We start from the raw sequence: 67,419 nt of genomic DNA, 5'->3' as shown, positions 1-67,419 counted from the left end.
TGGACTGCAGCTCGCCAGGCTTCCCTGTCCATCACCAACTCCCGGAGCTTGCTCAAACTCATGTCCATCGAGTCGGTGATGCCATCCAACCATCTCATCCTCTGTCGTCCCCTTCTCCTCCTGCCTTCAGTCTTTCCCAGCATCAGGGTCTTTTCCAATGAGTCAGTTCTTCACAACAGGTGGCCAAAGTATTGGAGCTTCAGATTCAGCATCAGTCCTTCCAATGAGTATTCAGGGTTGATTTCCTTCAGGATTGACTGGTTTGATCTCCTTGCAGTCCAAGGGACTCTCAAGGGTCTTCTCCAACACCACAGTCAAAAGCATCAATTCTTCGATGCTCAGCTTTCTTTATGGTCCAATTCTCACATCCACACATGACTACTGGAAAAACCATAGCTTTGAACCAGATGGACCTTTGTTGGCAAAGTAATGTCTCTGCTTCTTAATATGCTGTCTACGTTGGTAATAGCTTTTCTTCCAAGGAGCAAGCAACTTTTAATCTCATGGCTGCAATCACCATCTGCAGTGATTTTGGAGCCCAAAAAAATAAAGTCTGTCACTGCTTCCATTGTTTCCCCATCTATTTGCCATGAAGTGATGGGACTGGATGCCATGATCTTCGTTTTTTGAATGTTGAGCTTCAAGCCAGCTTTTTCCCTCTCCTCTTTCACTTTCATCAAGAGGCTCTTTAGTTCCTCTTCACTTTTGGCCATAAGGGTGGTGTCATCTGCATATCTGAGGTTATTGATATTTCTCCCGGCCATCTTGATTCCAGCTTGTGCTTCATTCAGCCCAGCACTTCGCATGATGTACTCTGCATATAAGTTAAATAAGCAGGGTGACAATATACAGCCTTGACGTACTCCTTTCCCAATTTGGAACCAGTCTGTTGTTCCATGTCCGTTTCTAACTGTTGCTTCCTGACCTGCATACAGACTTCTCAGGAGGCATTAAGGTGGTCTGGTGTTCCCATCTCTTGAAGAATTTTCAATAGTTTGCTGTGATCTACACAGTCAGAGACTTTGATGTAATCAAAAAAGCAGAATTAGATGTTTTTCTGGAATTCTCTTGCTTTTTCTATGATCCAGCGGATGTTGGCAATTTGATCTCTGGTTCCTCTGCCTTTTCTAAATCCAGCTTGAATATCTGGAAGTTCTCAGTTCACGGACTGCAGCCGTATTCACCTGTTTCCCCTAGTGTTGACACCGTACATTTCCCCAGTAGCTTTGTCAGAACTAGGAAACCGGGGCTTCCCTGGTGGCTCCGTGGTAAAGCATCCACCTGCCAATGCAGAGACACGGGGTCCATCCATGGTCTGGGCAGACACCACCTGACAGGAGCAGCTGAGCCCGGGCACCACGACTATCGAGCTTGTGCCCCAGAGCCCAGGAACTGCAGCTGCTGAGACCTGAGGACCCTAGAACCCGTGCTCGGCGAGAGAAGCCACTGCGATGTTCTAGAAGCCCACACACCGCAACTAGAGAGCGGCCCCCACCTCCCACAAGGAGAGCAAAGCTTGCCTAGCAACAAAGACTCAGCACAGCCAAGACTAAATAAACAAATTATATAAAACAACAACAACAAACTAGGAAACCAGCATCGGTCTGTTGCCATTAACTAATTCCCAGACTTGATTCAGAGCTCACCGGTTTTCCCACAAATGTAGATTCTCAAAAGGCAAATCTGACAGAGACTCCTGCTGTAAGAGAGACGCTGGGAGCAGACTGCCCCTCCCACTGTAAGCAACCATAACTTGGAGGAGACAGATGAGGCAACCCATTTTCAGGCAATGGGGAAAGGGACGAGCAGGACTGAGCTCCCTGGAAAAGGGAAGTTTATGAGGTGTGCCTTGACCCCCCTGCCCACCCAGCTTTCTACCTCCCATGGCGCAGAGGACCAGAGTCCAAGCAGGACAGCCGGTGGTGCTGAGCAGAGAGACAGAGGTGTGGCTGGATTCTGCGGGAAGACACAGGAGGAGAGGCCGGTGTGCAGAGGGGGGGTCCAAGATGTCCACGGTCCTTGGCTGGGTGAGAACCCCAGACTGACCAGAAAACTGCTATGGGAGCTCTGGCCTGGCCCAAGTGGGGGACCTGTCGTGAACGTGCCTGGCTGAACAGCTGAGACAGCGGGCTCCTGCCCTGGGAACTGGGCTGCACGTTGAGCCAGACCTTCCCAGTCACATCCTGTCCCGCTACCCACTGTGCCTGGCCTCAGACCTGGGGCTCCAAAACCGCAGCGAGCATCGCCGGCTGCTTGCAATTGTGTTGCCAGGAATCCGGGAGTGGAGAGCTGGATGACTAAGGCTCAAGCCTCAAGGTCTCCCCTGAGGCTGCAGACCAGCTGTCACCCAGGGCTGACGTCATCCAAAGGCGTGACTGGGGGTGTCCCCTGGTGGTCCAGTGGTTAAGACTCTGTGCTTCCACTGCAGGAAGCAGCTTCCATCCCTGGTCGGGAAACCAGGATCCTGCATGCCTTGCAGTGCAGCCAACAATAATAATAATAATTTGATTTTTAAAAGCAAAAAAAATCAAAGCCCTCACTGGGGCTGTGAATGGGCTGCTGAGGTGCTTCACTCATATGTGTTGGAACCTGGTAAGGAGAAAAAGAGAAATGGGACAGGAACAACAAAAAAAACAATTGACAAGATGATGTCAAGTTTTTTCCAAAGTTGACAAAAAACACTGACTGACATATCCAAGAAGCTCAGCGAACCCCACGCAGGAGTCAGCCTGCCAGGATGTGAACCACAGGCAAGCACTTCACAGTCAAACCAGAGGGGCAGGCAGTGAGGAGAGAGACAGCGCTCTCGGGACTTCCCTCTGGACCAGTGGCTAAGACTCAGTTCTCCCAATGCAGGGGGCCGGGGTTCGATCTCTGGTCAGGGAACTGGATCCCACAACTAACAAAGATCCCTCACTCTGCAGCTAAAGACCCAGCACAACCAAATAAATACTTTGAAAAGAGAGAGTGGTCTTGAACAGCGGCTGTCCAAATGTCACTCTTTTACCAAGTCTGTCCAAAAAAGCCAAGAGCCCTGTGAGGACACTGTCTGTCTGAGTCCCGCCCAGGGAACTCCTTAGCTTCTGGGCGGCTGTGCCTCTGAGGGGCACCCACCACGAGTGGGGTGGCGGTGCAGGGGACAGCTGACTAAGGAATGACAAGGACAGATGGGACTTGCACACATGACAGAGGGCCATGGCAGACTGGGGGCGAAGAGAGGCCATTCAATCAGGAGGCCTGGGGCCTTCCCTGGTGGCTCCATGGTGAGGAACCCGCCCGCCAACGCAGGAGATGAGGGTTCAATCCCTGATCTGGGAGGATACCACACACCACAGAGCAGCTAAGACCGTGCCCAACTACTGAAGCCGGCGTGCCCTAGAGCCCTCGCTCCCCAACAAGAAAAGCCACCACGAGAAGTCCACTAATCACAACTGGAGTAGCCCCGCTCCCTGAAACTAAAGAAAAAGCTCAGCACAACCAAAATAAACACAATTTAAAAAAACTAAGGAAGCCTGGGAAAATAAATTATCCATAGGGCGAAAAAAATGAAGCTGGGCTTATACCTCAAACTACATGCAAAAATGCCTGGAAACTCCAAATGGATCAAGATCTTAAATAGTAAAAGGAAATCTTCAAATCTTTTGGTAGGGGATATAAGTGAATACAATTTCAACCTTAGGTCAGGAAAGATTTTGCTCATAGCGCAGGGGAAAATCTGTTAGCTGTCAAAGGGAAGATGTCTCTGTACTAAAACAAAGAACTTCTGTTGCATCAAGAACATCCAGAATAAGCTTGAAGAAGAACAACCCAGTGGTCTAATGGCACATTTCAAGCCTAGTTATGAGCTATAGTAATTAAACCCACTGAGTATCAGATCAAGTATCAAGAAGACCAGGCCACAGAATAGAATCCCATGCGCACGTGGCCACCTAATTTAGGACAAAATTGCCCCTGCAATTCAGTGAGATAGATTAGTTATTTGCTTCTGTAACGAATTCTTTTCAATTTAGTGGCTTAAAACCACCCAAATTTATCATCGTAAAGTTCTGTAGGGCAGAAATCTGACACAAGTTTCACTGCAGTAAAATCAAGGTGCCGTCATTCCTTTGGGGGGGCGGGGCTGGGAGAGGATCCATTTCCTCCTCTTTTCCAGCTTCTAGAGGCTGCTCGCTTCCCTGGCTCACGTCCCCTCCTTCCCTCAGTGAGGCCTGCACTGGCTGCCATCACTCCGGTCCCCTCCTCGGTGGTCAGGCCACCCTCCGCCCCTCACTTTTGTCTCTCTTGCATTTCTAAAGATGCTGATGGTTACACTGGGCCCAGCGGAATAATCCAGAGCAAACTCCCATCTGAAGATCCTTCACATAATCCCCTTTCCTGCAAAATCCCTTTTTCTGTACAAAGTAGCATAATCACAAGTTCCAGAATTAGGACGGAATGCGGACATCTTCGAGGACCACTACTCTGCCTATGGAAGGTGAAGGAAGAAGTTCTTTTCAATAAGTGGTGCTGGATCCATTCTGTACCCATAGGGGAAAAATCATCCTTGATCCCTGCCTCGCAACACACAAAACAAAGAAACACTATTCAAATCAGCACAAGCCTAAAGGTGAAAGAGAACAATTGGGGCTTCCCTGGTGGTCTAGAGGTTAAGGATTCCCCCTGGCAGTGCAGGAACACTGGTTTGATCCCTGGTCCAGGAAGATCCCACATGCCACAGGGCAATTACGTCACAACTTCTGAGCCAAGTGCAGCAACTCCTGCAGCCCGAGCGCCCACGCTCTGCAACCAGAAGCCACTGCAACCAGAAGCCTGTACACCGTAGCTAGAGTAGGTCCCCTTCTCTACAACTAGAGAAAGCCTGAACACCACGAAGATACAGCACAGCCAAAAATAAATATTTTTCTTAAAAAAGAAGATAGAACAATTAAGTTTCTAGAATAAAACATGAGAATATCTTCAAGACCTTCGGGTAGCAAAAATTTCTTCAATCACAAAAAGCAGTCACCAAAAAAAAAAAAAAAATTAAAGCATTAAAATCAAGAACTTTTCTTCATCAAAAGATACCATTAGGAGTTGAAAAGGTAATCCTGAATGAGAGAAAATGTTTGAAATACATATAATATAAGGGCCCATATCTAGAATATACAAAGAACTCTCACAAGCCAGAATGAAAAAGGCGGATGACCAGTGGGGGAATGGACAAGAAACCAGCCTTACGCAGGCACTCTGTCGAAGAAGAGGTGCAAATGCTCAGATGTGTATGAAAAAGTGCTTCAGAATTCTCAGTCATGAAAGGAATGCAGAACGAAGCCACGCTGCTACCATCACAGTAACTGGAACTCTGCACTCCCGCTCTGCTGGTGGCCAGGTCAGCTGCTAAGAACATTCTGGAAACCAACTGTCAGTAGTTAGTAATGCTGAACTTAAGCACAGCCTCCGACCAGTGGTTCTTCTATCAAGGGCATTAAGTGCATGCAGCAAAGCCATGTGTGAGAATATTCATGGTGTCATTCGTTAGAATGGCTGAAAATGGAGGATCCATCAACCATAGCGCTGATAAATCAACAGTATATTCATAAGAGGGCTCTTATATTCATAAGAGGGCTTCCCTGGTGGCTCAGACAGTAGAGAATCCACCTGCAATGCAGGAGACCCGGGTTCAATCCCTGGAGAAGGGAATGGCTACCCACTCCAGTATTCTTGCCTGGAGAATCCCATGGACAGAGGAGCCTGGAGGGCTACAGTCCTTGGGTTGCAAAGAGTCGGACACGATTGAGCGGCTAAGCAGGCATATTCATATAATGGGATGCTGTATAACAGCGAAAAACAGCAAACTAACGTTACCCATTAGTTTGTTATGCTGATGAATTCCATAGACAAAATGCTAAGTGAAAGCAGCTAGAATTTTTTTTTTAAGTATTAACAGACACACTATTTGATTCCATTTATATGAAGTAAAAGAACAGGCAGAAGTGATTATAACGGTGGGGGGTTTTTGTTGTTGCTGTTGTTGGTTTGGGCTGTGCTGGGTCTTCACTGCCGCACCAGGGTTCTCTCTGGTTGCAGGGCTCGGGGGCTTCTCATTGGGGCGGCTTCTCTTGACGCAGAGCGCAGGGTCTAGGGCTTCGGTAGCTGCAGCGGGCGGGCTCTAGAGCTCGGGCTCAGTAGTCGCGGCACAAGGGCTAAGCTGCCCCGTGGCGCATGGAATCTTCCCGCACCAGGGACGGAACCTGTGTCCTCTGCGTTGGCAGGCCAACCCTTAACCACTGGGCCACCAGGGAAGTTTGCTGAAGTGGTTTTTGAGGTAGAAGTTATAACAGAGGTTATTTCTGAGAAGGGGTGACATCGGAGCAGGCATGGGGAGGCGTCTGCAGGGCTGGCGGCCTTCTGCCTTGATTGGAGTGGGGGCTGAATGGGTGTGTGCATGATGGAAGATGCTTCGGACTGCGCGCTTGGGACTTGGCCACTTCACTACACACACACTGAGGTAAAATTAATTTTAAAGTTAAAGCATTTGAAGATTTGTAAAAAAGTTTCCAGTAAACCCAGGGCTTTGCTATGAAGAGGAGAGGACAGGGTGGGTGTTGCTGTCGGGAACCAGTAGGTACAACCGTGGCCCCATGGACTCTACCCTTGGGCCTCAGGACTCAAACACACGTCCCTCCCATATCCAGCCCACAGCCACCATCCCGCCTGAGCAGAGGGCTCCCTGCTTGTGTGGCTGCCTGCTGGAGGAAGGCACACCTGGGCCCTCTCCCCAAAGGCCGTGCCCTCCAACCTTGCCTCAGGCCCTTCTCCGGGGCCCACAGGTGCAGGCCACGCCCACCACCGTCCGCTGTCTTCAGGAGCAAGCCTCTTCCCAGCTCACCCGCCCTGGTACCCGACTCAAACCCCCTTCAGGTTCAACAGGCCCCATGGGGCGGTGACCCTGCCACCTTCCGCGGTCCCAAGCCACCCCCACCTCCTCCAGCCTTCCCCTCCTCCCCAGTTCAAGCTCCCTTAAGGCTTATAGAAAGCCCCCGTCTTGCACACCCCGTGACTCCATCGTCCCTCTCCCTCTTCATCACACCTCTGGGCAAAACCGCAACCTGGTCCAATCCAGTTCTGCCCGCCTTCACCTGGGGCGTGGCCAGAGAGCAGCGCACAGTCCTGCCAGACCACTTCCGGTATCCTGACCCCTAACCTGATTCCCTAAGCCGTCTCTAGCCTGAACCTCTAGTCCGATCCCTAAGCTTCCGTGGTCTCTAACCTGACTGCTTAACCCGATTCCTAACCCGATCCTCTAATCTCCCTAAGGTGGAGGTGTGCTTCCTGGATGTCCCACCTTGTTTCTTTCAGCTGTCACTTGTCTAAGAAGGTTGTGTAAATTTACACAAATGACACTTGTGTAAATGTGCAGCGGCTATGGAAGTTTATGTACAGTTTGTGGGGCGCACAGAGAACAGGAAAAAGGGAAACCCTCCAAAAGAGAAAAAAGAAAAAGGCAGAAAGAGCTCGATTTTAAAGCTCACTGCAGCACGCTTCTGCATTCTTGGACTGCGGCAGGGAGAGGCAGGGCAGGAAGGCAGCCTTCATGTGGCACCAAGGGTGTTGCCAGCGGCCACCAGGATGCCACGTTTCTGTTAGTTTGTACTTGTTTTTATCAACTTGAAATGGCTGCAGGGAGCATACATTCTTCCTAATCAGGAAACCCAATAAAGCTATTGATAGTTGAAAAACGAGTTTCTCTAACACTGTACCCTGCCCAGTTTGCACACAGCATCAGAGATGGTGCCCAGAGGCCCCAGACACGGCCCCCCCACACCTCTTGACGACCCTCGTTTTGGTTTTCTCCTTTCCACTCCACCTGGGGGGGCCAAGGGTGTCATCCCAAGTGCAGGGGGCAGCGTTGCTGTTCCAAGTCCTGCAAACTGACTCTTGTGCCCATTGGCTGGTCGCTGCCTCCTGCTCCGCCTGGTCTCAGGCCAGCTGGAACCCTGAAGCATTACCAAGGAGCAGCTGTGACTCTCACCCCCTCTGCCTCTCAACAGAGGGGGGACAGCTTTGGGGCAGAGCCCTCAGAAGCTCAGGGCCAGTGTCAGTTCCTAGCACTAAGGCAAGCCGTACTCCTGCCCTTTGAGAGTTAAAAGGCCAGGCCTGTCCAACTCTGCGGGCCTCCTGGCCCCGCCTCGGGCCCAGCCCTCGGTTGGCAGGGAGGGGGTAGGACCATCCTTCCTTGTGACCCCCTTCTCCCCTCCCCATCCTGAGGCACGGGTAGGAACGCGGCTTTATGGATTGTTGGCAAGGGGGTGAGGGGTCGGGGTGCGGCCTGGGTTTCAAGTATCTATGAGCTTAGATTAAGCCTGTATTTTAAGGCCATAGCACTCACCACCCAGGGCCAATATGGGCATTTCATGACATCTTCAAAGTGCCCTGCACTGACAAGCATCACCCTCTCCCACCTGAGGTGGGGACTGAGGCCAGTTTGGCCCAGCACCTGGCAGTTCTGGCAAGCTATTTCCTCCTGACAGTGAGGGCTGAGTGTTGCGGGAGCCTCCTGGAGAGACTGCCATTCCAGCAGCTGCTGAAGACTGGGGCGCCGGCTTCGATCAGGTGTCCCACGCTCCTGCACCGCGGAGAACAGCTGCGCACTGTTGCAAAGCGCAGGACTTCGCCAAGCAGTGCCCTGGGGTTACCTCTGCGAACAAGATAGGCAGGCAGAGGTGGCGAGGACTGGAAAGATCTTCCAGGCGGAGGAGGGTCTGAGACAGGCAGAGGCTGGGGGTGGGGTGGGGAGCGGGGGGGGGGCCTCCAGGGGAGGGGCTGAGATGCAGGCCGGTGGGAGTGACCGGCTGGGGAGGCCACCCCTGGGCCCCGGGAGCCGCCGACCCCCACGGCCCCTAGCCTGCTTTTCTTGCATCACCTCCTCGACCCCCACGACGACCAGCTGACCGCCTCTGTGGGGAAGGGGAGGCGGGGCACAAAGGTCGGAGGTGCGCAGTCTCTGCCGCCCGGGAGCAGGCGCGTGAGCAGCCGGCGGGGTGGACCCGCGTACCAAGGGCGCCGCCCCGAAGCCGGGGCCCTCGGTGTGGCGTGCGACAACCCGGACTGGGCCGAGCCCGAGCAGGGGGCTCAGCCGCACCGGCCCGGCCGCCGACGCCCCCTCGGCCCCCGGCGGGGCCCGTCCCCAGAGGCCCGGGAGGGAGGTGCCACGCAACGCTGCATAGACCGCTCCCGCCGCACGGCCACCTCACACCCGCGCTGCCGCCGCGGCGGCGCAGACGGGGACCGGCGCAGCGCGCGTGCGCCGCGGCCCACCAGCGCGCGAGGCCGGGCGGCCGGCCCAGAATGCAGCGCGCCGCAGGGGCAGCCGGCCGCGGGGCGCGCCGGGACCAGCAGTCCGCGGCCGCGCGGGCCCGCCCCTCAGCTGGCCGACGCCGGGCGCCCGAGGGGCCCAATGGGAGCGGCGACCCGGCCGCCCCGCCCCGCGCCGCCGGACGTAGATGCCGGGACATGGCTGCTGCCGGCGCCGGGTCCTTGAGCTGAACGCCCGCCGCCTGCCGCCAACCGACGCCCTCAACCGTCTGCAGGCGGGCCGAGGCGCCGCGGGCCGGAGAGGAGCCGCCGCCGCAGCAGGAGGAGGCCGGGCGGCCAGCGCGCCGGGCACATGGCGTCCATCTTACTGAGGAGTTGTCGCGGCCGCGGGCCCGCTCGCCTCCCGCCGCCCCGCGCCGCCGCGCCGAGGGGTAAGCGGCCGGCGCTCGGCCGACGGCGCGGGGCCGGGGCCGGGGGCCGGGATGGGCGGGCCGCGGAGGGCCGCGGGGCCGGCCGCCCCCTCAGACGGGGCGGGTCGCGGCGCTCGGACCCAGCCCAGAGCCGGGGTCCCGCCTGGGGGGGCCTTGCGCGGCCTCGCCCGTCCGCCCTGCCCTGGCCGGCCGTTCGTCCCGGGGGTGGGGAGCGCCCGGGCCGTGGGTGCGGGCGGGAGCGGGCCCGTGACTCATTCGCGCCGTGACCTTAGTCGCCCGGCCACCGGCCGCTGCGTCGCGAAAGTTTTGAAGAGAGCGTGCTGACAGCCAGCCTGGGGCGGTGTCGGCGCTCCCCCTTCGTGGTCGAGCCCGGCGCACCTGGCGCTCGCTCGCGAGCACAGTCTTGCCCTCGGGCCGCGTTCGGGGCTGCAGAGATGGCGGGGGCACGGCGGGCACTGGTACCCGTCCTGCGGGACGTCCGTGGGACCGATACCCTTATGGCGCTCCACATGGGCGTCGTGCAGGGTCCCAGGCCCTTTCTGTATGGCCTCAGGCAGGTCTCGTTGTCCCTGGAGCCTCAGAGACGGTAGCTGGGACCCGGAGACCACACCTGAGTCCGGGCTCTCGGGAGCCCACATGTAGGGCGCCTGCACTGACCCGCTCTCCGTGTCTCTTTTTATATTACCCTTTCTCAGTTTGTTGCTTATTTTGTCCAATGAGATTGAGATTCTCAAGTAAAATTACATGTTTCAAGATATTTACCTTTTGTAAAGGCACGCTAGAAAGCATGGTTCTTGTGGTTTTTGACACTGATGGCTGATCAGCTGCTTAGACCTTTGGAGCCAGGAGAAGGGTGTGGAGCTGCAGCGAGCACTCTTCTGTGAACCCACAGTCTGGCTGCTCAGTCCAGCTTGTAGTCCTCTCCTCTGCTCTCATGGCGCTCTCTCTCTTTTCTTGCTTCTTAAGGATGGTGGTAAAGATATTTTGGCCACGCACATTTCTGTAGCATGTTTACAGTTTAAAAGTTAGCTGAATTTGTTTTGTGCTTGAATCATTCCAGGAACACAAGTGTTTCCCATAGTAACTAAGACAGGAAGGGGCTGAGAGGTGGTCAGGACCCAGGGCTGGACTGTAGGGAGCCAGTCCCAGAACCTTGAAATGATGCTCTCAGCTGAGCTCGGAGCAGCCTGTTTCTGGAGCACACATCCCCCGTTAACATCTTACATCAGTTTGGGTCTTGTCATAATTAGTAGACCCACAGTATTACACAATACATAGGTATTCAGGTTTCCCTTATTTTGCACATAGTTTATTCTGATGTCCTTTATTTTTGTCCCAGGACCCCATCCAGGACACCCCATCACATTTAGTCACAATTTCTTCTTGGTCTCTTGGCTGTAATGGTTCCTCAGACTTTCCTTGACAGTTTTGAGAAGGTCTGGTCAGATATATTGTAGGATGCCCACCTGTTGGGATTTGTCTGATGTTTTTCTCATGGTTAGACTGAGGTTCAGGGTTTTGGGGAGGAAGATCCCGGAGGTGAAGTGTGTCCTCATCACTTCCATCTAGGGTGCCTCCTGCAGCAGGACTTACCATGGCCCGCTGACCTTGATCAGCGGGCTGAAGTGGAGTCTACTGTAGAGTTAATCCTGCCCTTTTGCACACTGTGCTCTTTGGGAGGAAGTTGCCGTGTGTGGCATGGACTTGGGAGTCGGCTGGGACTTGCAGAGGTGAGCTGACCCGATTTACCAAGGACTGGGTGTGAGACAGAAGGCCTGGCCTCCTGCCATTATTGAAACAAGGGAGCGGGCTGGGAAGCCGGGAGTTCTTGGAGCTGTTGTGTATGAGGTGCCCGTCGGACCTAAGGGCCTCGTGTACCCACGTGTGTTCAGGTTCGGAGTGCCTGCGGAGGATCCTGCTGGAGCTTAGCAGGGAGAACCCAGAGAACGTGGTTCCTGGAAGCCAGGTGAATAAAGGTGTGGGATAGGAAGAAATGAGTTTGGTATCTTTTCCCCATCCTGGGTTCCTGGCAGAGCCGCTGAAACCCTAGGAGTTTCTTGAATGATAACCAGATCTTTTGCTATTGCTATTCATAATGAGCCCCTTTCCCACACACCGGAGTTTGTGCTAGCTACTCACCTGTGATTAAAGGGTGGGACCTTCCAGACCCACAAGGAGGGGAGGGATCTGGAGATGGAGTTCAGTTGCCAGTGACCAAGGGTGTAATTGATAATCCCTAGGCCCTGAAGATGGGGACTCGGGAACGGGAGGCTTGGGGAGCTTTGGGGCTGGGGGTGCCTGCCAGGCAATGGGGACAAGAGCTCCTGTACCCAAGGACTCTCCCAGATATCACACTATATTCCTTTCCACCTGGTTGTTCATCTGTATCCTTTATAATAAACCGCGGTGTTGGCTTGTACTTTCCTGGGCTCTGGGGGGCATTCTAGCAAATTATCAAAACTGAAGGGATCATGGGAACTCCTGAATTTATAGTTGGCATAAGTGTGGGTAGCCTGCAGACCCCACTTGCAACTGGCATTTGAAGTGGTGACAGTCTTGTGGGACCGAGCCCTTCACCTGTGGGTCTGCACTCACTCTGGGGAGTTAAAGTAGAATTGAGTTGTAGGAGACCCGGTAGGGGTCAGAGGTGGAGGGTGGGTGTTGCGAAAGAGACCACAGAAGGACCCTCAGGAGGACGGAGTGGCCCGGCAACCTCCTGCAGAGCCTGGAGCCCACTCTGAGTTTACTCTGAAGGCTTCGGAGTGGGGAGAGCAGGGGAAGGGGCTGGCAGGGTGGGGGGCGCTGGGTGCTGTGGCAGCTGGTCTGGTTGTTGCAAGGTTGGGGGGAGGCTTCTGTTTGAGAGACAAAGTAGATGGGTCCGCCTCCTCGACTGGAGTGAGGGCTTGGGAACCAGAGTTAGAGAAAGCGTTAGAAGTATATCAGAATCCTAAAAATGTGCTGTGCGTTCATCAACATGGTTTATCCAAGAAACGGTTTCTCTTGGTTTGGGTTTTCCTGGACATTCTCATAACCCCCACCCTTCAGATGGGCATGGAGGGTATTGGGTCATTTAGATGGGGCTCTTGCCATCTAGTCAAGGCTATAGTTTTTCCAGCGGTCATGTATGGATATGAGAGTTGAACTATAAAGAAAGCTGAGCGCTGAAGAATTGATGCTTTTGAACTGTGGTGTTGGAAAAGACTCTTGAGAGTCCCTTGGACTGCAAGGAAATCCAACCAGTCCATCCTAAAGGAAATCAGTCCTGAATATTCACTGGAAGGACTGATGCTGAAGTTGAAACACCAATACTTTGGCCACCTGATGTGAAGAGCTGACTCACTGGAAAAGACTTTGACGCTGGGAAAGATTGAGGGCAGGAGAAGGGGATGACAAAGGATGAGATGGTTGGATGGCATCACTGGCTTGATGGACATGAGTTTAAGTAAACTCCGGGAGTTGGTGATGGACAGGGAAGCCTGGCGTGCTGCAGTCCATGGTGTTGCAAAGAGTCAGACACGACTGAGCGACAGAACTGAACTGACCTGACCTTGCTTTCTCTGTGCAGCTGTCTGCCTGTTGGGGGTCAGTGTGCCCTGCCTCTTCCACCAGAGGCAGCTGGAGTGAGTTGGGGTGGTCCCACCTGGGGAGACCTGAAGGCCCAGGCTCCCTGGACCCACGGCCACCAAAGTCTGGTCCCTTAGCTAGGTTGTGTTCAGTCAGGGATGCTACGAAGACACTGCATTCCAGTCAGGGCAGAGCCGTTACCTCACAATACTCAGAGTGGGCTTCCAGAAGCTTGCTCCACAGAAGGAAGAGATGGCTGCATAAAGACACTGTTTGAGACTGACTTTGTTTTTTCTGTTTTTGTCGCAGGTCCTGCTGGGGATCCGGCCTGTCTCAGTGGTGCCAGCGCTGTGGGGCTGATGAGCTATGTGTGAGTAAATGAACGTCACTTTCTGCCTGTTTAAACATGGCAGCTTGAAAGCGCTCAGGTGTTGTGATTCTTGGCTTATGTAGGTGGTATATCCTACTTTGTTCTTTTAAAGCTGTATCTTTTCATTTTGATGTATGTAACCACATATTTTAGTGAATATTTGGGAAATAAACACTCATAATCTCAGTACCTGTTACAGGTATTATTAGCCTTTTTGGTATATTAGTCTGGTCTTTTTTTTTTTAGTTTAATTAATTTATGAGGCTGTGCTGAGTCTTAGTTGCGGCATGTGGGATTTAGTTCCCTGACAAGGATTGAACCCGGGCCCCCGCGTTGGGAGCGTGGCGCCTTAGCCCCTGGACCAGAGGAAGTCCCTTGTGTCTGCGTAGAGTGCTTGCAGTGCTGTCTGCACAGTTGTTGAGTCTCCTCCACCCTCACGCAGCTGCTGTTTCCAGGGGCTTCTCGTGTGAGCGCACGGACAGGCCCTCCCTCACACCACGCTCGGTCCTTCCCAGAGGACCCTGTGGCTTGATCATGGGGCTTTCCCTACTGGTTCCGGGGACGGATCTGGAGTGTGGTGGGAGGCCTGTGGTACTGCTGAGAGGCTGGAGGGCTTCCTGGAGGGAGTGCATCCCCCAGGCTTCTCCGTTTGCCGTCACCTACAGACGTGTTTCCTGCGGGGCTGCTGCGCTCTCCCTGTCTGCCATCGCCCCTGCCCGCACCCCAGACTTGGTCTCCTTACCCTCACCTGTGTGGCGGGGCGTTCACGTCCACCTGCCCTGGTGCCTGGAGTGGACACCCACGATCCTTCTTGTGTGCGAGTGTCCAGCCTCTTACGAGCCCTTGTTCCTGGAGCTTGGGGTGCTTTGGTTTCTCTTGTTGATTTGTTGCCTCCTCTTGGCTCTGAAACTCCTGGAGGGTGCTTCCCGTGACAGATTTAATTCCCTAAAACAAAGACTGCACAAGTTGTACACGCTTGGCTGTTAAATCAAAAGTGTGTGTAAGCGTATTTTCAGTTTTTGGTTTTAACATCAAGCGCTAGAATGAGGAGCTGGCTCAGCCTCTCTGCCCGAGAGCGACTCCTTCGTGGAGGGGCGGGGGTGCATGTGCAGTGTGTGATGGGGACGTGACGAAGTGTTTTCAAAAGCCCCTCCCTGCAGTAGCCCCTGCCGGCCCCTCCTGCTGCCGGGGTGCTCCCAGCCAGCTCTGGGCTTTGATTTAATTAGGCTTCTCTCCTGACAGTCCCCAGACTCTGTCGCCATTAAGTCTCTTTATGATGTGGAGGCATTCGCATACGAGCCTAGAACCTCTCTGCTCTCGCTGAAGTGAAACCTTGTGGATGTCAGAGTTCTCAGGGACCTCTAACCTGCGGCCGGCATTCCGGGGGCTGGGGGCCCAGTGAGGTGACCTGGGGATTGCTGTGCAGGGTGTGGTCCCGCAGGGTGAGCGGTCGGGTTTTGGCATGAAGTCGTTGGTTTTAAGATAGTGACTGCCAGACAGGTCAGCGCCGCGTGTGGCCTGGCCTCGCTGCTCTGGACCAGCCCGGGTGGGGGGGCAGTGCCTCGGGTCACGACCCCCACGCTCCTGGGGCTGGTGCGCCTGCCACCCTTGGGCGGGGAGAGTCCGCACCTGGTGACTCCTCTTCTCCACAGCCTTGCAGACAAACTTCTGAATGAGTTCAGTTCTGAACTGGTCTTTGAGGATTGTAACTGGAATGTCATTAAACCTGTAACATCACTTGGGAACATTAACTTTATTAAGCTTTATTTATTAAAGACTTTCTCTCTTTGGGAAAGGGATGTGTTGTGCTCTTTGCGTAGGCAGAGTGCACGGCCTTTGTGGCAGTTCCCAGCTGTGCTCCATTTGGGGGTGCGGGGGCTCCCTCTGTGTTACCTGTCTCGATGATTGTTGGTAGCGTGTATGTCACTCACTTGGGTGTGGTCTCCTGTGTGGCAACCTCACACAGCTCTGTGAGTTGTTTTTAGCTCATCTGGTAGTTAATCGCCAAGTGCAAAGTGATTTTTTTTTTTGTCTTTTCCTTCCCAATGCATTTGCTTCTGTTGTAGTTTTTTTTAAATCTTGGTAGCCAGGTCTGTTATCAGAGAGCTGTAGTCATTCATGCATTATCATGACAGCAGAAAACAGCAACTGTAGCATGTAAGTTCACAGTGTTTAGAAAGTTAAAGTGCCCTCACAGGGCTGTTCTGTGGCCTCCAAGCCTCCAGTGGATGTTGTGGGCAGCAGTCCCGGGGAACCGGCCCACGGGCACGTTGTTCTGCGGGCGATGGTGGGGTCCCCTCGGGTCCCTGGGCACCTGTACTTTGGGGACACCTCCTGGGTCATAGTGCCTGTTGCTCCATCCTGCCTTCCGTTTCCTGTTTGCTCTGAGGTGCTGAGGGGGCACATGGAGGGTTGGCACCCACCTGGCCCGACCTCAGGCCGCTGTCTTGGTGTGCTCACCCCTGGGTTGGCAGGTGTGTACGGAGTCAAGTCGTGGCTTGACACAGGTTGGGTCCCTGTGGCGGACGCCTCTGGCGCGGGGACGCTCTGGCAGCCCTGCTTCGCTCCGGAAGGTGATGGCCGGGTGCTGGGCTGAGGTGGACGCAGGTCTGTGTCCTCAGGGCAGATGGGCAGGGCCTCCTCCAGCAACATGTGTCTCCTGTTGAGACGTTGCTTTCACCTAGAGTGGTGTGTACACACACACACTCACTCTCTCTGAAGATGGTTTATCCCAAAAGAGAGAAGGAAAAGAAAGGCTGCAGGTCCTGGGGTGGGCGCTGGGGTCCTGGGTCCGCACAGCTAGGGGGCCGGTGCTTCCAGGACACAGACGCCTGGGCCCTGGCAGCTGGGAGAGCGGGGGCCGCCCTTTGCCCGCCAAGAGGCAGCGGTGCCCAGGTTAGTTTCGTTTTGATGGAGATTTTTTTAATGATAAATTATATAGTTTGTACTTTTTGAAAGCAGCTAGATCTCCCTGGCTAGACGATTAACCTCTCTAACGTGCCTGAAGGCGGCCAGGTTCCTGGGCCCTCTCCCGATACACCCTGGGCTCTCTGCTGGGTCTGCCTTCCTGGGTCTCTGTCTTTGCCTCTTGGCTGCCCCTTGTCACTGACGTCACACCTCGTGGAAGGCGCTCGCTTTCCCGGTAATGGAGTTGGAAAAGTGGATAATTAAGCTTGGTGAAGACAGGAGGTAAGGCACCTTTCTGGGTGGATGTGGTCACCTCCTGCTGGGAGGGCTGAGGCTGAGGCCCAGAGGTGTGGACGGGGGCCCTGCTGGGCTCTGGGCGAGGCCGTTCTCCAGCCATTGGGACTCGGGACAAGGCAGGGCTGAGGGACTGGTGGGACAGGACCGACCTGGCCCTTTAAGGCAGAAGCAAGGGCTTGGGACAAAAGAGAGGCCGGCAGCCATCCCTGCCCAGCTGGCCAGAGCCAAGGCGGCCATCCAGTGTTCCTGCATGCAAGAGCAGAGCTTCCTCCACCCCGACTGGCGGCGTCTCAGCCCCAGGCGTGCCCGAGAAGCTGTTTGGGGTTCATCCCCAAGGGACACTCACAAAGCAGGGAGGCTGTGTGTCCCAGGTCACGTGGCAGTCAGCACTGCAGTTTGACCTGGGCCCGGCTGCTCAGACCCTGAGTCCTCGCTGCTGGCAGCAGACTAGGTGCACAGAGATGACCAGACAGGTGGGAAGAAGCTGGGGTGTGCCGGCAACAAACAGCCCTATCGCTGGGCCTCTGGCCACCCCAGGGTGGACTTGGGTGTGAGAGGGAGCGGTCTCTAAGGGACAGGTGAGGTACGAAGACGTGAAACACCGAAGGAGAGCTGTGCAAGTACATTTTGTTTCAGCGATGGATTCCGAGTGGCCTTCTGCCACTGGAGGAGGACCTCTTGGTTGTGCCCAGACCTTGGGCCGTGCTAGGTCTGGATGGGCACTGAGAGCTGGGGAGTGCCCGGTGCAGGCTCTAGAGACTCAGGCTGCAGCAAGCGACCCTCCTCGCATGGTGGCCGTCTGCAGGCAGACCCCAAGGGCACAGCTGCGGCGCTGGAGGAGCTCGCTGGTTTTCCTTGCTGCCGCAGGTTCAGGTGCCCTGCAGGCCTGACGTGTGCCAGTGAAGAGGGTGCTGAGGTGTGCGGGCAGCTCACCCACTCCTCGCTGGGCCTCCTGGAGCCAGTGGTCCAGTGGGAGGTGGTCCGCATGTGAGGATTTGAGAGGGCAAGCACAGGGGGTGGCCCCACAGGTCAGGGGCCCTAGGAAGCTCAGGGCAGAGCCCGCCCTGGGGGGTGTCCGCCGGGCACAGGCCTGGGCCTGGCCGAGGGAGGCCGGTGTGGGAGGAGAGGTGGGCCTGGGCGCCGGGCTTTACTCTGCAGGTTTGTCCTGCACAAAGGCCTTTGGTCAGCTGATGGACGGGTCCGGGACACTCTTGACTGGAACATTCTCTCTAAATTTCAGAACTTGCTCAGGAGCCATAGGTCTTGGTAGAAACTCTCCTGTTAGGGGAAAGCGCTGGCCTGGGGGCCCCACCTGGAGGCTGGGTCCGTCTGGTCTGGGGGTTGAGCCTTTGCTGGTTGTTTGTGTCTGACCTGCTCCTTTGAGGCTGTGGGCACCGGCCAGCCTCCCTGGCCTCCCACAAGACCTCTGTGAGCGGCTCCTTCACCTCTGACGGTGGGAGTGGCTCCCTGTCAGGAAGGGGCCGGGAGTCTGTCCCTCCTGTCCAGACAGTTGGCTGGAAGGTGCGACGGGGCCACTGGGCGATCATGGCAGGCGGCTGGCGCCTTACCGCGGGCTTCTTTTCTCCCTCCCCAAGGCCTCTTCCGTTTGGCGGCTGCACTCCCGTCCACCCCCTGTACCTTTCCTTCCGTGGCGACCCCCTGGGCTGCTGGACGCTGAGGCCCAAGCGCGTGGGCGCGGTGCTCGCGGGGCCGAGGCTCCTCCCTGTGCGCTGCTGGCACTGGTCGCGCCCGCTGCACGAAGACTCCGTGGTGGAGAAGTCTCTCCGGTCCCTCAAGGACAAGAACAAGAAGCTGGAGGAAGGCGGCCCCGTGTACAGCCCGCCCACACAGGCAGCGGTGAGGAAGCCCCTGGGGCAGCGAGTCCTGGACGAGCTGAAGCATTACTACCACGGCTTCCGGCTGCTCTGGATCGACACCAAGATCGCCGCGCGCATGCTCTGGCGCGTCCTCCACGGCCACAGCCTGACCCGCCGCGAGCGCAGGCAGGTAATGGGCGCGTCCATACCGCCCCAAGGGACCCGGCTCTGGCAGCACAGCTGACCGGGGCTGGGGCCACGGCGTACTAAGCCCACCTGTGCCGGAGAATAAACGGGGGGGCCACTCCTGGGGAGCACGTGGGGGGTTGAACGGGGCTTTTCCCAGTCTCCTCCACAGTCGTGTGTGGGTCCATGTTTTTTCATGAAATTTAAATGGAATTTCTCTTTGTAGCAAAACATGCACCCTAAGTTTATTTTTAACCATTTTTAATAAACAATCTGTGGCATTAAGTCCATTCACATTGTGGTGAAGTCGGTCCCACCAGAACTCTTTTCATCTCTTCCTTAGCTGAAACTGCCTGCAGTAAACAACAGCTCCCCGTCTGGCCCCCAGCCTCTGGCCCCACCGTTCTACTTCCTGTGTCTTAATCTGACTCCTCTAGGGACCTCATATCAGTGGAATCACAGAGGGTCTGTCCTTTGTGACTGGCTTGTTTCACTGGGCAGACTGTCCTCGAGGCTCACCCTAATTGTGACAGATGTCAGAATCTCCTTCCTTTTTAAGGCTGAATAACCTTCCATCGTGTGGATAGACCACAATTTTGTTCATTCATCCATCCATTGACATTTGGGTTGCTTCCATATTTTGTCTATTGTAGGTAAATGGAATTTTAAAAACTTCAGTCTCCATTTGTTTATTGAGAGTATAGAGAAACAGTTGATTTTCGTCAGCGTGTGGAGTACGAGCTGTGGCTGCAGCCTTCCTTGGGGCCTTGCTGAGGGCCAGTCCTCAGGGCATGGTCTTGTCCAGCTCTCCGCCAGGCCAGGGGCAGCTGCTGAAGCCCTGGGCTGGCCCACTCGCAGCAGCTGCCAGTGATGGGTGCCACTTCTCACACAGAGTTAGCTCCCATCCAGCTTTTCTTTTCCTTTTTTAAAATCTTTTGGCCCTGCCCCACACAGCATGGGTAATCTTAGATCCATAGCCAGGGATCTGACCCATGTCCCCTGCCGTGGGAGCGAGGAGTCCTAACCACTGGCCTGCCAGGGGAAACCCCCCCCCCCCAGCTTTTCTGAAACCCCATGGTTTGGCCCCTGGGGTGCCTGTGGAGCCCTGTCTGCTCCCAGGGAAGGCCCACTGCCGCTCCCCCAGCGGTTGTGAGAAGATGTGCTCCCCAGTCACCCTCGGCCCTCTGCCCGTCCAGTTCCTCCGCATCTGCGCTGACCTCTTCCGCCTGGTGCCCTTCCTGGTCTTCGTGGTGGTGCCCTTCATGGAGTTCCTGCTGCCCGTCGCCGTGAAGCTCTTCCCCAACATGCTGCCATCCACGTTCGAGACCCAGTCCAGCAAGGTGACCGGCCTGTTCCAGACCCAGCTTGAAGTAGTTACAGAGCTGCATTGTTTAAGTGTGTCATGGGTTACAGCTTCTCTAGAGCAGTGTTCCCCAAGCTAGAGATCAAGACCCATTCGTGGGGGATGGCACGGGTCTAGGGTAGGGTTGGCCAACTGAGGCCCACGCTGGCCCCGCCCACCCTGGTCAGTAAGGCCTTTTGGGGACACGCGTGCCCCGTTGTATGTGTATTGTCTGATGGCCTTCGTGTTTCCCATGGCTCGGCCCACAGGGTCTGAAAAGCTTTACTGGCTGGCTCTTTATTGAATTTGTGGGTCCCTTCGGGGGGAGGGGGTGTCACACAGAATTTCCTAAGTCATGAGCTAGAAAGTTTTGGAACAGACAACTCGTTGGTGGAGGAAGCACTGTCAGGAGGCATCTGGGAGGCTGGGCCGGGGGCGTGTGCGCTTGTTGCTGGGGCTGCGCCATCCAGGAGGTGGCGGGTGGGGGCTGGGATGCAGTGCCCTCTTGGACCTCACAGGAGGAGAGGCTGAAGAAGGAGCTGCGGGTCAAGCTGGAGCTGGCCAAGTTCCTTCAGGACACCATCGAGGAGATGGCCCTGAAGAACAAGGCTGCCAAAGGGAGTGCCACCAAAGACTTCTCCGTGTTCTTCCAGAAGGTGCTGTGATGCTTTGTTCCCAAATCTTGGCCTGTGGTCCCCGGAGCTGGCTAGAGGCTGGGGCCCCTGCCTTCTCCGGGGGCGCTCCTTGGCTCCTTTCCCCCTCTTTCGCTGGGCACGATGAGGGCGGGGTTCAGGGCAGGTGCTGGAGGGATGTAACTGGTCCGCCCCAGCCTGTGGAGACCACACTGCTGTCCCGAGGGTGTGCACTGCCGTCCACCAGCCTCGTCTGGGTCTCCAGACTGCAGAAGCCCTGGGGGAGGAACCGAGGGCCCACAGGTGTGACAGGCGGGGCCTGGGCTGGGGGGGAGGGGACAGACCGCCCCTTGGCCATGTCCCGAGTAGGGGAGGGAGGCAGGCCTTCTGCCCCACATGGAGAGGCCCCGGCTCCTCCCTGCCGGCCACCTCTGCCTGCCGGCCCAGCGTGCGAGGTCCAGGGACCGGCTGCCCGTGCTGCATGGCGCCCTGCTCGCAGGAGCCCAGCCTGTCAGCACTCGGGTGTGGGTCCCAGGGGCCGCGCCCTGTGGGGGCTCCTGAGCGTGGAGCCGCCCTTCTGCTTTGTTTTCTGACCTGAGGCGTGTGCCTGGGAGTTGTGGGGCACAACCCACCCAGTTGTGGGGGTGCTGGGGGACACACAGCCTGCTGGTAGTGACCCTTAGGATGGCTCCTGCAGATCCGAGAGACGGGGGAGAGACCCAGCAACGAGGAAATCATGCGTTTTTCCAAGTTGTTTGAGGACGAGCTGACCCTGGACAACCTCACACGCCCGCAGCTGGTGGCGCTGTGCAAGCTGCTGGAGCTGCAGTCCATCGGCACCAACAACTTCCTGCGCTTCCAGCTCACCATGAGGCTGCGCTCCATCAAGGCGGACGACAAGGTGGGCGCGCGTCCAGGCTCTGCTGGGGGGCTGTGCTGGGATCACACGATGTTCAGCTGCTGTGACAGCCCATCTCCATGGTAGGAAGTAGTCACTGAGAAGGTGGATTTTACGGCGGCCTAACGTTTCATTATACGGGTGTGTTGTAGTTTATTAACTGTTACTTTAACTGATCTTGTGCATGTCTAAAGAGCATTCTAATCAATACCTTTTAATGTGGATCTTGCCCCAGATCTTTGATAGATCCTATAGAAATAGTGACCTAGAACTGGGGCCTCCCAGGTAAAGGGCAGGAAGTCAAAAGCAGGTCCTGACCACGACCTGGTTGCCGCCCCTGCTGGCCTGCAGCGTGCCTCGAGTGTGCGTCTCTCGGGGAGAGTTCTTGAGGTGCGGTGCCCCGCGTCCTCTCCCGTGCGCCTTCGGCCTTCGGTCTGTGGTGTCTGGTTTGTGAGAGCTGAGCCAGCTTTGCTGCTGTTTTACTTACAGGCTCCCCGTCCTTACATCTGCCGTGTGTGCTTGCTGCTGTTCTAATCTGCGCGGATGACCTCTTGTCTCACAGCTGGGGTGTTTAGCCCGTACTCTGTTCCTGTTTGTCCTGCCTATTTTCCATTCCACTTAATCTCTTTCCTTGCCTTCTTTGGCAGTAATTAGGTATTTACTCTTGTGTCTTCTTTCTCTTAGCTTGTTATTTACTTACTACTTGAGCTGTTTCTATAGAGTTTACAGCCACCCTGAGCGCAGGAGTCTAGCAGAGTAGATGCTTTCCCGCCACACGCGTGCTGGGGCCTCGCGGGGTCGCCGCCGCACTCGCCCTCTGCCTTGCGTGCACGGCCTGCGTTTTTGCGCCCGAGCTGATGTCTCTGCACCGCCACGTGTTTACCCTCCTGACCCTGTGCCTTCCTGCCTGCTTCCCCCCAGGCCATTTCCTCCACTTGAGGAAGTGGGCCTTGAGGAAGTCGCCTCTGTATTAGCCTCCCTCCTGCAGGGTGTTGCTGGGCAGAGGACCCAGGGCTCGTGGGTCTTTTTCACGTTTAAAGATGCTGCTGAGTGCCTGTCAGCCGCCAGGGCTGTTACTGTCCTCTGAAGACGGCTGTCTTTCTCTGCAGCACCTCAGATTTTGTTTGCATTTAGCAGTTTCACAGTAACGTCCCGAGGTGGTGTGTCTGTGCTCCTGTTTCCTGGTTCTGGTGTTTTCCATCGTCTTGCTAAATACCACCCCCACCCCCCCAGTACATCTGGTTACCTACTCTCTCTTCCTCTTGATCTGATCACTCTTAAATCCATCCTCTGAGATTCCCGTTTTCAGATAAAACTGTCCGTCTTGTTCTCCGGAAGCAGGTCAGTACCGCATTTCATAGCCGTGAAGAGACGTCGTGTTTCCCCTCTGTGGAAAGCCTGCCGTGTGGCTGCCCCACCTGGGAGCAGGCGGCCTGAAGGCAGGCAGCCTTGGTTGGGTCCTGGCCACTCGCTGTTGTGTGACGTTGAACAGGTGGCCTGACCTCAGTGCTGGGATTCCTGGGAGGTGGGGGGTGGCCAGATCTCTGCTGTTAAGAAGTAGACGGGGCATATTTTCCTCCTGACATGAGGTGAAAACATGCATAAGAAGTCTGGAAAGCAGGGAGAAGCCCCTGAGACCCCAGGAATGACACGGGAGGTCTTCGTGCCTCAGAGATCCAGTCTTGGGCCTGAAGAAGCCGAAAATCACTGATGAGAACAGACTTCAAAAGCCCACCCTCTGACCAAAGGAAAGGGTCACCTAGCTAGACAGAAGGCATCCGAGAGTGGCTGCTCTGCTCCAGCCAGACGCCACAGGAAGCAGCGTCCCCCCACCCTGACCCCCCACAGTGCTGGTCGGTGGGGGCCGGGACAGCAGGGCTGCTGTCAGTGAGTCTGCGAAGGCTGGCTCGTCCCCCCACCCCATCCTCTGTGCTGTCGGAGTAGACCTGCGGGGGCCCGACCTTTGCCCCCGTCCTCAGGCCCAAGACGCTCGCCCACCTCCCTGCTAGAGTGGCATCAGGAGGGGCCAGTGAGGAGGCTCTCCTGCGCCTCCCAGCCAACGAGCATGCTAACGGGCACAGAGTCCACCCACCTGGTCCAGCAGTCAGAAGAGCCTCTCCCCCGGCCTCAGTGGAGGCCACATCACACCTGTTCCAGAGCGTGCCCAGGATGCCATTTACGGGCACGACTGAGTGACGTCACGGAGAGCTCATGGCCGCTGGAGGGACCTCATGCTCGTAGCTCCCAGAAACGGGGACTAGGAAGTGAGGGGAGGCGGGAACCTTTATCCCTGGTGCGGTGGGAGTGGTCAGCTGGAGGCGTTTCTGATTGGGCAGGAAGTGAAACAGAGGTCAGCGTTTGTGGTTGGAGAGTTTGAAATACGATTTGCACACACCCAGGAAAGCCAGTCCACAGGGGCGATGTAAACAACTTTGGCTATTAGTTTGGATCGGTAGATGCCAGACTGTCCGTTACACGCCTTGTGAACGTGGGATGTCACACCCCCACCAGATGCTGTAGGAGGGAGCCCTCTGGGACAGAAGGCGAGAGTGCCAGGACCTCGTAGCCCCAAACCCAGAGTGTCCAGCCTCCTAAAAACCACTCCTCTTGCTAAGAACCAGGAGGAAGGCCTCAGTGAGTGAAAGAAGGCAGTTGGTGAGTGCCAGCGCTGAGTGGACAGATAGAGTGGGTCATGTTGACCATTGGCCACTTCCCAGATTCAGTAAAAGACATAAATCTACAGACTTAAACCAAGTGAATCTCAGACAGGATGTACCCACAGAAATCCACACGAAGACAGAATCAGATGAACAAACTTGAAAGACAAATAATTTTGAAAGTAATGAGAGATACTGCAGGACAGTTTGAATGAGAGTGCATTTCTTGTCAGAAGGCTGGAGGCCAGGAGGAACTGGAAAGTGTTTTTTTGTGTGCTGAAAAAAAAAAAGGAACTGTCAACTCAGTCCTGTATTCAGCAAAAATAAAATTTAAAAATGTAGAAAAAGCTGGGACGAGGGGGAAATCAGGATGTTCTCAGATGAAGGAAAACCGAGCTTGTGATGAAGCACCAGGAAGCAACTGTGTGTCACAAGCGACAGGCTTCGCTCCTGCTGGCGAGTCGTCCTCGTGAAGTGAGGTGCCACGGTGGAAGCAGAGATGGACTCCGTGTCCGGGGTGGTGTTGGGACGAGCTCAGCAGGCGCGGGTGGATGGGGTGAGGCCCTGCAGGTCACCTCGTGATGAGGTGATTGCATCCTGCCATCAGAGCAGCCCCTGGAGAAGGACCTGGCTGGCGATGCGCTGGGAAGCGCAGGGGGTGAGCGCAGAGGGGCTACGGACGCTGCTAGAGGATGGGCAGGGGGAGTCATCACGCTGCGTCTCATAACCACTCAGCGCTGGAGACAGGCTAGACGTCCTCCCCTGGGCGAGTGGCGGGAGCAGGGCCGTTGTGGGTGCGGTGTGCTCACCGACACAGGAGCTGCGTGGGTCTCCAGAGCATCCCGGAAGCTTCTGCAGCGTGCGGACGGCCAAGGGCAGAGCAGACGCATGCCCAGAGGCGGCGGGGGTGGCAGGGGCGGCTGGGGCAGCTGTGTCCGAAGGGGCCTTGTGAGGTCCTCGTGAGCCCAGCTCAGCATCACCTCCCGGCCCTGCCCTGAGACCACTCGTCGTCAGATGTGACGCGCCCCCGCGCGTGGTACTGCAGCCGGCCCCGGGTTGACAGGTGGCGGGTGTCTCCCCCTCCCAGGGTCATTGGAGCAGGTGGCGCTGTTGCCCTTCGTTCTCTCCCGTCCCTCATCCCTGCGCAGGCTCCTCGACACCCCAGTGCCGTGTCCTCTGCGTCGAGGACTCCTGTGTGCTTCCCACTCGGGTCACTGTGGCCTTGGGCTGCACAGGGAGGATCAGGAGGCATCTTGAGTGCAGTCACCCCAGTCCCGTCCTTCCTCTCCTGTCCTGGGAACACAGAGGACGCTGGCCATGGAGGGGGTACGACAGGAGGACTGTGGGGTTCAGACAGGGCGGGGCTTGGGCCTGGTGGAAGGCCTTCATCCCAGGGTGGGTCCTGGCCGTTGACCCTGAGGTCCCTGCCTTCTGTCAGACGGTCTGGTCCCTGCAAACTTGGAACTGGTGCCTTGGGTGGGTGGGGGGGCATTTATCTTGTGTTTGGCGGAGTGTGTTAGGAAGATTCTAATCACATGCTTAGACTAGTGTGTGCCTGCAGACAGCACAGATCCTCCCTCAGGAGGGTGAGCCCTCCGGAGGTCACCGGCTTCTCCCTTTGACAGCTGATCGCCGAAGAGGGTGTGGACAGCCTGAACGTCAAGGAGCTGCAGGCAGCGTGTCGGGCGCGAGGCATGAGGGCCCTGGGCGTCACAGAAGACCGCCTGCGGGACCAGCTGAAGCAGGTGCGTAGGGCATGGCCCTTCCATCCTGGCCAGAGGCCCCCGCGGCTCTGCACCCGCCTGGGTGGGGCCTGTGTGCCCCTGGGCAGGGCCCTGGGCACCTTCACGGGCTCTGGGTCGCCGCTGGAGTCTTTCTTGCCGCTCCGCCTGCTCTTGTGAGGATGCCTGAGGGCCAGGCCAGCTTCCTGTGAGATTCTTGCGTGTCCCTCAGGTGAGGCCGGGGTGTAGGCCAGTGGGACCCAGGCCAGCCCGACCTCTGAAGGCCCTGCTCTCAGCAGCCCCTGGCGTCTCGTCCTGCTCAGTGTTTCCCAGTTTCTGCGGCCTCGCCGCAGGGCGTCTGCTGCTCACAGGACTGAGCAGCAGCGGGTGTGAGCGTGGCAGCGATAGACCCCTTGTGGGGCTTGAGAGCTCGCTCGGGTGATGGGGCCCACTCAGGCACTGCTGTGGTAGTCACTGCCAGCCCGCACCCCCTCCCCTCTCTGATGCAACCCAGAGCAGGGGAGGGTTCGGCCGGGTCCTGTGGGCGGCTGGGCCAGAGGGGAGCCCGGGTCTCGACCTCCCGCCCACAGTGGCTGGAGCTGCACCTGCATCAGGAGATCCCGACGTCGCTGCTCATCCTGTCTCGGGCCATGTACCTTCCCGAGACCCTGTCGCCTGCCGACCAGCTCAAGTCCACCCTGCAGACCCTCCCGGAGAGCGTGGTGCGTGCGGCCGGGCCCCTCACTGCTCGGGGAGACACCCCCAACTCTCTCTCGTCTGTCCTTCCTCCCCTGAGGGCCCTGCGGGACGTGGGAAGGTGGCCCTGGGGGTCCTCCTCCTTGGGAAGCAGGCCCAGAGGGGGTGACGCCCGGAGATGCTGGCTGGGCTCCGGGGCTGCACTGGTGGGAATGCCTTGCCCAGGTTGGGGGACGCTCACCGGCTCCCCTCCCTGAAGGCGAAGGAAGCCCAGGTGAAGGTGGCCGAGCTGGAGGGCGAGCAGGTGGACAACAAGGCGAAGCTGGAGGCCACGCTGCAGGAGGAGGCGGCTATCCAGCAGGAGCAGCGCGAGAAGGAGCTGCAGAGGAAGACCCAGGCAGCGGTGGCCCAGGCAGCGGTGAGCGGGACGGGGCGGGCACGGGTAGGGGGCGGAGCCAACACTGCCAGCCTGGGCTCGAGGCCCTGTGGACGCTGGTGCCTGGAGGAGGAGTGGCGTGAGTGCACCTCACCCCGCACGGCGCCGGCTTGGAGGGTCCTGCGGGGGAGCCTTGTGGAGGTGGGCCTGTTGCCGGCTGGCCAGGCTCCGCAGACCTTGACCCTCATGGAGCGGGCCTTCCGGCCAGCGGCATGTCTGCCTCTGTGGACGCCCCAGAAGGCCACAGTCCCGCGGGGGGTGCTGAGCCTGCAGCCGCCTTGCGTTTCAGAAGGAAGCGGAGCCCGAGGTGGTGGACGAAGGCGCCCCAGGGAGGCCGGTGGCTGAGCTGCAGCTGGAAGAGCCTGCTGTGACCCTCCCTTCCGAGGTCCTGAAGGACAGCGCGCCCGTCCTGGAAGGCTTGAAGGTAACGGCGCTCGCCAGAGGGAGCGGTGTGCAGCCGCCCGACGCCAGCAGCTCCAGGGGCTCCCGAGGATGCGGGGCCCAGACGGCTGCAGCCTGGCTGCGGAGGGTGACGGTGGACGGTCGTGGGGCTTGGAGAGCGAGCCCGGAGGGGAGGCAGCCCGGCCTTGGCTCAGCCCTGTGTTCCTTGGGCAGGACGCCCAGCAGGGACACTGGTGTGGTCCTTGCAGAGGCCCACCGTGCTGCCACCTTCCGATGTGCTGTGTGGCCAGGTGCTCGCTTCTGGCAGCCTCGCCATCCTGCTGTGACCCACACTCGGGGATGCCCCCACTGCCCGGCGGGCCTTGGTACAGGGGCGTGGCGGGCGGAGCAGTTTTTGAAGGCGCTGGGTGGAGGACATGCTCACCGGCAGGTGCAGCGTTGTCGGTAACTGGAGTAGGAGAGAGGAAGCAGAGCGGCAGGTTACATGCAGGGGTTCTCAGCGAGTCGTGAGATGGGGGCCCCTGTGAGGTCGCGCCTGTCAGCGCCTGGGTGGGGCTGGGCTTCGTGAGGTGTGCCGAGGGCCAGGTGGATGCCGTCTGAGGATGTGGAGCCCCGAGGAGCAGCGTGCGGTCATCGGAGGTGGAGGGGAAAGGCCCACTGCAGGGCCTCAGGGAGGAGCCGGAGAACGCGAGCCCTCCAGGCTGGTGGATAGGAAGGGCCCGTGATGGGGCACGGGGTGGAGAAAAGCTGTTCACGTGAGAAGAGAAAGCGTGAAGCGTCTGTGTGGGGGTCCTGCTGAAGTGAGCTGTGTCTGCAGGTGCGGCTTTGGGGGGCAGTGGTGGACGGGGGCTGGCGTAGCCTGGGATATGCCCAGTGGGCTCTGCTGCTCCCGGTGATGGCCCTGAAGACAGATGAAGGCCAGCGCTCCGTGTCACCAACGTGAGGCTCGAGGAAAGAGGCTCCTGGGAGCCTGGGCTGACCTCGGCTAGAAAGGAGACCTGGGAAGGGTCAGGGACCGGGGAACCAGGGTCATTTTGAAGGCAGCTTGGGGCTGAGGCGGGAAGCAGAACAGAGGCTGGGGTCTGGTCGGGTCCACAGAGCGCAGCCTGGCGGAAGGGCTCATCAGTCTGCGCTCGGGCCGGGATGATTGGCTGTCTTCGTGGAGAGAGAGGCGTCCCGCTGCCAGTGGGTTAAGGACTGAGACAGAGAAGGACGTTCCAACTCCCAGGAGGGCTTGTGAACTAAGGGCTGCCAGGGGTGACTTCGCAGGAAGCACACAAAACTTCGAACAGAGAACCTCGGTTCACGAGAAAGATGCCTCAGAGAGCAGGACAGCGCCACTCCCTGTCTGCAGTGCAGGGGTCTTGGGGTGTTGGCCGTCTGCAGGGACAGAGAACCTGAGTAGCTCCAGGGAACTGTGTCGCTGAAAACCTCGCCACTGGGAAAGGCTTCTGGGCAATGGGTGCTGATGGGTCCACACGGAGGGAAGAAGTCCTTCCCGTGCCGCACACACTCTTGGCAGGAAGCTGAAGAGAAGGAGTACCCTGAGATGAGTGTCTCCCAAGGCCACACCAGGGGGGTCAGAGGCAGCTGCAGGAGGGATCTGTCCTGAGCAGAGTGGTTCTCTGCGAACTCCAGGAAGTGAGGTGCGGCTGTTCTGTAAGAAGGATGGTGCGTCGTGACCGGCTGTCCTGGTGGTCAGTGGTCAAGAGTCCGCCTGCCCGTGCTGGGGGCACGATTCCTCCCTGGTTCGGGAGGTCTCACATGCTCAGCCCGCGAACCGCCACTGCTGAAACCCACATGCTCTGGGGCCTGTGCTCTGTGCCGTGAGAAGCCACCGCAAGCAGAGAAGGTCTGCACGTGGCAGTGAAGACCCAGTGCAGTCAAAATGGTTAACAAATGTTCATAAATAAGGATTAACATGAACGAATAGTTAAGTTAGAAAATGCATCATGATCTGGTGGGGTTTGTCTAAGGAATACAGAAATAGTGTCATGAGCACATTAACAGACTCAAGAGTGAAACCGTGGCTGATCATCTCAGCAGAGGTACAGAAAGCACTTGGCTGAACTGAGCATCTGTCCTCAGCTGACGTAGGAGTGAGCCTTCTGATCTCAGAGCCGCGAGGGGAGCCCCTGATCAGAGGACCCCGACGGCCAGGGGTGTCCGCGCCCCGCCTGCTCCGCATCGGCCTGAGGGTCTGGCCAGAATGGTTAGACGACATGAAGTCACGTGGAGGTGGACTGTACCCAGATGACGTGAGCACCTAGGCTGCACTGTACTTCTTAGTCCTAGAGATGAACAACCAAGTTGAAATGTTCAGAAACATATCACAGATAGATCATACCCCCAATGTGAACTACTTGGGATAAATTTGGAGATAGGCGTGAAGACCTGTACAGGATGCTGTAAACTGTTTTTGAGGTAAAGTAAAGCAGTAAGGAGAGAGCTTCACTGCACTCCCAGACATGAAGACTTGATGTTGGTAAGGCGTTAGTTCTCCCTAGCTGATCTGTGGGTTCAAGACCACCACAATCCCAGCATCCTTTGCTGTTAACATTGGCAGGCTTATTCTAACGTATGTGGAAATTCAAGGGGCCAGCCATGTTTTCTAGACTCATTAGAAAAGATCCTGATGCTGGGAAAGATTGAAGGCGGGAGGAGAAGGGGACGACAGAGGATAAGATGGTTGGATGGCATCACTGACTCAATGGACGTGAGTTTGAGTAAGCTGTGGGAATTGGTGATGGACAGGGAGGCCTGGTGTGCTGCAGTCCACGGGGTCACAAAGGGTCCGACACGACTGAGTGAACAGCAACAAAGAATAGCCTTGATGATGGGCGAGCAGGTTCCTTGTACTGGCGGATGGAAGTGTGCGTGGCGGTTAAAGGAACACGCCGTCACGGTGAATCTCAGGGTGATGGAGCTCAAGCTGTGTGACACCGTTTGTCAGAGTTCCAGCAATGAGTCTGTCACGACAGAAGTCCCAGGGTGGGGGTTCCTGAGCACGAGGAAACTTTTGGGGTGATGTTGCTTCTCGGTCGGGTGGTGAGGGCCCCCTTGGTGTCTGCCAGACACATCTGCACAGGCACCCTCGGGTTGAGGGGGAACCGCGGCGCGGTGATGCCGCCTGCGCGGACACACGGCTCGGACAGAGTAGTGGCCAGCCCTTCCGGGGAAGCCCGTTACTCCCTTCCACCTAGGTTTTTTTGGTTTGCCTGTTTGTTTGGTTTCCAGGAAGAGGAAATAACTCAAGAGGAGATCGATGTCCTCAGCAACGCGTGCTCGAAACTGAAGGAGCAGAAGAAATCCCTGACGAAGGAGAAGGAGGAGCTGGAGCTGCTGAAGGAGGACGTCCAGGACTACAGCCAGGTGGGGCGGGGCCGTGGCCAGAAGGTCTTTGGAGGAAAAACTGAATTTACGTTAATCTTATTCAGCAGCTCCTCCCGTCATTTCAGCGGGTCACTTCCCCCTGGTGTGCTGCCCGTTCGCCCTTGTAGGTGACAAGCGTGCATCTTTTTAGTTTCTAAACGCATGCAGGCGTCAGATGAGCAGCCTGGGCACTGGGTCTGTGAGATCTCACGTTTGCTCGTGGTCTCCCAAAAGAGACTTCTTCCTTCCTTACATACTAGTGCTTTTTTTCAATTTGAGATCGGTAAAAATAATTTGCCATTTTCTCCTCCTCCTTGTGGCAGTCCTCTCATTGTGTGGGTCCTCTAATCCCCATGTCACCTCCCATTGCTCCCTGTAACGCTTGCTTGTAGGGAAAGCAGACACTCCCATTCCTTGATTCTTTTATCCATTAGGAAGACAGGCAGGGTTCAGAAAAGAGTCCGAATTTCCTTTGATACAAAAACCGCGTTTGAGTTTTCAAAGATGAGAGCAGACCTGCTTGGTGGACAGGAATAAATGAGCAGCTTTGTGGCTGGAGTTAGTGGGTCTGCTCCACGCACAGCCCAGACCTTTCCACTTCCATGATGTAGTCTGGACTGACCCACTTACTTTTACCAGGTAAACTTAAGGTTTCCTTTTTGTCCTAAGACAATCTTTTTACAACTAAACTTTATTAGGATTTACAGGAGATCAAGAAGGAACTTTCCAAGACTGGCGAAGAAATGTATGTGGAAGAGTCTAAAGCCAGCAAGAGGCTGACCAAGCGTGTGCAGCAAATGATTGGGCAGATGGACAGCTTGCTGGCGCAGCTGGAGGCTGACCAGAAGGCAGGCAAGCTGGGCCCCGCCAGCGAGGACGCGCCTGCGGGGTGAGTGCCGCGCCCTGGACTCCGGCCCGGGGCCTCTGACTCGGTGCCATTCTCAACCTCAAGGGGTACCCACCAGCCACCCCTTTCTTCTGATCTAGCAGCAGCTGCAGCTTCTTTATGACGCTGTCACTGAAGCGGCCCTGTGTCAGGTCTTCCTAGCACACTGCGTGCATGCACACGCACAGACACATGTGCACACACAGTGCACACGTGCAGACTGCACACGCGCAGGCATACGTGCAGACACATGCACACACTGAGACACACGTGCAGACACGCGCACACGTGCAGACACGTGCACACGTGCAGACGTGCACACGCAGGCATACGTGCAGACACGTGCACACACGCAGACACTTGCAGACAGTGCACACTGAGACGCGCAGACGCGCACACGTGCAGACAGACACGCACACGTGCAGACAGGCGTGCAGACACACAGTGTGGTGCTGTCTCCACGTCGGGAAGGCCTCTGGCAGTTTGCCTGCGCTCTGCACCCGCCCCTCTCAGGCCACCATCACAGGTTCTTCCAGAGACTCCGTGGGTCTCAGCGCCCCCGGCCTCTCCCTGCCTTCCTCCCTCCCTCCAGCCTCAGCCCCGCTGGGCACCTGTGTCCTCAGACCATCGTGCACTCTCCTGCCTCCTCCCTCTTCCCGAGCCCCTGCAATCATGACCCCCGTGCGGGGGCCGGCTCTGCACGGTGCGTCTTGGGTGCCTGGGTCGGTGGGCGGCAGGGCAGCGTCCTGTGAGTGCCTGCAGGTGAACGAAAGCCCACCAGGCGGCAGCGGCTGACTCTCCTGGCCCCTGTGGGCCGGGCCCTGCACTGTGAGCACCCACGTCTCCAGGGGCAGGGGCCCGGCGGTGGAGCTTCTGCTTTCCTGGCTTAGTGGCCCTAACTCCAGATGAGGGCAGTGTCCCTTCAGGTTAACCTGCTGTGCCCTGTGGGCTCACCTGCCTTCACGTGTCAGAGGGCGGTGTGGCCCCTCCCGGTCCCTGCCACCCTGCCCTGGGCACAGACGGGCCTAAGGAGCCCCTTGTCCTCATCACCCCAGACAGGCCGGGCGTGCAACGGGCGACCACGCGGAGTGGTGGCTTCTGTCCCCGTGTCCACACTGGAGTGGCGGCTTCTGCCCTACGTCCACACTGGCCGGGGGTCCCCAGCTGATGAGGCGAGGGGGCCCTGGGTGGAGGGCTACTGGCTCAGGTCTGAGCTGTGGGCCCGTGGGAGTAAGGTGCCACATGCAGGCTGTGTCCCCAGGGAGACTGTGATCAGCGTCTCCGAGCTCATCAGCGCCATGAAGCAGGTCAAGCACATTCCCGAGAGCAAGCTGCTGAGCCTGGCCTCGGCCCTGGATGACAACAAGGACGGCAAGGTCAACATCGACGACCTCGTCAAGGTGGGTCGGGGGCCGCCTGCGCCCACTCCCGAGAGGCCTGGGCCGGGCCGGGCCCGCCCACGCTCGACACACCGCGTGGAGAAAGGGGAGGGCAGGCAGTGGGGCCTGGGTGCGGGGCCTCTCCTCGCCCCGTAGGGCCCCAGCTGGATCTGGGGAGCACAGCGTTGGGGCGGCTGGGGCGTGCAGCCCTGGAGAGGAGCTGTGTGGCCGTCAGCGTCCCTGGGGGCAGCTGGCGGGCGTGGGGCCCCTGAGGCCTGAGAGGCACCCGGCGCCCGGGGCTGGGGCTCCACCATGGTCAGGAGCCCGTGGGCTCCGGCGTCTCTGTGGCTCCTGTGTCTCCAGCCCAGGGGGGACTCTTACCAGAGCACCAGCTGCCGCGGCCCAGCGTCCTCACCTTGCTGGCAGCAGGGGCTACCCGCAGCGCTCCTCGGGGCTCACAGCACTCTACCCCGCGGGGCCTGGCCTGGCAGCCTCTGGCGCTGTGCAGCACACCTGCCTGCGTCCCTGGATCCCGGGAGGCCCAGCTGGCGCCCCGCCCAGGCCTGCAACCTCGGGCCTCCTGTCCCCCGAGCCCCTCTCCTGGCCATGTGTGACCTGCGCTCTGGAGTCTATCGGCTCCTTGGGGTAGGGGGTCTGGTCCTCAGAAGGCCAGGGCGGGTGGAGGACCGCAGCCCCCAGTGAGACAGTGCTGTGGGCGGTGCTGAGGTCCCGCGTGGCCGGTCGCCACGTCCCGTCCACCCCCTGTGCTCTGAGGGGAGCCTCTGCCATGAGGGCCAGAGCTGCCTGAGCTCCACGTCCCCTCCCGTGTGCACAGGTCATCGAGCTGGTGGACAAAGAAGACATCCACATCTCCACCAGCCAGGTGGCCGAGATTGTGGCCACGTTGGAGAAGGAGGAAAAGGTGGAGGAGAAGGAGAAGGCCAAGGAGAAGGCAGAGAAGGAGGCGGCTGAGGTGCAGAACTAGTGCCGGCCCGGCCCTCCGGCACATGGGCCTCCACGCACCCTCTCCCGCCGCAGTGGTCCCGGCGTGATGCTGATTGCTTTGAAGTGATTCTTAGTGACGGATCTAATATTTTATCTGGAATAAATCAGAAACTTCATAATTAAGTGATTTTTAACATTCATCATTCCATGAAGATTGAGTCAGCCCAGAGCCCCCGCGCCCGTCCACGGAGGCTTCTCTGGGTCAGCGGGGGCCCAGCGCCGTGGGGTCCCGGCCATGGCGGGTGAGGGTGGCCAGCCGGCGGGGGTTGTGGCCCTGCACAGCCCCCAGCTCCTGAGGTGGCTCCCGCCTCCCTGCTTGCCCCCCGGTGTCTGCCGCGGAGGAGAGGATCCGCCGCACGGGTGCCCCAGGCAGACACAGCCTCCTCGGCCTGGAGAAGCTGCTTTGTGTGTCGCGGACTTGGATTCCTGAGCATCGGTGTGAACCAGTGAGCAGACCACATCCACCGTCTCCGCGGCTCCTGGGAACCTCGTCATCTGACGCTCTCCTGTGGGCATCCACATCATTTCCTGAGTGACCTTTGATTCTCACCTAATCCTTCAACCAACTAGCTAGCACCGAGCTTCCTCAGGCACCAGTCTGCCCAGCTGAGCAAAGTGGCATCCGTTACGCCAGGAGAGGTGCTGATGAAGCCCTTGGAGATGAAGCCTCCCCTGTGCAGGAATCGGTCATGGTCCTAGAGGGGATGTCATCGCCTCACCCCCCCACCCCCGGGTGTTCAGATGGATTTCACCGCGTGTCTCTCCCCAGAGGCCACGGGGGCGCTCGAGGGGCCTGTGTCCACCTGAGGCCCCTGGCCACGTGCATGCCCCAGGTCTGGGAGCTGGGTGGCCGTGGCCCAGCACTATCTGGCTCTTCCTCTGGAGGCTTGGCAGGGCCGGCGGGAGCGCTCCATGGGGAACCGACGTGGGCCCTGGGAGATCTGGGGCTGGAGGGGCTGGTGGGGCCTGGCGGGACGAGCACGAGGGGACAGCTTCCAGGTGACTTGACACTTTGTGCTCAGCTGCTGACAGACCTTGGGCGAGAGGAGTAACTCTTAAGTCCTCCAGTGGACACCCATGTAAGGGGGCGGTGGGTGCTAAAGGGTTTTTATTTCGTTTATTTAAGGGGGCGTGTTCTAGAGGCTTCCTTGGTATTTATGAGTTATCTCACGCGTTTAGTGGCCTGGTTTTCCGCTGCAGAAGTATGCTTACTAGAGACCCTCGTGGCCGGCGTGCTTGAGGACAGGCTTGTCTTACCTGGCTCCGTCCTCACCTCGCTGCCTTCGCCGGGCACCCAGGGCAGCCCTGCCATGCTCTCAAACCCCCGACCTGCCTGCAGGGCCTGCCACAGGCAGCAGGCAGCCCCTGGCAGCCCCCCTCCACACTGCCCCCACCCCGGCGCAGCGGGACCCTTCTCCGGCGTCTATACCCGGGCCTGTCTGCTGCAGGCTTCCCCTTTGAGTTGTTTGTTTTTACTGTCCTGAACTTGATTTATTACAGCTGAGGTGAGTGCCCGGGTGCGGGTGTAATGGGTGAACAGTGCCCTAGGAATGAGCGTGGGGTGTGACGTGGCGTTGGGGCGGCTGTCTGTAGGCTGGGCGCCTGGGGCCTGCACCCGCCTTCCTGCGCTTTCTCAGGAGTGCGCTGGAGTCCCCAGGGCCGTGACACCATGCCTGTTGGAAGCACAGCGGGCGTTATCCCTGCTTTGCACCGCCTGAACACCCCCCCGTTATTAAGGATTCAGGAGACTGACATAGCTTCCAGAGTTGCTTTGGAATCTCAAATTCCAGATTTTAAAAGCGAAGGGCACCATGTAATTTGTGCAGCATTACCTCCAGGCAGTGACCCTCACAACGGGGCCAGGACCAGCTTCGCCTGAGGGCCTCCTTCTTGGGCTGTGTGTGAACACCTTTTTTAGAAATAGAGTTTTTTATTAAAATATCAAACTCATGTTCGTGTAACATCTCAGAGCAAGATTTCTGAACCCCAGGGCCCGTCCACAGTTGGGGTGGGAAGTGGCAGGGCTGTCTGAGTGTCTGGTTCCGGCCATGTTCCAGCCCGGCCTCTGGTGTCCCCGGCCCTGGGAGTGCACGTCCCGCCTGTCCCCGCAGACTGTGCTGGAGACTAGACCCTCGATCTCATGTGAGGAGAAGGCGTCCCCGCAGACTGTGCTGGACACTAGACCCTCAATCTCATGTACGGAGAGGGCTGAATAAAGTGCCGTCTTGTATGACCAGACTGTCACGTGATGCTCTCTGTCTGACCAGGTTGGTGTGGCAGTTGCTGCCTGACCAGGCTCTACCCAGCCCTCAGTGGGCCTGGGGGGTGGTCCCGAGTGGGCAGGGCTGGGACCCTGGCCAAGGGATCACCAGGAGGGGGGAATCCTGAGAGACTGAGGGCTCCTGGGGTCAGGGGGGCGCACCGGCCAGGGCCTACCCCTGTCTGAGGGGTCCTGAGGACCTGCAGGACCCCCGACACCTGGACAGAGCCAAGAGAACTGACCAGGCCTGCAGCTCCCAGTCCCACATCTTGGCTCCAGGGGTGTGCCCTGCCCGGGCAGACAACTGACGCCCAGCCGGGAGGGCTGCCGGGCAGACGGTTCAAGGGACAGGACAGGCCCCGTGTCCTGTTGCCCTCCCTCCCAGCGGGGACGTCCGGCCTGCCACAGGCAGCCTCACCCCTGCACTGGCCGTAGCGCCGTGGGTGGCTACTTCCGCCCTTGCTGAGCCCCGACACCCTGCCCAGGGAGGCCATCCCCGCACCCTGTCCCCCTGAGCTGGGCCTTGGCCACTTGTTTCTGCCCCATGGGTTCTGCGCTCACATGTGGCTCGTGACTGGGTGGGAGAATGATGGTCCCTGCGGATGTAGGCGTTGACAAGGGGCTGCAGTGGCTCTCGTTCAAGGTCCATCTCGCCCCCAGCAGGCACCCAGACCCCTTGTGCTGTGCACTGAATGTGTCCACTCTGCTGGGAGGTGGCCAGGGACAAGGGTGCATGAGCTCCAGGCACAAGCTGGTGCCCCAGGACAAGAGGCTTCTCACTTGCACAGTTCAGAAGGCTGCATCAAGGGGCACTGGGCACTGGCACGGCTGACCCAGGCTGGGGGCAGGGATGGCTTATGGAGTCGGTGCAATCAGGGGACTCTACAGCCAACCTGAAGGGACGCTTCTGGCCAAATGGAGGGCAGAATGAGTATCCATAACAGTGAAGACTTAATCGATTGTAACAAAAGCCACACACCCCGGTGATACTGAGGAAGCTCCATCCCTGCCGACAGAGTGACAGAGCAGGTGACGGACGGGAAGGAGCTGGGGGCACCTGGCTGTCTCAGGAGGAAGTGGAGCCCATCCCAGGAAGCTCTTCAGGGAGAATTCCAGCCTGTGGACTGACTGGGATAAACGCTGGAAGCCACCTGTCCTGCATGCAGCCTCCCAGAATGGCCGTCATGGGGACAGGGAGCTGGAGTGACCGGTGGGCAGCTGGGTGTGAGGGCCACCGGCCGTGTGTCGCAGGCACTGCCTCATGCCCAGCCAGGGAATTCTGACCAACAGGAGCCACCAGCATGTCCATGGGTGCCCCCCCTCCACAAGCCACACGCAGGAGAGGAAGGGCGGGGCTGTTTCAGACGAGGCGTGGGGAGGGACAACCAGGTGGGGTCCTGACTTACAGCCTGCGCTTGGTGGCTGGGGACCTTCGTTCCTGGTGGGGGCACGTGTTTTTACATGTGTGATGCCGCAGCTCCTCCAAGACGGCAGCCAAGAAGTATCCAGCTGCGGCCAAGGGTGTTCACGCACCTGCCTGGGGAAGAGGACACTGCGAGGTCGGTGTCCAGCCTGGCGAGGTGGGCAAGCGGCCTCCACGGGGTGGGAACAAGATTCCGAAGGCGAGGGGGCCAGGACGGAGGTGCAGACACACGACCCAGTGAGGCATCCCAGGCCGTGAGGGGAAGGCAGAGGGCGAGGCCAGGCCAGGAGTCCAAGAGTGGAGACTGGGGGCTCTAGAGCCTCCGAGGGCGGGCAGGGTGTTTGTGCCTTGCACCCTAAGCCTGGGCCTGGGCCGTCCCCACCTGCGCCAGGTGGGCGAGGGGCGGGGCCGCGATGGGGGGCGGGGCCGCGGGTGGAGGCGGGGCGATGACGGAAGAGGGCGGGGCCAGGTTGGTGACGCACGGGACGGCGATGGGTGGAGCGGGGCCAGGTTGCGCGGGGCGGAGCAGCGGTTGGGGGCGGGGCCGCGGTTGGGGGCGGGGCCGCGGTTGGGGGCGGGGCCGGGAGCGTGAGGGGCGGGCAGGTGCGGGCGCGCAGAGAAGTGGGCTGGCCGCTGTCCGACCCCGCTGCCCGGCGCCCCAGCGTACCCGCCGGGGCCCGTTTCTCTCCGGTCACAGGCCAGCCCCGGGTCTCCGTCCCGGGTCCCAGAAGGCCGCCCCCGCGCCGGCCGCCGGGCCCCTGGCTGATCAGACAGCGCATCGAGCCCGTCCCCGCCCCTGGTCCAGGTCGGAGAGGAGCCCGCGGCGCTGAGGGGACGCAGCCCGGCCGGCGCTAGAGGGCGCGCCTCGCCCGCGCTGCGCCCGCCCGGCCGGGACCGCCTCCCGGCTGTGGCCTCGCTTGCGCCCTCGGCGCTCTGGCCCTCCCTGGCCGCCTTGCCCTCCCCGCTGCTATCGCCGCGTGTCCCCCGAGCACTGGACACAAACACTTGGTCTCTGGCAGACTGGAGAGGCTTGGGAGGGGCCGGAGGCCGGAGGCCCCTCCCGAGTGGTCAGGCATTGGGCGGCGCCGTTATCCAGAGGCAAGCCCCTAGCAGCCTCTCCTGGTCTCCAGAAAGAGGGCCCAGAAACCCCTCACTTGGAAGGTGAGCTGAACACAGCGATAATGGGAGAAAGTTTCTTTGAAGCCAGAGTAAAAGTTCACAGTGCCCAGGGGCTGGCTTGTCCCTCAAGATGGTGGGACATGAGAGACAGGGCCACCAGGTCGCAAAGCAGGGGCGCGTGGTGGGGCAATAGCCCTGGCCAGCGCTCAGTTCCAGGCAGGACGGGAGTCCGCACAGCTACCTGTCCCTGAATCCACCCTAGCCTCCCCCGCTGGGCACCACCGTTGCCCCCTCCAGGAAGCTTTCCCAGACTCATCCCCACCACTGTAGCATGGGTGCTCTGCTGTCTTGCCTCCCTCAGGCTCTGAACTCTGCAGTAGGCGGGCCCAGATCCTGTTACTGGGCCTCAGCTCCCTGACTGACCAGCCAGAGTATTGGCATACGGTGCCTGCCAGCAGAAGTTGTGCAGGGGGTGATGATGGGGCCCAAGGGGGTGCCAGGCCTGGGATGGGGAGGGAAGCTAGCCAGGAGGAGTGTGGCCAGGAATGCAGACTGTCGGAGCCTGGGGCTTTGTTTACATGGGGTCCCATGGTGGGGAAAGGTACCCATCTAGAAGCCTCCCTCTCCCCAGCTGACTGGGTAAGCAGACATGGGGGACAGGGTGGGGGCAGGGGGCCTTGGAACCAGCAACAAGTACCTGGACGTGACCCCCCAGAGTCCCTGAACTCCATGAGCTGCAGACAGACAGGATGGCCAGGCCCAGCCTCTCCTCACTGCCCCTTCCCACAAACACATCATCCTGCCCCTGGAGACCCCAGACTAAGGCAGTGAAGACCACTGGTGATCTCAAGGTTCTGCCCTGCCAGTGGCGGGCCCCTGTGCCAGAGATCTGGGCCAAAAAGCCCCGGAGAGTGAGACCCAGGCAGCCAGTCCAGTCTGGAGGCCCCCACCCCTGCTGCGACCAGGGACCCCGCCCTCCTCAGGGGACAGATGATGGGACCTGTCCCAGGAGGGCAGGGAGGACCTGGGAGCTGCCTGGTACCCCAGGACGAGACAAGAAAGCACAGATCTGAACCAGGTGTCTGTTTATTTTTTGGAAAGCACGTCTGCTGGTTTGGCCCCCACAAGGCTGGGGTCCCTGAGAACAGAGACCACCCTGAGCCTGCTGACAAGCAGAGAACAGCCGCCCAAACTCAGGGCCGTTAACAGTACAAAAAGTAACAAAAGTGAATCTGTGGCTTTCTCTCCCAAGCTTTGAAAGGTAGCAGTCCGGGCTATAAAAGTCTAGAAGTGTTGCGTAAGAAGTGTTAAATCTACAGCAAATACATCTTGTAAAAACTCAATAAATTATATATATAGATATATATAAACTTGTAACATCTAATAACATCTGAACCTGCATGCAGGGGTGGCCCCCCCTGAAATTGCCTCCCTGCCTGGAACACATGGCAATTAGAAGAAATTGTATGAAAATACCAGCTTGCTTTGAAGTCTAAAAAAATAAATCTCCTAGAGAAAAATCCTATAGAAATCTACTTCTGCAAAAGAAGGCCAAAGGAAATAAAATATCCTCATGGAATCACCTCAAACTATTAATGACCCTTTAGGGTGCCCGGGGGGGTTGGCTCCAGCCTTGGGGTGCGGGCTTGGAGGCATCCTCAGCAATCCCCTAAATGAAGCATAAACCTTTTCACTGTTAATAAGTTAAAACTTAAACCTCTGCCATGCGGCTGGCTAAACACTAGGGCCCTGGGGAGCGACGGGACACGGCTCTGGGGGTCGATAAATAGCTTTACAAATATACAGGTCCAAGGACAGAAAAGCCCCTCCCTACTCCATGGTTTCTTCATTGAGTCCCCAGGGGCCTCCCCCGGCTAAGGGGCCCCTGCCCCCTGCCCCTGCACCCTCAGGGTCCCGATCCTCCGTTATACCAGCCTGCCTTCTTCCATATAGATATTTATATATATATATGTATATGTATATCATATACACAGCATCTATTTATATAAATGTACACTCATTTCTGGAATAAACCTTTCAGAAGTTAAAGGCTCCCGCCTTCAGGTACCCGTAATTTCAGTCTCTGGGGGGGCAGGGTGGGGAGTGGGGAGGCCTGGAGGTGGGGGGCTGCTAACACCCCAGGCGGAAGGTGCCACTTTAGGGGGAGGTGCGCCACACGGGGGCTTCCCTGTAGGCTCAGCTTGGGCGCTTGGAGAGACCTTTGTCTGCTCTGGACACCGGAGCCCGGCCAGCCCCCGGTGCTCCCTTGTGGGGGAGACGCGGGCGGGGCAGGGAGCCCAGGGAGGGGCCCAGCGCCCCGTCCTGAGGGGCCCCATGGGAGGAGCCCCTTACATTCTGCGTTTGGTCCCCTGGTGCCGCCAGTCCAGGTGGCCAGGAGGTCACCGTACAGCAAGGCGAGCACCCCAGGGACCCCAGACCACACGCACGTGCGTGCACACGCGCCCACACACACACACGTGACGTGGTCTGTCCAGCCGTCCACCCTTTCCAGGTGTTGGGCCCGGGTTGGCAGGACCTGGTGATCACGGCACGCCAGCGGCAGCACGGTGGGCTGGGGTCCGTTCTCACATTGATGGGGGCTCGGCCGGCTGGCCGCGGCCTTTCACGTCCGCAAGCCCCCACTACCGGGTGGGGCCGGGGGCAGCAGGTCGTGAGCGAACACGGAGTCGTCCCCCGAGGAGCCGGAGCTGGGGGTGTCCTGGCCGCCTGGCGAATACTGCTCGAAGGGCACTGACAGGTCCAGGTACTCCTGCGGGCGGCAGGCGGGCTTCCGTCAGCGCAGCGCCCTCTCCGCACGGGAGCCATCGTGGGGTGGGGCGGGGTGGGCCCAGACTCACATCGGTGGACGTCACGGTGAGCACGCGGTCCAGGTCCTCCACCAGCTGCTTGAAGGTGGGCCTCTGCGAGGGCGCGGCATGCCAGCACTCACGCATGATCATGTACCTGGGGGACATGCAGGTCGGCCCCGCCCTGCGCTCGCCAGTACCCTGCCCTTAGGGCTGGCCTCCCCCTACCCAGCAGTGGGCATGCACTCACAGGTCATGTGTGCAGTTGGCTGGCTTATCCATGCGGTGGCCTTCCTTCAGCAGCTTGAAGAGCTCCTCCACGGGGATGCCGGGGTACGGCGAGCCCCCCAGCGTGAAGATCTCCCAGAGCAGGACCCCAAAGGACCAGCTGTGGGTGGTGGGGGGCGCGGCTGCATCAGCCCCGTAACAGACCCCACAGGAGCACAGGGCTCGGGCCAGGGGGCTGCCCCCAAGACCTCCCCGGCGCCTGCCCCCAGCGGCCTGTGCCCCAGCCCCCACCCACGCCCCTGCCAAGTCTGGGGCCACATACACGTCACTTTGGTGGGTGTAGACACGGTCAAACAAGGCCTCGGGTGCCATCCACTTCACAGGCAGGCGGCCCTGGGGGGCAAGAAGGGGGCGTGTTGGCTGCCAGGCACCCTCCTGGCTCGAGGGCCCCCACCGCCCCGGGCTGAGCTCACATTGGTGGTCTTCTTGTAGTAGTCGAGGTTGTGCACGTCACGGGCCAGGCCGAAGTCGGCGATTTTCATCACATTGTCCTCAGTCACCAGCACGTTGCGGGCCGCCAGGTCCCTATGGATGCACTGGGGGTGGGGGACGCGGGTTTGATCTGGTCCCACGGCCTCTCAACCACCGCTCCCTGTCCCCCCACCCCCCGGCCCACGCTCACCTTCTGCGAGGCCAGGTACTCCATGCCCCGCGCCACCTGGTAGGCGCAAGACACCAGGTCTTTGAAGGTGAGCTGCTCCTCAGGCAGCCGGCAGGTGTCAAAGGAGTAGTCGGTGCCCGGGGGCCGCCGCGCCCGCAGGTATTCCCGCAGGTTGCCCTTGGCCGCATACTCCACCAGCACGTACAGGGGCCCTGGGGGCACGGGTGGCTCAGAGGGGCACCCTGGGGCCTCTCACTGCCCAGCCCCGCCCCGGCGCGGGCCCGCCCCCGCGTGCAAGCCCCGCCCCCCGCTCTGCATGCGGCCCGCCCCGCCTGCAGATCCCGGCTCTCACCACCCTGCGTGCAGGCGCCCAGCAGATTGATAATGTTCTTGTGTTTTCCGATCATCTTCATCATCTCCATCTCGGACACCAGGTCCGATAAGTCCTTATCCGTGGCGTCATCTGTGCGGGGATGGGCAGTGGAGTCAGGCAAGGCCGTCCAGCCTGGCATGGCCCCCTGGCCACACCCCCCCAACCATCACCTTTCAGCATCTTCACAGCCACCGTGACTGGCTTGGCAGCTCGGTCCTTGTCGATGCCAATGGCCTCTGCCATGACCACCTGGCCGAAGCAGCCCTCCCCGAGAGGCTTGCCCAGGGTCAGCCTGGTAGCAGAAACAGAGAGGCCATGAGCACACCTGCCTGCTTGAGGGCCTCTCCCAGGCAGCCCAAGGTCAGTGCCGCTGCCTCCAGAAAGCCCTCCACACTCGCCCCGACAGCTCTGCTAATGGGGATCAAGGACACTGCCCCCCGACCTCTTGACCATGAGAGTACTTTTCCAAGAGTGAATCCCCCCTCACCCATCTCAGAGGGGGCATCCAGCCCCATATTCATCAGGGGCCTACCTGACTCCCATCTGAACTCAGTCAGGCCTGAGTGGGAACCCCTCCCCGCCATGGGACCCCCACCCTCTGTGCCCCCGCACCCCCCACCGGGTCAGGACCCCAGGCCTGCGCACACCACTGACCGGGCCCGGGACAGCTCCCACTTGGGGTCGGCGGGCAGCTCGAGCTCAGAGACGTTGGCCAGGGTGGGGCCCTCGCCCGAAGACAGCCGGGCGATGCGAACCAGCGGTGTGTTGGAGCTCATGGACGAGCTGGACTCCAAGGACACCTGCTGGGTCGGCAGGGGCAGGTTGGTGCCGCGGGGCCGGGCAGCCAGGGCCCAGCGTGTGGCTCCTGCGGACTGCGTGCCCAGGCAGGGCCCGACTTCTGTCCCTGTGGTGCTGAGCGGAGGTTTTTAACACGTTTTGCACCAGAGTAACCCGGCTCTGCGGGGTGACTGTGAAGACCGGGGAGGGCTTGGCCCACACCCCGATGTCCTCAGACACTACAGAGGGGACGGGCTTGGGGGCCGGGGCAGTGGACCGGGCAAGGGCACGGGCGGGCTCGGAACCTGGTATCTACTTTCTGTTACCTGTCGCTTGAGCGGGAAGCGGGAGACCTTGTGCACCGCGGCTGAGCCCAGGCCCTTCTTGGGGGGGCTCCGCAGGCGGTAGAGCGTCACGGCAGCCACAGCCAGGATGAACAGGAGGAAGCCCAGCCCGTAGCTGAGAACGCCTGCGAACACACCACCAGCCTCACCGGCCTCCACCAGCTCCTCCTCGGCTGCAAAGACATGGGCGTTGGCGGCCTGGCCCAGCATCACAGGAGCCCGCGCACTGCCCCAGGCCGGAGCCGCGGTGGGGGTGGGGCCAGGGCAGGGTACAGGCCTCGCCCCCAGCGGGGTGATGGGGTACCAAGGCCTCGTTGAGTCTTCAGCAGCCGGAAGTGCGCAGGCCACAAGGAGCAGACAGACTCAGGAGAGAAGAGAGCCCAGCAGAGCCAGCAGCACCCTCACCCGCCACCCGGGAGACGCCAGCGCCACCGCGTCAGCTGCCGGGGACCACCGCCGGGCCGGGGCGCTATGTGGGGGGCAGCCCCATCTGGGCCGAGACAGGGCCGGGTGGACTCTGCCCACAGGCCGGGTGCAGGACCCGGCTGGAGGGCTCTGCGGTCCCCTGGCCAAACCCGGCGGCACTGGCGCATCCCGAGCCCCCAGAGGACAGAGCGAGAGCGACAGAAGCTGGTACCTGGCAGCACCACCAGCCACGCAGAGTGATGGGAAAACCCGATAGAATTGCCCGCCAGACACGTGTACTCCCCCGCGTCCTCAAAGGTGACATTGCGCAAGGATAGAACCTCTAGCTCCTTGTCGGTGGTGTTAGCGCCCGCCGTCTACAAAGAGAGAACACAGCGCGATAGGAGAGCGCCAAGAGCCGCCCGCGGGCACCGCAGCCAGAGTCCACTTGGCGCCGATCCGGCCAGGCTGCAAGGAAAACGCCGCCACCGCCACCACGACCGCGGCCACCGCGGCCGAGCGGCCTCTGCCCCGCGCGTCCACACCGAGCCCGAAGCCAGTCCCTCCACCGGCGAGTCCTCTGTCCCAGGTGAGCCAGACGTGTTGGCCGGCAGCACAGCAGGTGGGGTGAGCGTGCACAGGGGAGGGGGGCAGGCAGGGGCGTGGGGGGGGCAGGCGACAGGGCTGGGCAGAAGTGAGCAGCCGTGGGAGCCGGGGCCAGAAAGAGAGGAGGGGACAGAGAGACAGACAGACAGAGAGAGAAGGCACGCGTGCTAGAGCAGCTGAAGGCGGGTGCTCAGGCCCGGACGTCCGAGGACACACACGGGTGCAGGCGGGTCAGCGCAGGCTGTGGGGGCTCAGAGTAGGCGGTCACAACGGAGGCCGGGGGTGGGGGTCAAGGTGCAGAGGCAGCCACGCCGGGAGCAGAGTGTGAGCCGGGATCAGGGGGTGGGAGTGGCGGGGCGTGTGGGTGGGCGCAGGGCCAGGGCTTCGGAGCTGGAGCTCGGCGTGCCAGGCAGGCGTGGGACAGAGCTGTTACCTGCTGGGGGCCCGTGAACACGCAGCCAAAAGGCCTTCTCAGCCACGCCTATGAAATTGGAGGCTCGACAGAGGTACTCGCCCCCATCACGCTCGGACACATTGGCCAGGCGGAGGCGCGCGTCAGCCTCCGCACTCTCACTGATCCACGACTGCGGGGACAAGAGACCCGGCTCAGGCGCAGGGGCCCCGCCGGACACGCAGGCGTGACTGCCGAGGAGCTGGCCCTCGCCCGGTCCCCGAGGAACGGGTGGGCGGACAGGGCAGCGCCAGCCAGGAGGGCTGCCTGGAGGACGCGTGGAGACACCTCGCCGCGGGCGCTGTGCTCGCAGTGGACACAGCTGCCTGTCACGCACCCCCGCCGCCCGCTGACACTCAGAGACGCCCTCCGCCCCCGGGGTCCCGGCCGCAATGCTGCCAGGCCAGAGAGCTCCGGGCACCGCCCCGCCCCCGGCCTGCACTCCTGCTCCCGCCCCTCAGCCCCATCGTGTCTTAACAGATGTTTCTCTTTGGGCGGCAAATGTCGCAATCGCCCAACTCGGGTGGCCCCCACCCCTGGGGCCGTGGGAACTGAGCGGACACAGCCCTGCCCTGAAGGCCCAGGGAGGCGCCTGGGCAGGCGGTGGAGAGCCCAGCTCTGGGTCTGCAGGCCGACGCGGACGGACCCCGCCCCGCACCCCAGGCGCACTCCTCTGCGTCTCCCCCAGGCCTGTGCTCCCACCCCCGGTCCCGACGGGCCTTCCGCCTGGGACGCCCTTCCCGCCCTCCGTGCCAGCGGCCGTGCCCACCTTGAGCACGGTGACGTAGGGCGTGCCGTCCGGCCCCACCTTGCTGCCGTTCACCTCCACGTGCTTGAGCCACTGGATGTGGGGCTGGGCGTCGCTGTAGACCTTGCAGTGGAACTCCACGTCGCTGCCCAGCACGGCGGTCTGGTTGGCGGGCAGCCCCGCCTGTAGGATGGGCCGGTGCGGAGAGCGCTCTGCGGGGCGCGGAAGGCTTCAGAGGCGGCCGGGCCGCGCGCCTTGCCGCCTGGCCCCGCCCCCCGCGCCCGCACCGGGCCTCACCCAGCACGTCCAGGGTGTAGGTCTGCTGGATTCTGCCGAGCTTGTTCTCCACGACGCACGTGTAGTTGCCGCGGTCCGAGGGCACCACGCTCTCCATGACCAGGCTCCACTGCTGGTGACGCAGCTGCAGGCGGACACGGGTGAGCGGAGGGCAGGCCGCGCCCCCGCCCGCCCCCGCGGCCCCGCCCCCCGCGGGCCCACCTTGATGCCCCCGATGCGGTGCTCGCCTCGGAACTCCTTGCCGTTCTTCAGCCAGGTGATGGACGGCGTGGGGTTGCCGGCGGCCGGGCAGCGGAAGCGAACCGTGTTGGCGGCCGGCACCGCTAGCAGCTTCTTGTCCATCCGCTCGGGCCGCGTCCAATAAGGGGCCCCTGCTGTCCGGGGAGGGAGGAAAGGCTGTGACCAGGGTAGGGGTGGGCAGAGGCTTGCCTCTCCCCCTCCAGCCTGTTTCCTGCCTGCGGAGGGAATGTCAGCCTTTTGAAGACCGCCGCCCAGGGCTGGTCGAGCTTCCAGGAGCCTGAATGCCACCTCCGGGCACGCCCAAAGCCAGGTCCCTTCCCCTCCCGTGCACTTCCCTCAAACGCCAGCTCTAGTCGGGGGGGACGGGGCGCTGCACCGTGACCCAGGACACAGAAGTGTCTCGGAGACCTCCACCCACCCAGGCAGGCCCATCAGGGGCCAGCCCACCAACTACCAGAGCGACCAGGGCACACCAGGTGAGGAACCCCAGCTCGATGGATGGGCAACGCCCAGCCACCCAGAGAACCTGGAGCCTTGAGACAGGCCAGGAGCCCACGGGCATCTGCGAGACCCCAGGCCACGCTCTGCCCCGTGGGTGATGGGACGTCTGGGAGGTCCTGCTCCCCACCCTGCTTTCAGGGACTGTGCACCCCCACCCTCAGAGCCCAGATGGATTTTCTCCTTTGGGGCTGGGCTGGGGAGGCCGGGCAGGCGTCCCTCAGGAGACAGGCAGCCCTCCCAGCGGCCCTGCTCTGTGTGCTGCGGCCCGGGGGAAGACCACCCCCCCAGGGTGGGCGGGGCCCACAAGGGCGGAGGGAGAAGACAGCCGGGGCGCCTACTGGGTTCCCTCACCCCCACCCCGCATCTCTTGGCATGGCAAACTCAGCTCCTCCAAAAGCGGACAGCCCACCTCCCCAGACCGGCCGCTCCATGCTGGGCAAAGCCCCCTGCTGCTCGCTGTTCCAGGCCCAGGTACCTGGGTGCTGTCAGCCACAGGCTGCCACCAGGAACCACTGCGGGCAGCCCCTTCCCAATACATGTGCCTGCACCTGACACCCACAGCCACGCTGGCACTCAGACACCCCGACACCCACAGCCACCCTGACACCCAGACACCCACAGCCGTGCTGGCACTCAGACACCCCGACACCCACAGCCACCCCGACACCCAGAGACACCCTGACACCCAGACACCCATGGCCACGCTGGTACTCAGACATCCCGACACCCACGGCCACCCCGACACCCACAGACACCCTGACACCCACGGCCACACTGGCACTCAGACACCCCGACACCCACGGCCACCCCGACACCCACAGACACCCTGACACCTACGGCCACGCTGATACCCAGACACCTACAGCCACCCCCACACCCACGGCCACCCCCTTCTTCTGCCTAGGCGATCCCAGGTGCCTCCTGTTTGCCTGAACCCCTGTCTGCTGCCCCTGCCCTGGTTCACGCTCACGTGGGAGTGACCACAAGCCTTGCTCCCCCAGCCCTGGCCACACCAGCCCCCCAGGTGCTCCTGGAGGCCCGGCCCCCGGCCCCCTCCCCTGCAGCACAGTCTGCACCCCACCCCTCGCCTGGCACCCATCACCCCACACAGAGGGAACCCTGCGGAGGTGGTCCCCGGTGGGAAGGTGGGTCCCCACCCGGGGAGGCCCACGTGCCTGAAGCCTGGTCTCACCTGTGTCCTCGGCCTCGTCATCCCCGTCTTCGTCGTCCCCCGAGGACGGAGCGTCTGTAACACAGGCGAGAGGGCGATGCGGGAGGCGGCCCCGCAGCCAGGCAGGGGCCTCCCCGCGCCTCCCCCCTGACGGAGCACCACGCCCTTACCACTACCTGTCACGCGCACGCTGAAGAGGCACAGCGCCCGTTGGGAGAGGCGCTGGCGGCAGCTATAGGCCCCGGTGTCCTCGTGGGAGGCATTGAGCACCTGCAGCCGCTGCGGCCCTACCAGGACGCGGTCCGAGGGCGCCAGGCCCACGCCGTCCTTCACCCAGACGGTGGGCTCTGTGGGCATCCCTGCTGGCAAGCGGCAGCTCAGCTCCACGGTGTCCCCGCTGCCAAAGACCCGCTCCTGCGCGCTGGGCTCGGGGCCTGGGACCTCTGCGGGCAAGATGGGGGTGCTGTGAGTCGGGTGTCCCCACGCAGCGCTGGATGCACCAGGGCGTCTGGGGCCTGGAGGCAGGGACCGGAGAAGCAGGCCTGCCAGCCGTCCCGTGGGGCGGGCCGGGGTGGGGGCAACCATCAGCGGTTCCAGGGCCGACCCTCCTGTGTTGGCGACACGCAAGGAGACAGGTGGGGGCCATGCCAGTCAAACGCTGTGTGGACACAGGACACTCCAGAGTGTCGTGAAGTATTTCTCCTGCTTTTTTTCCAACCACTTGGAAACGTTTAAGATCCACGCTGACCTCACAGGCAGCAGCACAGCGGGAGGTGGGCGCACGTGTGTGGGGATGTCAGGTGGGGATGACGTGGGGAAGGGACAAGGTAACTCATGCCATGCGGGGGTGCCCCCCACCCCGGGACCTGAGAACAGATACTGCCCAGCCTAGAAGGGAGCACCCCAAACTTCCCAGAACAGCTGGGTGCTGAGACAGGAAAGGCCGGCCTGGGGTAGAGGCCCTCGAGGGCCTGACTGGCCTGCACGCCGACTCAGAAGGGAGAGTCTTCGAGCTAAACTAGCCTTGGCAGTGAGCACCAGGAACGGGATCGGACATGCACGCAAGTGTGGGACTGGGTCTGGCTGGTAGGGTGAGGGGACTGAGGACCCCACGTTACAGACGGGGATGCGGGTGGGAGGAGGAGGAGGACTCCAGGCTCGGCCGGCGGAGGGGCCAGCGGAGGGCTCCCAGGCCAGGCAGGCTGCCCCGGCCCACCTCCCCCGCAGGTGCCGAGAAGCTGGGCTAGAGGGTCCTTGCAGATGTCCGCTAGGCCCCCCGGGCCCTCCCCCTGCCCAGTGCCTGCCCAGATCCCAAGGGGCCAACAAGGCCTAAGACCCAGGGGCTGACCGCCCGCCCAGGTCTCACTGCCAGGGCCGGACAATGCCTGTCAGCCTGGGCTTTGGGCCCGGGACAGGGCTGGGTGGTCCCGCCGCGCAGACCCAGCTGGGTTCGCCGCACCGTTACTTGTCATTCTGCCGACGCGTGGCCTAGATTCGAGGCCCAGCTGCCCACTCTTCCACGCCAGCTCCTCAGACAGGCCCTGCTCAGCCTGCCCACCTCGGGAGGCCCACCAGCTCAGGGCCCGCCAGGGGGGTCCGTCAACCATCCATGGCGTCTACATCCCCTGAGCCCCCAGTCAGGGGCTTCTGGCCTGATGGGCAGCCCCCAGTCCCAGCCACAGCGTCGTGTGGGGACCACCCAGGGCTGAGGCCCCCCAGAAGGCCAAGAACAGGCTAGCTGCGGCCACCTCAGCCTCAGGCCCCGGCCCAAGGGCAACAGCGGTTGGTTCCGGTTTGGTCTGGGAGGCGACAGCAGGTCAAGCCACCCGCACAAGTATCCACTTCAACCTGGTCCAGCAGGGGGCTGGGAGGACTCAGAACGGCCCCCCTGGCCAGACCCGCCTGCAGCCATCACTGGTGGGGGGGCGGGGGAAGGCGGGGCCTGGACCCGGCTGAGGGCCGACCTCTGACCTGCCCACCACCTGCCCCACCAGATGGCCGCAGGCCAGGGCAGGGACGGTGGTGGCATCGCTCCTTCCTGCAGGTCCAGGCCACCAGGCCCACCCTGCGCCACAGGGGACCCCAGGGAGACCAGGAAGGGTCGAGAGGGTCGTCAGGCAGGGAGACACAGAGTGATGGACAGGGGGCAGCAGGCGCTTTACCTGGTTGGGGGGCACACGCCGTGGACTGCTCAGCCCCCTGTGCCCAGTGGCCTCGGGAAAAGCCTTCCTCGATCCACACAAGGGGGCCTTCCCCGATCCACACAAGGGGGCCTTCCCACACTCGCACAGCCGCCAGGCCACACCTGGCGGACGACAAACGTCCTCCATGCCTGATGGGTGCCACGTGCCAGCGTCGGTCCCTGTGGGTCCACAGCACCTGCTCCCGCCTGCACCCCCAAAGCCTAAACTCCGTGAGGGGGCGCCAAGGGGTACCATGCCCTGGAGGAGTCACGCCAGGCCCTCCTCTAGCCCTGTCTCCCAGTACCAGAATCCCCCTGACCCTGCCACTCACCACCCGTGACTCAGTTTCCCCCACTGTCAGAACAGAGAGGCCACACAAGTAGGGGACTCAAGACCCATTCGGCACCTGGATTGATGTCCACAAGGCCAGAGCCGGAGCCCGTCTGTGGGGAAGGCCATGACCTCTCCTGGGGGAACTTGCTCCTGCTTCAGGGTCACTACAGGTTTGGGGTCACTACAGTTGCTCCGCCGCTCAGTCCTGTCTGACTCTTTGCAACCCCAAGGCCTGCAGCACGCCAGGCTCCTCTGTCCTTCACCATCTCCCAGAGTTCGCTCAAACTCACGTCCTACGGTTCACTCATTCACTGCAGCTGAGGCCCCCTCAACACGTGGGGGTGTGCCCGGGTCGGGGGAGACCAGGAGAACAAGGATCGAATTCAGACCCGACTCAAAGGAGCCCCCTGGAGCCGCTGGAAGAGAAGAGCCCTCTGGTCCTGGACTCGTGAGGCTCTCAGCAGCCAGGTACACGCTTAAACAGCCTGGAGGGCGCCCCACAGGGACCCTGAAGTCAGGGCCTTCCCCCGCCCCACCCAGAAAGAATCTGAAAAGTTTGGTAACAAAGTTAGAAAAAGAAAGGGGTGGGATTCAGAGGCCTGACTAATTCGGAGGCTAATGAGGGTTTACAGGATTATCCAGCCTAATCTTCCTACAACCGGCCACCAGGACTCCTGGACTGGCAGGGAAACTGAGGCTGTGGGCAAGCACCCTGAAGGGGGCAGGCAGGCAGCCCGCCCCTCAGGGCCCAGCAGGGTTTGGGGTCAAGGACCCCCCCAAAGAGGCTCACCACCACAAGCCTTCATTCACTTGTAAATCACCCGGGCCAGCCAGGCTACCCCCTCCCCCAAACCGCTGCCTGGGACTGCGTCCCCACCTCCTCAAGGGGACCCCTAGCTCCTCTCTGGGCCCAACTGTAAAATGGGGTGTGCCGGGCCCCGGATAGGGCCCCAAGTGGCACTAGAGGGCCTGGGGGGTGGGGGGCGGGGACGCTCCCCAGCTCGACACAGGGGCTCAGAGGCCAGAAGTCCAGCCTCGGGCTCAGCCCAGGTTAATAAACCACCCAGAGGCCCGTGGGGCTCAAAGTCCAGCTCTGCTGAGGAGCAGGCAGGGGAGGCTGCCACCAGGGCCTTCCTGAAACGTGCCCTGCGCCCCCAGGGACCCCTCCTGGCCGGGTGGGTCCCCTGCAACCTCCCTGCAAGGTAGGGGCCCCTGCCCAGGCCCTCACTGAGAACGAGGCTCCAAGGCTCCCCAGGATGGCCGGGGCAGTCCTGCCGCAGACACCTCCTCCACTGTCCTTGACCTCTGCCAGCTCCGGAGCCATAACTTATGCTTCCTGGGAGAGAGCCAGGCTGGGACCTTTGTAAATTTCACGAGGCCTCTGCAGCTCCTTCAGGAACCGGATTAAGTTTATTGATCTTTCAACTGGCTACCTGTTTCGCCAACTTTCCTGCGGAGGCAGGGGCCGGGTCCTCAGGTCTTTCCACCCCAGGCCCGCATCTGGTGGGGACGCCGGCAGTCCCTTAAGGCGGGGCGGGGGTAGGGGGGCCCGCTGCCCGTCCCCCCACCAACTCCCCCCACTCTGCGCCGCAGGGGGTCCAGGAGGCCTGGGCCCCGCCCCCGCCCCTTCCCTGGGGCTAGTTGACATTCCCCAGCCGTAGGGAGTAATATCTTTATCTGAATGCAAATGCTAATTCCGGGCCCCCCCTCCCGCGGCCGCCTATTCGGCGCCCCTGGAAGCCGGGGCCGCCCTAGCAGGCGCTAAAAGCGCGCGCTGACCTCCCGACGGCCTCTGTCACGCCGCTGAATGACACGCACATTCAAGCGCCGGGCCCACTTTCATTCATAAAAAAATGACATTGTTCCGGGATGCCGCCGCCGCCGCCGCCGCAGGAAGGGGCGCGGGGGGCGCGGGGAGGGGCGGGCCGCCATCTGCCTGCGTCCAGCCCGCGGCCGCCGCCTCCCTGGCACCGCGCGCCCGCAGCCGCCCGGCTCACACCTCCCCGCGAGGCCGGGCCGCCATCAATGCGCGTCTGTGGCCGCGCCGAGGTACAAAGGAGCGGCTGTTCGGGTCCCGCCCGGGTGGGGCGTGAGCTCACCGGGCGAAGGCCTCCCTCCGCGCGGCCGCCCTGCCGGGGACGGGGGTGCGCGCAGCCCCTCGCCCGCGCCGACCCTCTCCAGCGCCCCAAAGTCGGCGGTCTCCAGGGGGGCGGGCTCCCTACGGCCGCCCCTAGGCCTCCCCTCTCTGCCCGGCCGCCACCGGGAGCCTGGCAGAGCGCGTGCCGGGCGTGGGCACCCGGAGCGCTCGGCCGGGGGGCCGGCGCGTGTGCGGGGCGGGGCCTGGCGTCAAGACGAGCTCCAGACCCTCCGCTGCCCGCGCCCCACGGGCCCTCCTCGCCGACCCTCGACGTCCCGCCGAACCTTGGTCATCAGAGGGGGACCACAGCCCCACGCCGCTCGGGCATTCGCCCTAACCACTTCCCTGCCCGGCCTGGCGCTGGGCGCGCCCCAGGGGAGCGGTCATCGTAACTCATGGGGCGTGAGAGCTGGGGGGTGGGGGGAACGGGGGCACTAGAAGGTGTCACCTGGTCGTGCAGGCCACCGAGGGGCTGTGGCCCAGCCGCGGGTTGAGGCACTTTCATACCCTCCCTCCAAAATCCAGAGTCTGCTTTGGCTGAAATTGGCATGACCTGGGGCCCGAAGGGGGCTGGGGAAGCGGCACCAACAGCAGGAACCCCGCAGAACAATGGGAATCCTGGGGACGCTGCCCCTAAGCCCTCCTGACCGCGCCCGGGGGGCAGGCTGCGCCTGGCTGGGGAGCCGCGGGGGGCGGGGAGCGCTGATGCCACCGCGGTGCCCAGCTCGCCGCCACAGCCTCGTACTTGGGTGGCAGCCCTGCGGCTCCAGGCGCCCCACAAACTGCCGCGCCAGCTCTGGCCCCGATCCCCGGGGAGGGCGGGCGGCAGAAACCCGGACGCCGGCCCCGCGACGCCAGCGCAGAGCGCGCCCTGGGGCCCACTCAGACACCCAACGCCCCACATCCACCCCGGCGCCCGTTCCCAGGCCCCGATGCCGCCGCTCGCCGGGTCCCCGCGTACCTGCCGCTCTCCGCGAGACGCGGGGCTCCACGTCTGGGGACCCGAGGACGGCGCCGGTCATGACCGCCACTGCCACGCAAAACGCGAGGGCGCGAGCCGGGACGCCCATCGCGGGGGCGGGGGGTGCGGCGTCCTCAGGCGGCGCGCGCCAGCATGCTGCCCCCCATGGCCCGGCTCTAGCACCGGCGGGAGGAGGGCGCCGCTGCGGAGTCTGCGAGAGGAAGCAGGCAACTCGTTACGCGGGCGGGCCGGGGCGCGCAGGGGCGGAGGCGGCGGTGGCCGGGCTCCTGCGCCCCGGCCCCTCCGATCCCCGGCCGCCCCGCCCGCCCGCCCGCCGCCGCCGCCGCCGCCGCCGCCGCCGCCGCCGCCCAGGGCTCCCGGGCCGCCTGGCGCCGGCCGCCGCCTCCCCACCGCGGTCCCTCCTCCCCCTTCCCTCCCTGGCTGCTGCAGAGCCCTCCCAGGGCGGCGGCGGCGGTGGCGGCAAACTTTCCAGAGCGGGAAGCCCGCGCCCTGGCCGGGCCCCGCCGCAGACATCGCTTGGGATCCGAGCGCGTCGCGCGCTTCGGACCCTCGCGCCCGCAGGGCCCCCACGCACCGACCTGGCTGCCCCGGGCGCCCGACTCGCTGAGCGCGGCTCCCGATCGCGCCCGCCGCGCGCCGGCCCAGCGCCTGCGCCTCGTCCCTCCGGCCGTCCGCTCGGCAGTGCCTGGTGCGCCCGGCCGAGCTGAACCGCGCGGCGTCAGCTGCCCGCGCCGCCGCCGCCGCCGCCGTCACCGCGCACTGAGTCCTGGCGGCCCGGCGCGCGGCAGCCAGTGGGGGCCGGCCCGCTCCCGCCCGGCCCCGCCCCGGCCACGCCCGCCCCGGCTCGCGGGGCGCGGGGACACGCCCCTCCCCTGGGGCGGTCCGGGGGCGGGGCCGCGGCCGTCCTGGCCCCTGCCCGCGGAGGGGATTAGAGGGGGCGGGGCGGGGCGGGGCGGGGCGGGGCGGGGCGCCCGGCGGTCTCGGAGGGCGTGGGAGCCGGCTCCGGCGCGAGGACCCCCGTCGCACCGTCGGGCCCTCCCGCGCCGGGCGGGCGCACAGAAAGGCCGAGCGCGGTTTTCTCTTTGCACAGCGCACTGTCCCAGTGACCACCGGGCTGCCGACTAGGGGCTCAGGCCGGGGGAATGCTGGCGGGGGAGGAGGCGTGGAGAGGGGTGGTCTCTGCGGGTGAGACTTGTCAGGGAGGCTTCACCAAGGAGCCGCGCAGGCTAGGCCCCGGGGCGTGAGCAGCCCAGAAAGCTTGGGACCAAGGCCAGTTCGGCCTGCCCGCCTGGAGTTGGGATGCTAGGGGCCTGCACTCCTGGGAGCTGGGGGTCCTGCTGCTGCATTTATGAAGGGCCTGCTGCATGCGCTCAGAGCTCAGCTACCTGAGTTCCTGGCCAGAGAGGCTCACCCAGGCACACCCCACCCCAGGGAGAAGTTTGGAGACAGGGTGCTTGTGGCGCATGAGAATGGAGAGCGAGGGCTGGGCGGCCCTGGGTGCAGGCCCCCGACTCTGGGGCTCTGAGGACGGTGGAGGTGAGGGGCTGGGGGCAAAGCCTGAGATGCCTGGAGTGGGGGGAGGGAGACCCGCAGGAGCAAGACAGGGGAGAGGGTGACCCCTGGGCCTGGCTCTGGGCCCCCAGCCAAGCGTCTCTGGCTTCTCAGACTCCAGGTGCTCATCAGCAAAATGGTCCAGGGGAGTGCCTCTGACCTGCTGCTCCGGCCACCCCGCTGTTCCAGCTGCAGCCTGGAGACACCCCAGCCTCTGGGGCTGGACCTTGGGACCCTGAAGTGTCGCAACCCTGACTCTGGGTTGGAACTGTTTCTGTGACTTGCTTTCTGCTCCTTTTTTTTTTTTTTTTTAATAATCGTACAGAATGGCCTGCCTTGGAGAATCCTGCCCCTCTGCCTGTTAGAAAGTGCCTCGGTTCAGAACCCTGCCCACCTTCCTCCAGATGGCAGGGAGGAAGAGATGGACACCTCACCGTGCCCAAGGCTTGCCATTCTAGGAGGTATTGGCAGCAGTCCTGCACTTTTTCCTTTGTTTCCTCACCCACCCCCACCCCTGATCTTTAAAAGAAGCTGGCATCCAGACCCCGTTAAGATAGTTATTGTGAGACATTAGTCTGCCACCTTCTCAGTCATCTGGCTCTCACCCCTCGTCTCTGATTCACTGGCCTGCCGCGCGGCGAGAAGAGTGAGCTTGGACTTGCTGACAGAAGGGCCCGCTCCTCTGTGCCCACCCGACAGATCAGCGCCTCTGCTGTGTGCGGCCTTGGTTGCCAGCTCTGGCCAAGCCCATGTCTCCCAGACTGGCCAGGGGTAACATCCGCTTCCGTGTGGGTCTGGCCGGTGGGCAGTGCTAGAAGATGAGGGCGGAGGGCACTCCCACTGTGCCCCCAGAGTGGGCCGTGAGCCCCCACTTCCTCCAGCGATGGGCCCTGGTTGACCTCTGGGTGCTCGACACCCTGGATTCCCTTCCCAGGGCTGCTGCATAAATTCCCACAATCCGGTTGGCTGAAATTTAGTCTCTCCCAGTTCTGGGGGCCAACGGTCTGAAATCAAGGTGTTGGTGGGGCTGTCCCCTCGCCCCACACTCCCCAGCCCCATCTCAGACTCTAGGGGAGGGTCCTTCCCACCTCTTCCTGCCGCTGGTGATTCCTGGCTGTCCTTGGCTTGTGGCTGCATCCACCCCAGTCTCTCCGTCCGTAGCCGTGTGGTTTTTCTCCTGTTGTATGACACTTGTCTTTGGATGTAGGGCCACCCAGATAATCCAGGCTGATCTCTTCGTCTCATGAGCTTAATTTAACGACTGTAAAAGACTCTTTTTCCAAATAAGGTCGCATCCCCAGGCTCCAGGAGTGGATCTCCCTTCTGGAGGCCCCATCCTGCCCTTCACCACACACCCTCCCCGACATGGTGGCTGGCTTCTTTGGTGCTGCCCGTGGTGTGAAGTGGTCCCTCCACTGCAGCCTGTCTCCAGTGGCACCGTCCGGTGGCATCTAGGTCAGAGTTCAGGAGCATTTTCACGGCTCTTGGCAGCAGACTCTGACAAATTGCTTCCAGAGGGTCTGACGCCGCTCTTCCCAGCCCTGGAGGAGTCACTGCCCACTTGGCCCCACCATTGCCACCAGGGGAGGGCACTGCTCGAAGGCATTTTTATTATTCTTGACAAAATAATTTTATTTGTTCACAATTTTTGTTTCCAAGTCAGCACGTTCAGCTGGAGCAAGCTGTCCCACGAGGCCTTCCCCAGACAGCGGGCGGGCCCGTGGTTCCCCGGGATGGGCGATGCCCCTGGTAGCCGGGGTTTCGTCACAGCCCATTGACGGGGCATCTCCCCCGAGACCCCCTGCAGATGGGCCGGGCTGAGTCCTCCTGGCACCCCGTGCAGTAGGTGCTCCTCAGGCCCACTGGAGTGCAGGGTTTGCTGTTGACCCCTCCCTGCCCACTGCCCACCCCCCAAACACCGACCCCACCTCCCAAGGACCGCAGCATGGGGAAGGAAGGTGGGTGTGGAGGCTGAGGGCAGCCCGGCCCAGCCCAGCCTGGTGGGTGAGTCAGAGCTGGGCGGCCCTGCGTGCTGGGGCTTGTGCGGCTGAGCGGGCCGCCGTGGGCCCTGGGTGCGGATCCCAGCGGGCTGTCAGCACCCAGTCCCTGCCCCCGCACCCCCTGGCCCGGCCTGGGCCGACACTGGGTTCACGGCGCCAAGGTGCACTCAGCTCGGGGGAGTTTCAGTCCCCGCCCCGCCTGCATCCACAGCTCTCCTGCCCACTGCGGCTGCCACAGTGCCCGATGGGCACCCGTCAAGGCCAGAGCTAAGCACTCAGCCAGAGCCCCAGCCAGAGCCTCCTGCTCAGCCCCCTCAGGGGCTCAGGCCCAGGGAGGGGTTGCCGTGGGCTCAGGGCCAGGCTGGGCTGGGAGAGATCAAGGCCCCAGGGTGGCTTCAGGTGTCCGGTGCCCAGCCGACCTCTTCCAGGAGGCTCTGGGGAACCCCGCAGGGGCAGCTCAGTCTCCGAGCTCCCCCCTTCTCCCAGCACACGTTCCCACCGTCTCTGGAAGTCACTGCCACCGCTGCCTGCTGTCAGGGCCCAGGAGCTGGGCTCCAGGGCTCAGAGCAGCTCAACAAGGGACGAGGAGGGGGCCCCTGGGACGCTCTGCCGAGCTGGGCTGAGCTGGGTCTCTTCCCCCAAGGAAAAACAAGCCGATTTGAGAGAGGTCGTGGCTGTTGTGAAAGTCACTCAGTCACATCCGACTGTTTGTGACCCATGGACTGTAGCCTCCCAGACTCGTCTGTCCATGGAATCCTCCAGGCAAGAATACTGGAGTGGGCAGCCATTCCCTTCTCCAGGGGATCTTCCCAACTGAGGGATCAAATGTGGTCTCCTGCACTGCAGGCAGATTCTTTACCATCGGAGCCACCAGAGAAGCCCTGTTGTAGATCGTGGGTAATTTCTGCCTTTTAAATTCATTCTCAGAAAATAAAAAGCACGGTTGACTTGCTCATTGTAGCAGAGATTTTAAAGAACATGGAGAAGAGGAGAAATTCCAAGATCCTCTGGCCAACACTAACTGTTGTACAAGGTTCTTAATTTTAGTTCCGAGCTTCCTGGCAGGCTGAGCAAAAAGGGCACACCGTGAATCATGTGCTGTCGGAGGCTGTCTTCTGGGATGTACGCTGACAGCCCCAGTGCAAACATTCCGGCCTTGTGCCCCTTGGTTCACTCTGACCGCTAGACCTCAAATCCTGACTTCAGGTTTGGAAAATGTGGCTGCTCCCAGGTGAGCAATACAAGAGCAGTGCTGTCTGTGGACACAGGAGGGTGCCGGGCGGGGGGTGGGCAAAGCTCAGGCTTCTCCTGGGTGCCACCCCAGCTAGGGGGGAGGGGGCTAGGGGAGGTCCATCCCCCAGCCTCTACTGGAGCCTGGCACAGAGGGCTGCCTCAAAGCGCACAAGGGCAGGAGGTGCTAGTTGGGGGAGAGTCTGGCTGGGGAGGGCCAGCCTGGGTGCCGGGGTGGCCCCCAGGGGGGGTGGGCTGGGGAAGCAGGGCGGTGGAGAAGGACCCACTGCTGGCCAGGGAGGGGTTAAGGCCTCCACAGCTCCCAGGGCTGGCGGGGGCCAGGCCGGTAGCCGCTGAGCAGCTCAGAAATCTATTTTCCTAAGCACTTGGCATTTGCCTGAAACCTCAAGTGTATTTTCCCTAAGTTTTATTTTTTCTTTGACCCCAAACTCTGGTAAATTTAAGGGAAATTTAATTATGGTGTTTTGGGTCCATTTACACTTAAACCTTCTCAGCATTTTTTCCAGGACCCTTTTGGAGTTCAGCACGTCTTGGGAGCCTTCTAAATGAGCATTTTTATTATTATTATTTTTTGAAAAGGCTTTACTCCCCCTGCCCCCACCCCCCAGGACCAGCCTTCCTGCCAAGAATAAACAAGGCTGACTCCACAGGCTCCGGCTGAATTAGGAATCCATCGCCGGCCGCCAGGCCAGCCCCACGGCACGGCACGCCCTCCTCCCTCCGCGCCGGGCAGCCTTCACCCTCCTAGCCATGCCCCTTCCTCTGGGTCCTGTTGGCCCTCCCGGGAGGGGGTGTCACCTGCTCCGGGAGCCTCAGCCACACGCCCTCCCAGGGTGGGGGGACCTCGATCCCTTGCTCTTGGCCCTGCCAGTCCCTGTGCGGGTCACCCACGGACCAGCCCCCGCCTGCTGCCAGCCAGAACCCAGGAGTTCAGAGTGGCCACAGGGTCCCACAGCGGCGGTGGCCTCAGTGTCTGTGGCTGGAGGCTGTGGACACTGTCCGGTCCAGGCTGGGGCCAGGACATCCCCCCGGAGGCAGGCTGGGGCACCCCACAACCTGTGGACCTGGGAATGAAAGGACCAGATTTTCGGGTGATGTGGCCCCTGGCAAAGCCCGCGGGGGCCAACTGCTCACACCGGCTGCAGTGTCGGGCCTGTGTGACGGGTGGGACCCCGGGGCATGGAGCCGCAGGGGGCGACCCTGAGGCGTGGAGCCGCAGTGGGGGACCCCGGAGCATGGAGCCTCAAGAGGGGACCCGGAGGCCTGGAGCTGCAGCTGGCAGAGCCTCCCTGGGGACACAGCCACCAGGTGTGGCTGCCCGCTGCGGGGAGATTTCCTGGCCTTGGGGAAGGCGCGTGTTCCCTGCGCTGTGTGGGGCTTCCCTGAGAGGCTGCTTAGCCCCACAGGTTCTGGGAGAGAAGGCTTTGGCTGGACCCTGCTAACCCCAGACCCCATGGCCTCCCGTCTCCCCCTCTAGCCACCAGGAAGGAGGGATGGGAGCGGTGGTCCCTGGGACCCCTTCCCAAGCCCAGCTGTTCGGGCCTTAGGGAGAGGGACTGTAGCTCGTGAGGGGTCTTGCCCAGAACATGCTCCGGCGGGAAACCTGCTCTAGTCACACACATCCCCCGGGAGCTGGGGCTTCTCTGCGTCCCCCCAGGCCTTGAGCACCCCTGGGCCCCGCTCCTTGGACGCTTGGAGCCCCAGGAGCCGTGGCTCACACAGGCTCTGGGAAGCATGCATTTAAGCTGAGGAGCTGCCTGAACGGCCAGCACTGCCCCATTTTACAGAAGGGTACACTGAGGCGCAGTGGCGTGGAGTGCCTCCCCAGAGTCTGCCCCACACCGTCTGCTGAGCGCTCACTCAGAGCCAGGCCGAGCGGTCCCCCCAGAGGGAGATCTTTCAGGGCCAAGGGAGAGGATGCCCTGGCCTCCTCCTCACCACCCAGGCCCGGCCCCCAGCTCCCAAGGGCTCCTCTGCCTAACGGCCAGCCCTCCGGGGCAGAGTCCAGGGGCCAGCGGGGCGGGTGCTGGTGGAGGGTGAGCCTCTGGCCCGTGCTGTGTCTGAGGGCCACCTCTGCCCGTGCAGGCCCCTCCCAGCGCTCACAGGCCCCCTAATAGAGACATCTTTGAGGGGCCTCCCAAAGCCCCCCTCCCCTGCCTGCCTGCCCCAGAGCCCAAGTCCACTGACAGCTTTATTGTCCGCCCAGCCTGCCCTGCAGGCGCTGAGGGCGTGGTCCAGATAGACCTGGGGGACACCAACCACCGCCCAGGCCCACCACCCAGGCAGAGGGCGGCTCTCCTGAGATAAATGAACTCCGGCCCCCCGCCCACAGAGCCGTGTCCATACCTGTGCCCAGGTGAGACGAGACCACCCAACAGGAGTGGCCTCCCGGGGACCCCCAGGCTCAGGGTGAAAGTGGGTGGGGGTGGCCTCCTGGCCCGGTGAGGCCCCCGAAGCTCTGGGGCAGCGGCCACCCCAGGCTCCCCTTGCTGCTGCTGGACTGCTCCACAGAGCACCCCCAGGGGCTCGGCCTGGGCCAACCCTGCCCCAGTTTCCAGCCACGCCTGCCCCGAGGACCAGTCACCCTCTGGGCCAGGGTCAGCCTCCAGTCAGAGTGGGTGGGGGCAGAGTGCCCCAGGCCAAGGTTATCTCAGGATGAGGGTCTGAGTTGTCTCAGCTCAGATCAAAGAGCCTTATCTGGCCAGCGCTCCCTTCCCACACCACCATCCTCCCCGTCCTGCCTCCCAGCCGGACCCTCCCCCCCAGCCCCACTCCAGATGCCTCCCAGGCCGTCCACGCCCCTCCGGCTCTCTGGCTTAGCCCTGATCCACAGCCCCGCAGGGCCCTGGTCTCCGACTAGGCCCTGACTGGCCTCCCTGAGCGCCCCGCCCGGCCAGCAGTGGAGGGCCACAGAGCTGGGTCTCTGGACCATGGCGGTCCACGCCCAGGGTGGGCAGTACAGTGGGTGACTGCGACAGCACGCAGGTGGGCCTGGTGGGCCGGGAGGAGCCCCCCACGCCCGGCGGGCGCGCCCCTGTGCACAGGCACGCGGGCGCTCTTGTACATCTGCACTCACGTGTGTGCCTGTGTCCGCCGGCCTCCCGGCTCCTGGGGGCAGCCTGGGCCTGAGCCCTCAGCGCGTGGAGCCAGCGGAGGCCCCATCGAGCTTCTGTGGGCCCCAGCCCCCCATCCTGCCCACCAGCCCTGCGAGCTCCTGCTGTGGACGCCGCCTGCCCGCCCGCCCGCCCGAGCAGCGAGGGCCGGGCCGGGCCTGGGAAGCTGGGTTGGAGCAAGGCTGGGCAGGGTCCCCACTGCACCCGAGCGCGTGCCCTGCGAGGGCAGGGGCTTCAGGTCCCAGCACAGCCCGGCCCAGGTGAGCCTGGCACACCTGTGTCTACATGTGCGCGTGTGTGCTTGTGCGTGTGCCCTGCCGCTCCATCTGACAGCCTCTGCTCAGGGATCTGGGCATCCCCATCCCCACAGGTGCCCCCATCACCCGGCCAAGGGCCACCTTTGGCCTTGCAGACTCTGAACCAGCCCAGTTCCCAGACTAGCCCACAAAGGTGGGCCGACACCGGCCCCGTGGGCCTGCGGGGCTGCGAAGATGAAGCTCAGTGGACAGAGACGCTGTCTGCCTGCCCCAGAGGGGCGCCCAGCGCATCCAGGAGGCCTCCCCGCGTGCCTGTGGCCAATGTGCTGCTTCCAGGCGCCCTGCCCTGACGTGCACAGGTCGCCTCTTGCGATGCTCGCCCTCAGAGAAGCCCCCAGGGCTTAGGCCTTGGGCTGGCCTTGGTGCTCAGGGTTTATCTTCCTGGTGGGGGGCCTGCGCATCCCGGCTGAGGGCCAGGCGCCCAGCCCCAGGGGCTGAAGAGTCCAAGGCCCCTGCTTACACCCCTGCCATCCACAGGCAATCACGAGGACAGAACGTATGTCCTCGTGGCCAGGTGCGGCTGGGGGACAGGCCTCACCAGGGCGAGCTAGGAGGGGCCTGTCCACACTCCGTGCTGGGGTGAAGCAGCCCCCCCGCCAGGTATTCGGGTGGCTCCCCAGCTGCATCCAGTCCACCGAGGGTGGGGCATGTACACACAATCGTCCAGTCCTGTCCAGCTCTTTGCAACCTCCATGGACTTAGCCCGCATGAGATTGTCTAGGCAGGAATACTGGAGCAGGTTGCCATTTCCTTGTCCAGAGGATCTTCCGGACCCAGGGATCGAACCCACATCTCCTGTGGCTCCTGCGTTGCGGGTGGTTTCTTAACCACTGAGCCACCTGGGAGGGCTACACTGAGGGTGCGTGTGTGCGTGCGTGCGTGCGTGCGTGCTGGTCACTTCAGTCGTGTCCAACTCTTTGTGACCCCATGGACTGTAGCCTGCCAGGCTCCTCGGTCCATGGGATTCTTCAGGCAAGAATACTGGAGTGGGCTGCCATTTCCTCCTCCAGGGCATCTTCCCAGCCCAGGGATTGAACCTGTGTCTTCTGAGTCTCCTGCACTGCAGACAGATTCTTTACTGAGCCACCTGGGAAGCCCCCTACTGAGGTTGCAGAAAGCAATAAATCTTCAAAACCAAGAGTTAGTGGAAAGCCTCAGACATCCCCTGGTCTCCACGCCTTCGTCCCTGCCCTAACCCTGTCCAGCCCCGGCCCATTCACTCTCACCGCCAGGACACCCTTAGTCCAGCCCCCAGAGCAGGGCAGCCCCCACAGGGGTCACAGGTGGGTGGCAGGAACCACCCCCCCAGCTCCCTGTGACTCTGCAGCGCCTACTCCGGGGAGGCCCCTGGACACCTGGCCTCGCAGACCTGGGGGTTCAGAGTGTCCCTCCTTCCCCTAAGATGTGCTTACCTGCACACACACACAGACAGGCGCGCTCACACACTTCTCATAAATTGCTTCAGGGGTTGCAGGCCGCTCTCTGCTTTGAGCTCACAGAACTGGTAGTGCCAGAAATCCTGCTCCTTAGGCAGGTGGAGACTCGCTGGGGGCCGGCCCACCCCCGGGGCCTCTCGGTTGGTTCAAGCCCTCCCACCCCAGATGACCCTCAGCAGCAGGGGGCCCCCACCCAGACCCACCCTCCCCGTCCCAGAGGGAGGTGGTCCCGGCTCTGGGGCCCCTGAGGGTTGGCCTCGGCCTGTTCATGAAGTGAGGACGGTGAAGGGGAGAAGAGCCACAGGCGAGGTAACAGACAGTCCAAGGACGGGCTGGCCTCGGTCCCTTCCTGCACCCCCTGCAGTTCAGCTGCGGAGGGGGCACCCCCGCGAGGCCACACCCTGCACACAATCCTCTGCGAAAGACACCTGAGGTCCCTGGGCCCAAAGCTGGCTCCCCCAGAACCAGGTGGGCCCCCACCAGCAGCCAGCTGACTCAGAGGTCTGGGCTGAGCCCCTGGGGATAGAGGCTGCGAGGTTTCGGGGATGTATGTTTGTGACCCATGGGGTTGGAGCTGAGGGGTCAGGGGCTGTCCCCGGGGTGGCGGTTGTGGCACGCAGGCCACTGTGTGCCAGCCTGTGCCCTGGCAGACCTTGCTAGTCAACTGCAGCACCGTCTCTGTCGCCACGGCTGCGGTCTCAGCCCCTGTCCTCCTCCAGACGGTTGCCCCCCACCCGGGGACCGGAAACCCAGGACCGAGTCTGCCTGCGGCCCCCCACCCCGCGGCTGGACCTGGAGCCCGTCTGTCCTGCTCTGGAGACCTCAGCCGGGCCCTCTCCCCCCAGGTCTTAAGTGCTGCCCCCCGGGGCTCCACCCTCTGTCCTGGACTCCTGGGGGTCCCCTCATTCAAGGTGGGGTGCCTGAGGTGCCGGGGGCACTGGGTCCTCTCCTGAGCCCCTGCCAACCTGGCATTGGGCGCTGGGACTGGAGACCTCCGGCCCCGAGGAAGCAGGCCCTGCAGCCTCAGGAAAGGCGAGGGCTCTTGGGCCAGAGCAGCTGCGGGGCTGGGGCCGGCCGCCTGCCCTCCCTCGCAGCTCAGAGCGGGGCCTGGGGGATAGCTGGCCACGTGCCGGGCTCCCACAGCCCCCGCAGAATGAGTGGCAGCCCCTGGCCGCAGGCAGCTGCCAGCTGCTGCCAGCTGGGGCTGGGGCCGGCCAGCAAGGCCACATCTGTCCTGCCAGGTGGGCAGGATTAGGGGAACACGGCGGCCCATCGATGGTGTCCTGAACAAAGCCAGTCTCCCTGGGTCACCCGCCAGACCCTGGGCCCACCGAGCCCCCAGCCACCTGCCTCCAGCCAGGGCCCTGCCCTCTGGGAGCACCCAGGAAGGGCGGACCTCGGCGAGTCCAGTGGGATGCCAGGCATGTCCCCCACTCTGGGCAGGACGCGTCACCGAGCTCAACACTTGCCACAGCAGCTCTGCCCAGGTCTCCAAGGCTGGCCTCCGCTGGAAGCCCTCGGGAGCAGAGAGTGCACCCCTCCTCCTAGGAGGCAGCTCAGGCTCAGGAAAGAGCCCAGGTCCTCACCCTTGCAGACAGGTGACCTGGGTGCTTGTGTGGGGACGGGACAGGATCTGGGCTGGCCAGCTGGAAGAACACAGGGTGACTCGGAGCTGCCCCGGCTCGGGTCCAGGGGCCAGTCCTGATGAGGGCTGGCACTGCAGGTCCAGGGCGGTGGCTCTGCTGGGGCTAGGGGGCGGGGGGCTTGGGTCCCCATCCAGGCGTTGAGGCTGAGACAGAAGGAAATCACATCTGCGGGAGCAGGCCCAAGGGTGTCTGCTGTGCAGCTTTGAGCTTCAAGATGCTGAGAAAACACACCTTTTTCACAGTGTATTTATTTAGGCCAAGAAAAAAGAAACATTCCTAAGCCCGTTTGTTGTTGTTGTTCAGTTGCTAAGTCGTGTCTGACTCTGTGACCCCATGGACCGCAGCACGCCAGTCCTCCCTGTCCATCACCAACTCCCGGAGCTGGCTCAAACTCATGTCCATGGAGTCAGTGACGCCATCCAACCATCTCATCCTCTGTCATCCCCTTCTCCTCCCGCCTCCAATCTTTCCCAACATCAGGGTCTTTCCCAATAGGTTGGCTCTTCACTTCAGGTGGCCAAAGTATCAGAGCTTCAGCTTCAGCATCAGTCCTTCCAATGGATATTCAGGGTTGATTTCCTTTAGGATGGACTGGTTTGATCTCCTTGCTCTCCAAGGGACTCTCAAGACTGTTCTCCAACACCACAATTAGAAAGCACCAATTCTTCAGTGCTCAGCTTTCCTTATGGTCCAACTTTCACATCCATACATGACTATTGGAAAAACCATAGCTTTGACTATATGGACCTTCATTGGTAAAGTAATGTCTCTGCTTTTTAATGTGCTGTCTAGGTTGGTCATAGCTTTTCTTCCAAGGAGCAAGCGTCTTTTAATTTCGTGGCTGCAGTCACCGTCCCCAGTGATTTTGGAGCCCAGAAAATAAAGTGTGTCTCCATTTTTTCCCCATCTATTTGCCATGAAGTGATGGAACCAGATGCCATGATCTTACTTTTTTGAATGTTGAGTTTTAAGCCAGCTTTTTCACTCTCCTCTTTCACCCTCATCAAGAGGCTCTTTAGCTCGTCTTCACCTTCTTCATAAGGGTGGTTTCATCCGCATATCTGAGGTTATTGATATTTTCCCAGCAATCTTGATTCCAGCTTGTGATTCATCCAGCCTGGCATTTCACATGATGTGCTGTGTAGAAGTTAAATAAGCAGGGTGACAATATACAGCCTTGACGTACTCCCTTCCCAATTTGGAACCAGTCCATTGTTCCATGTCCTGAGCCTATAGGGGGCGGATTTTTTGCCCTTGCCTGGATCCCGAGCTCCCTGGCAGCCAGGGCGAGGAGAGAAAGAAGATGCTGCTGTGGCTGGCGAGACAATGAGCCCTTGGGCATCTGCAGCCTCCTCCCCTCCCAGGGCTGAGACCAGGGCTCTGCCCTGCAGGTGGACCCCGGAAGGGGCTGGAGAGCCACCTCATGACCTCAGAACAGGGGCTGAGCCATGGTGGTCGCCCCCAGCTGAGGCCCGGACCCCACCCCAGGCAAAGAGGAGCTGAGGGGTGCCCAGGGTCATCTGGGGCTCAAGGAGCTGGCCTAGGCCTGGGCTTGGGGAAACAGGGGTAGGACAGGGCCTCCTGGGTGGGCTCAGCCCTGCTGGCTCCTGTTCCCTCCCAGAGCCACCTGACAGGGACACACGGGCCTCCCCACCCCGCCCCGCCCTGACCCCTCCGTCCCTCCTCCTCCAAAAGCGGATTGTCCTGCCCAGCGTGGGCTCCTGGCTGAACCCCCACCCGGCAGGGGGCTCACCCAGCACCCTCTCT

The 67,419-nt window shown here is 61.3% G+C and overlaps 2 protein-coding genes and 1 long non-coding RNA gene across 7 annotated transcripts; 1 reads left to right on the top strand and 2 right to left on the bottom strand.

The window, feature by feature from the left end:
• Positions 1–7,388: 7,388 nt before the first annotated feature.
• LOC145541781 (uncharacterized) lies at positions 7,389–10,090 on the bottom strand. Its single transcript, XR_014079281.1, has 3 exons — positions 8,903–10,090; positions 8,477–8,677; positions 7,389–7,976 (listed from the first exon to the last, which is right to left on the bottom strand). It is a non-coding gene; the product is annotated as an uncharacterized LOC145541781 (long non-coding RNA).
• On the top strand, positions 9,467–34,415 carry LETM1 (leucine zipper and EF-hand containing transmembrane protein 1). 4 transcript variants are annotated; one of them, XM_081579056.1, is made up of 15 exons: positions 9,774–11,455; positions 11,618–11,691; positions 13,599–13,659; positions 18,459–18,870; positions 20,063–20,206; positions 20,727–20,864; positions 21,538–21,741; positions 26,021–26,140; positions 26,707–26,838; positions 27,072–27,230; positions 27,538–27,672; positions 30,888–31,022; positions 31,721–31,911; positions 33,170–33,308; positions 34,123–34,415. In XM_081579056.1, the coding sequence occupies exons 3-15, from the start codon at positions 13,649–13,651 to the stop codon at positions 34,270–34,272; spliced, it is 2,070 nt and encodes a 689-aa protein (XP_081435182.1). In that variant the 5' UTR covers positions 9,774–11,455; positions 11,618–11,691; positions 13,599–13,648; the 3' UTR covers positions 34,273–34,415. The 4 variants fall into 4 exon arrangements, with proteins under 4 accessions (XP_081435174.1, XP_081435163.1, XP_081435153.1 ...); XM_081579048.1 differs by lacking the exons at positions 9,774–11,455; positions 11,618–11,691 and adding an exon at positions 9,467–9,725 and having other exon boundaries at positions 27,072–27,215; XM_081579037.1 differs by lacking the exons at positions 9,774–11,455; positions 11,618–11,691 and adding an exon at positions 9,467–9,725 and having other exon boundaries at positions 27,541–27,672.
• Positions 34,416–40,164: 5,749 nt separating this feature from the next.
• Positions 40,165–55,124, bottom strand: FGFR3 (fibroblast growth factor receptor 3). Of its 2 annotated transcripts, none has more exons than XM_081575408.1 (18): positions 54,917–55,124; positions 54,318–54,528; positions 48,880–49,146; positions 48,725–48,778; positions 46,993–47,165; positions 46,792–46,915; positions 46,516–46,706; positions 44,922–45,066; positions 44,267–44,457; positions 43,818–43,963; positions 43,334–43,455; positions 43,143–43,253; positions 42,812–43,002; positions 42,603–42,725; positions 42,452–42,522; positions 42,152–42,289; positions 41,953–42,058; positions 40,165–41,864 (listed from the first exon to the last, which is right to left on the bottom strand). In XM_081575408.1, exons 2-18 carry the CDS (start codon positions 54,424–54,426, stop codon positions 41,718–41,720), a joined length of 2,409 nt encoding a protein of 802 aa, XP_081431534.1. In that variant the 5' UTR covers positions 54,427–54,528; positions 54,917–55,124; the 3' UTR covers positions 40,165–41,717. The 2 variants fall into 2 exon arrangements, with proteins under 2 accessions (XP_081431534.1, XP_081431445.1); XM_081575319.1 differs by having other exon boundaries at positions 43,818–43,966; positions 54,917–55,068.
• Between the last annotated feature and the right edge of the window lie 12,295 nt (positions 55,125–67,419).

This window comes from Giraffa tippelskirchi, chromosome 1 (genome assembly GCF_054371585.1).
Source record: "Giraffa tippelskirchi isolate mGirTip1 chromosome 1, T2T-mGirTip1v1.2.pri, whole genome shotgun sequence".
Taxonomy (NCBI): Eukaryota; Metazoa; Chordata; class Mammalia; order Artiodactyla; family Giraffidae; genus Giraffa; species Giraffa tippelskirchi.
The sequence above is the reverse complement of the archived record's forward strand: the minus strand, read 5'-3'. Positions and strand labels throughout refer to the sequence as shown.

Excerpts from the sequence above, each read along its gene's own strand:
- LETM1 (XM_081579027.1), top strand. The coding sequence starts at position 9,647 with ATGGCGTCCATCTTACTGAGGAGTTGTCGCGGCCGCGGGCCCGCTCGC. Across the intron at positions 13,660-18,458 it reads GTGGGGCTGATGAGCTATGT|GCCTCTTCCGTTTGGCGGCT; the intron begins GTGAGTAAATGA and ends TCCCTCCCCAAG. Across the intron at positions 33,309-34,122 it reads ACATCGACGACCTCGTCAAG|GTCATCGAGCTGGTGGACAA; the intron begins GTGGGTCGGGGG and ends CCGTGTGCACAG.
- FGFR3 (XM_081575319.1), bottom strand. The coding sequence starts at position 54,426 with ATGGGCGTCCCGGCTCGCGCCCTCGCGTTTTGCGTGGCAGTGGCGGTC. Across the intron at positions 42,726-42,811 it reads AGTACCTGGCCTCGCAGAAG|TGCATCCATAGGGACCTGGC; the intron begins GTGAGCGTGGGC and ends CCCCACCCCCAG. Across the intron at positions 41,865-41,952 it reads TCACCGTGACGTCCACCGAT|GAGTACCTGGACCTGTCAGT; the intron begins GTGAGTCTGGGC and ends TGCCGCCCGCAG.